A 60,948-nucleotide genomic window follows, 5' to 3' on the forward strand; every position below is an offset into this window, starting at 1 on the left:
CATTCCTTTGATACTTTTACAGGGGCTTTCTAAAGAGCTCCCTGGAGCTGCATCCAGACCAAGCACTGCAAAGAGCAGGTGAGCCATGCTTGGAAGCTGCCTTTACATCTGCAAGAGCTTTATGGTCCTGGAGAGAAAAAGAGAGGAAGAGGGGATGCTTTAATGAGGGTTTTACCAGTGCCCAGCACTGCAGAGAAGTTGTATGATGCTTGCTACACCCCTTCATCCTACAGGAAAGGAAAACCCTTTGTGTGAAGAATTTAAAGGGCTCTGAGACATCGAAGGTACCATCTTTCAACAGATGGCTGGGGCCATGAAGCAATTCCACAAGCAAAGGAAAAATATCCAGTATTTTCAGAAAACAAAAAGCAACAAAACTCCACCCACCAGATGCATTATGCCCTTACAGACTTGATTCATCTAGGAGAAGACAGCTAATTAGGCTTGCTGGATTGCATTTGGTGCACAACTTTTCCTTACCTCAGTTCCTTCTTCGTTGCAAAGGGTTAACTCTCGCTCAAAGACAGGCAGAAATTCCTATTTCCTTTGGACACATCTATTCCAACTGTGAGCAACAGCTGTAATAATGAAGTCCCAGGAGGAAGGAAACCATCAGGCAAAACCTGTCATTCACATCAGTATCACCAGCACGCTCACAGACACAGAGAAAAAAAGCTGCTCTTCTCAACCCTGTTTCTCCTGAACATAACACTGACACAGAGCCCAACACTTGATACAGCAGCGCGTACAGAGCTATCTCTGCTTGCTTACTGGGGAAGTGCCACAGTGGAAGCAGAAAGGTGCAACTTTCTTTTCCTTACAAGCAGTAGAACAAGCAGACACCAGTTAGGAAGCCCTGACAAGTCTCCCTTCTCCTACCTGTCTTAGGAACTTTCTTCAAAGCATTTATGCTTGCTCCACTACAGTTTCATTCCCCACCACACAGAGCTCTCTTGGGTTGGCTTTTGAATCCTTCCACTTGATTCGAAGCAAGTTTCCAAATCATAAAAACTCAAATACCAATAACTCAACCTTTCCTCCTTTTAAGCAACAACTATTGCCTTTCCAACCTTCCTTTAGTAGGTTCAAAGAACAGCTTCCTCCAAGGACCCAATCAGAGGTTCTTATCAATTAGGGCAATTGGCACCCAGCTGAGCCTATCTCCCAGCTGGGACCCATTAACATCCAATTAAGACAATCCCAGGCCCTGCCCTCCTCCCCCTTAGAGTTCTCATCTCTATCAATGCACAGATCTGCACAAACCCCTCTCAAAGCCATGTTGTTGTCAACCCATGGCATGTCTGGAAAGGCAAGGGTAATAATAATGAGTGTAATGCACAGGCTGTGTTCTCAGGGTGTTCTAGCATTCAAACTGTAATCAGCATTGCCCCCATGACACACACAGGACAACACCAGACTCCTGAGGGAAAAGCAGAGGTTTGGAAGGTGTGGGGTGCCCCCAAGCAAAACTAGCTTGCTCTTGGTGGCATCAAGTAGGGGATCGGTCCCTGGTGCCTTCTGCTGTGTTCAAGATCCAATATTTTATTGTTTGTGAGAACAGCACCCGCACTTTTCATGGTCCTGGGTAGATCTAAGTCACCTTTTCAAGGGCTTTTTTTTGCTTTATCTAATCATAAAGTTCAGAAAGCAAATAATAGCAACCCAACACACAGGAAACCAAAGAGCTCGATAATCTTCTTTAACCTTGTGCTTTCTTTAAAGTCTCAATTCACTTTGGTTAGTTGTTTGGAGCTGATGTCCTGGGGCGCTTTAATGCAGCTGGGCAAAGCAGGGAGCTGGCTCAGTTGTCCTCTACGTCCTCTGCTCCACTAGTTTCATAAAAGCCTCCTCCACATGGTCCCCCAAGGCTGCAGCCCCTGTTCATCCACATAGCCCTGGGCAATGGAGAAACCAGTCCTCCTTTCCCCATTCCTTGCCATAAGCCTTCTCCTCAGCGTAGTGCTGAACCCCCACCAGCTTCAACCTAAGGACACTTTACAACCCCTGTCAAACCCACAGGAAAACAGCTCATGGTCCTTTTGCCCATAGGGTTTGATCTCCATCCACCTGCCTGCTTGTTTGTTCAGGAGCTGTGTCCTGCTCAAGCATGCAACCCTGAGCAAACCAAAGCTGCCAGGGAGCAGCACATGTTCCTTCCTTGCTCTCCGCAGTGATTTATTTCTACACCACACATCTCCAAACAGCACACCAACGTTTGGTCTAGTTTTAATATAGACATTAAAATATCCATGCCTGCGATTCCATGTGTATATAAAAGCAGGGGGACAGGGAAAGGGAAACTTGTCAGATGACTTAGCAACTCAAAGCCAGTCAGAAAGTATTTCTCCCATGTTTCTGAAATTAACTGGTACACATTTGACTTCAAGGTAATAAACAGTACAGACATTTTCCAGACATATTTATCTCACTGAAGGAGGACGCAGCAGGAGACTGGGTTAGTGAGCTAGCTTTTGTCTCTGCTGTTCATGTTCTGGATGAAACTGAAGCAGTACTTCCAGAAAAGTCATCCATTTCCAGGCAAAAATCACTTTCTTTTCCCCTTCTCCTGTCTGCTATTCCAGGAGGTTCAGGGAATTCACATCAGAATCAAGCAATAGTCCCATCATCTCACTGATGCGGTTCAGCTCATAGGAGAGGGAAGAATCAGCGTTGCCCTGAGAGATGGGATTTCTGTCCCTGCCTGGTGCATGAACACCATCTGTCTCAAGTGTCTGAAGTAATTTGCTTCCGATTTTTGAGGTGTTTGAACTGATGGTATTAATTTATGTTCAGCACATTAGACTCCTACGGATTCTTGTCGGGACCGACCATCTAATCACTCTCCTATTTAAGCCTGAATGTATTCTGCTTATGTTTTGAGATCAACCATGCTATGCCTGAACCCTGTAATGACTGTTACTACTGCTTTTATGAGTGATCTCCTAATTGCCCATTTGTCCTGCAGTCCCAGATGCCAGACATCCCACCAACATGTGCATCACCTTGCGACTGGTCAGTCACACAAACCCACCGATGGCTGTGATGGCTTGGTGTACCTGGGGATGTTGTGAAGGTGATGTGGGTGTGCTTCGGGTGTCCCAGACCTTCTAAGCAAAACCAACAGTGAATCGAGTTCATTTAGAGGGAACAGACTCTTACCTGTAAGATCTCTCAGGAATTTTGCACCAAATTGAGGAGCAGAGAGTGCTAACTCAGGCAAGGAGAAATACAGCACCTTGCACAACAGAGCTCTGATCAAGACTGGGCTTCATGGACTCCACTTTCTCCCTCCTGTACAAATAATTACAAGAAAAGATGACTAAAGATATAGCCAGACCAGCCTGGAAGTAAGAATCTCCTGAGATCTATAGGCAACCCCAACACTTACTCTTTCAGCAATCTCAGGAAAGTCATTTAACCATCCCATCTCCAGTTTCTCTCTTGTAGCACACCTCATCTGTCACACAACTAGAGCAATTCAGGTGATTATGAGCAATGAACCCCACTTTGCTCTCTCCTAAGGCTGCCTACATCAGTGGCCGAGGGATTAGCACAGGAGCCTGAATCCCCTCATGTGGCCCACCTGAGATTTAACAGCTATTTATGGCAAGTCAGCAGCATCTTCTAAAGGTCATGTCCTAAAAGTGAGCCAAATTGTCATCCAACATGGCCACAAAAAGACACAGGCTCTACATAAGGTTTCTTTCCATATGTGTATGGGCCTGGAAGGAATAAGTCTACCCTTCTTAATGGAAGGTAGGAAACTGTTTATATTCTTCTCATTAAAAGCTGTCTGGTATTTTTTTTCCCCAGAAATGAATAGTTTCACCTATTGCTGAACTGCTGCTATTTCTAGTGAGAACTTGGCCAGAGAGCCAGATGAAAACGCACTGCACAGTTCCTCCCAAGGAAAGAAACAGGTGAAGGAGCCATCCATCACCACATCAAAGCAGAGCTCGCCCCTTTGTAGTGCCCATGAATGAGGCTCGTTTTGTCCTCCTAACAAGTGGGTCCTACGCGGAAGATGCTGCATTGATTCTCCAGCAGCTACTTTTAACGGCTGCAGCAAAACCAATCAACTTGATGTCATCGACGGCTTTTGAGACATTGACTGAGGCTCTCTGGAGGGCGAAGGGGACAATATAACCTGGAAAGCCCTCCTTCCTTTCAGCCTGCCCTGCACTTCCCCTCTCGCCTTGTTCTTCCTCTCCTCTTTATTAAGCTGCTTTTGTGGGGCTTTGACCCATTCTCTCCAATAGTGAAAAGTCGAAGCGAGTGAATCTCCTCCTCCTCTCTTTTTTTTTCCTCTCCTTTTCTATCATCCTTTTTCAAAGTAGTGCTTGCAAGGGATGGCAGGGCTTTCAGCTCCCTGGGGTCCCTGCCATGCCGCTTTGTTGCCTGCCTCAGCATTGTGCTTCCCAAGGCAGTGCAGGTGCAGCAGGGTTTTGTCTGGGTGTTAAACACGGGCTAATTAGTCTGAGGGAGGGGAATGGGGACTGCAGATCATTGTACAGAGTCATTCAGGTTCCACAGGAACTGGGATCTGCCTGTTTAGCGCAATCCTGGCTTCTTTCTGTCCCCGCTACAAGACAGGAGGCAGGATCACACCCCGCGTGGGTTCAGTCGCCTCCTCTCCTCTTTTATTTACCACTATCCATGGAATCATCTCTGACAGGGAGAATGAATTGCCATCAGTGCTCCCACAAGCCGGGAAAGGTGAAATGACACACTGGCTCAGGAAACTGAGGAAAGACACAGAGCCCAATGAAATACAAATAACCTGCACGTAAAGTACTGCAGGCAGCTGGCATTGAGGGCTGTGAGTGAGGGTCTGCCCTGACTTCAGCAGTTTTTCTTTGCAAGCTCTCATGAAAATAATTCCATAATGCACACCATATGCCGTTTATGTGGCATTCAATCTGGATATTTATTTTGAAAGACAAGAGTCTTTGCTCGGTTTCATTTATCACTAAAAAGGAGAAAGAAGAGGCATAAAGGAAGCAAAAATGGAAATCCTTTGACCCAAACCCAGAACTCCAGTGACAGCAATTTCACCAAGTAACAGTTTCATCCCATGTATTAGCGTGTGTTTGCTCTGAGGTGTTTGACACCAGTATCCTCCAGAGCAGCACTTGAACACACACAGCGTAAACCATATCCATGGTCCATGCCCATGAGCCAGGACACAAACCTCCGTAACCTGGTAGAAAGAAAATGAGAAGCTGCTGGGAGTTGAGGACTATATGTCCTCTTGGGTCCTCTGACCTCACATTTCCAGTGTGAGAGTTGCTCCTTATTCACATCTCCCGTTTGTAAGCTCAGCCAGGCCAGAGCAAATTCCGTGTTGATTTAGCAGTGTTTTACATTTACTTTGGACTCGCTTTGTGCTGGTGTGAAAAACTGCGTAAGTATCAGGCAATCAGAGGAGCAAAGATGTGCAACTAAAGCAAAATAAACCTGGCAAAAACCTGTACGGGAACAGTTCCAGAAAGTCAGTCGAGTATTTTTGATGTACAGAAGTTATGCATCTACATTAAGTCTCGGTCTAGGTAAAGGTTGCTGGGTAACTGCTGCAGTTCAGGTCAGAACTAGAATCTCTTCCCTTGTGCTTTCCCCTGTGAAGCAAAGGACAGTTTTGCAAAGCCTGTGTTTGTGGGAGTTTTCCACAAAGGGTTTCAGGCAACATAAAATGTTCCTGGCACCCTTTTCAGCTGTGTGTCCCAGAGACACTTAACTCTGTACTTAATTCAGGTTTAATAGGCTGTGATTATATTAAATAAATACCAGCTGAACTGATTATTTAATACCTAGTTATAGCTGTTTAACAGCCATGCAATTGCCTGTTATATCTCAATAAATGTATGTTTCCCATCGATCCCCCAGTATTTTATTTCACATCCCATCATTTTCCTATATAACTCTTGGACCTTCAAAGCACTGCTGGGGGTTGCCTGCCGCACTGATCCCTGCAGTCACCACAGGAACATGCCAGAGAGCCATTGCTTTTCCAGGGGCTCATCACAGGTTAGGCCACCATGACCGGCTCCCTTCCACCTCCTCCTTGCATCCTCAGGTGATGCAAAATGCTTCTTCTCATCCCTTCCAGCCATCTCCAGCTGCTCCATGCCGGTGAAGCAGCTGCACCTCTCCACCCCAGCACTGGCCTCCTTGCAGGAAGTCAGAGATCATTCTGCTCTCAACAGGCTGTGAAGGGTTTAAAGCTTCAAGAGGCTCTAGAAACGTATAATCCGGATTTTACACTTTAAAATTCATAGATCCTTGCCCACTGATGCTTCCCAACCCATACTTGTGTTTTCCCTTCGTTATCGGTTTGCCTGCAGCTCCTTTGAAGACATTTACTCAGCTAAGAGGCATCTTTATTGTGGCTCTGTCAGGCATTTGATATGATCAGAAGAGATAGAAATAAGAAGTTGTTTCTAAAACCCGCATCTATTTGCAACCCAGCAAACTGAATAACAACCTGTTATTAAAAGCGCATTTGTTGAGGTCTGACAACTGCACGACAGATACGTACCACATATCATTTCTACTGTGGAGCTGTCTACCCTAACTCATCACTCCTCAAAAGACAGTGTCAGAATAAAAATGATACATACCTGTATTTGATTACTTCTGGTGTTATTGGAAACAAAATGGGGTCTTAAAAGATGCATTTTACACAGGCTTTTATCCGAGCATCTGCAGAAACTACCGGCAATGTCATGTCCATATATTGTAACAACTGAACTTCCATATTCTAACAGAAACTGCAGGCAAATAGCAAGTCATCTGATTTGTGTCTGTCAGTGTAAGGTCAGTGAGCCTGAAAATATAGACATTGGTTGAAAAGCGGCAGGGGAAAAAAGAAGAAAAAGTTAAATCCAGGGTGGTTTTCACTGTTTAGTGCTGCCTACCCTTTCAGAACAAGAAAAAGACAAACCCCTCCACATTTCTGGCTGTCATGAGCTGCACTTCCCTATTCAGACCCCAGCCCACTGAAAGCAGTAGTTATAAATGCTCAAGAACTAATAAACACTTCCCAGGGTTTAGCACTGGAGAACCACATGGTAAGGAATAGACAATTCTTTGTCATCACATGTAGCCCCTTCCTTAAAATGCTCCAACTTGATTTCTCAGGCAATAAATCAGCTTTCTTTGGCTGATGTGCTAAAGCCCATTTATGTACCATAAAAGCTTTTTTCCCCTCAATATTCTGTATCCCTGTGACGGCTTTATTCACCAGCAAGCACATGTGCATGTGACAATAAAATGCAGACCTTACACTGCTGAGAAATAATTCTTTTTGCAAGTTAACACTCCTCAAAGCACGTGAAGTCTCGTCCTCACCCAGCCAGCACAACCTTTATTTGCTCTACATTTTCCTGACACAGTCACAGCTCTGCACCGTTCCATCATATGGTAGAGGTATTAATTCACTATTTCCTGCATTATACAATCCCCACTTCCTTTCCAGCTTTCTCACTCTAATGATGCTATAATAAAAAACAGAAGTAATAATGAAATTGGAAAATAGTGTAATTTCTAGCTGGCAAAGAGAGTTGCTGGAATAGAGCAAAGCTTTGGAAGCTGCTTTGCTACTAGCTTATTAGATGAGAGTTTTGAACAGCCTTTGAATGACTATTCAAAACGTGCCAACACAGCATTACAGCATCTCAAGAACTGCAGACCCAAGAGTGAAAGGTTGATGGTCAAAGACCAAAGAATCCACAGCTGGGGGTTATATTTAGTATTGACAGAGAAATTCCCTCAAATGGGACTTTTCTTGAGGTCGAGGTAAAACCACTGTGGGCTCCAAAACAGTATTAAATCAGAGATGTGGGGCTTGACTCTGCTGTCATGCTCCTCCTTCTGCAACCCCTCCAGTTGGTATTGCCAGGCACGGGCTTTGCCTATGGGAAGCTGCTCCTTGTTGCACTGGGATAAACAGGATCTGAATCGGGACATTAAAATGAAGTTTTAATGAGCAATTTGGAGATAACGTTTCCTTTCAGCACACCCAGAGACACACCTTCCCCATACACTCTGCCCCCTCTCCTGATTTTCAGCACCTCATTCATGCACCCATGACAATTCCTTGCACAGATGCCTTTTCCCAAAAGAAGTCCTCATGATAGGGTTAAAGACACTGATCTTCTGGCTGGCTTCATCTTCCAGAACTCCTAGTGCTAGGGGAAATGGCATTTCAAAAGCTGGGAGCTCTTGGGAAATGCAGCAATATCCTTCAAACCTTATTTGTGGCTGAACTTGTCACTGGTGTTTTCCAGCCAACCTGAAATGCAACAGCTTGGTTTGAGCTCTGGACAGAGGGTGCCTCAAAGCTGCATGGACAGTTCCTGCAGTGCTATCCAGATGTCATCGAGAGCAGAGAATCTGGTGATTTAAATAAAAGCACTTCCCACTCACTGCAACCACCAGCACTCTTCAGCCACATGAAGGAGAAAGCAGCTTGGATGCTCTCAACTGAGCAGAAGAAATACCATCCCGCTCCTATTGCACAGCCAGAGGGAGGCAACACCACATCCAGCAGTGGGACATACTGCAAAGCTCCAGCCCCAAGGACACCCGGTTCAAGGCCTCTGTTCCATAGGACCCTCAAGCTGAACCCCTGAGCTCACTCATCTTCCATCACCTAGCCCAGTTGCCTAATATTATGCCTTACCTTCCACCATGAGAGCACATTCAGCTTCAGGACAGGGTGGCCTCAGCCTTCTCCAGAGTTATAGTGAGGTTTTCAGAGGAAAATTTAACTCTTCAGGTCCATGGAGAACAGAACAGAAGCGCAAGTTGGGGATCTCTTACAGACACCAGCTGGAGCATCCTTTGGGCCAGGGTACAGGGCTAACACATCATCTGCAAGGAAAAGGTGGGCAGAGAGAAGGGAGGACATGGGCTCTTACACAAGCTTTGAGGGCTCACATGGAGCAGCCAGACCTGCATCTCATGCTGAGACACAGAATCCTTGTGTGGAAGAAAGTGGGAGAGAATAACCACTGCACTCAGCCACCTCCAATGGAACAGGAGCCTGCAGCCAAGCCCCTCGTTGGTGCTGCCTCACCAGCTCCTGCAACGAGAGTGCTTTAGGGGTAATAAACAGCACCCAGCAGGTTGCAGCACAGCCTCAGGCACTTGGGTTTCAGTGCCTGGAGCTTGTGCCTGGAGTCTTGTCAAGCTTTGCAAGCACGGACTCAACTTGGAGCCATATTTACACAGGGGATGGTGAACAGCAGCTGGGAGGAGGATGAGGAGGTGCCTGGAGCGCAGAGTGTTGGATGGATCCAGAGACACCAAATCAAAAGGTGGTTGGAAATGAGATGCAGCCAACTTGTTCCCAACTGAGCTCCTGGAGAGCAGGAGGGTTACATACCTGGAGTCAATGCAAACAGAAGTGGCATTGTGCTCCCCCTTCCTGCAATAAGGGAGGAATGGATGCAGTTGCTTGATGCAGCACTGTTCAAAATCTGCCCAAATGCATGATGGATACAGTGCCTGAGTGTTTTGACCTTCAAACCTCCCTCTCAGCTCTTCCATTCTCTGTAGTTAGATCCAATGGTGGTTTCATTTAGCTGGGGTATGTGGGCAGAGATAGGTGTCTGTTGACTGATGATATCAGGCTGCATAATTTGCTTTTAATTTATATCTGTCCTCCCAAAGAGTGTCTAGTGGAGGGGAATAAAATAGATGTGAAGATTAAACAGTGGCTTCAGGGCGGGAGGGACCTACAGAACACAAGTCAGCCTCTGCTAAATACCTGAACAGACATTAGCAGTTCCTGTGGGCTTCAAACTGTCATTTGAGCAAGAAAATGATGCATATAGCCTAAGTGCTTACAGCCCAACTAGAACTGGGTTTGGAGCAGATAGCAGGAAACAGAGAAATCTAGGATTATGCTAAACCATTCCTGTGCTAAAGGGATGCTCAGGTATGTCAAGAGGCAAGAAACTAGAGGCAGGGCAGGTGTACCAAAGCAAGAGTGAGGACACAGAAAGGCTCAGTCATACTGGACCATCCTGCAAACCCACTGGCTTTTTGGGGGACACAGACAGGCAGACCCTGAACAGTGAATGATAGCCTGGCATGGCAGGGCAGGCTGGCTGGGAGCAGGGACAAGAACAGCCTCATCAGGAAGCAGAAATTGGCCATTAGGATAAAACAACTGTGAGCAAGACCCAGGATAACAGCCACAGCAAATGGCACATTGCAAAGCCAAGAGCAACTGGTGGGATTGCCCAGCATCTCTGGCAGCAGCAGGGACTGGCTAGTCCCAGGCTTGACAAGGTTAGTCTGAAACTAGCTTGCCAGACAATCTTTTCCGGACTTGGATTAATCAGACAATCTCTTCTTTCCACTTGTCAGCCACAATTTGCTGTGTTTCATTTACAGCTCCTTCTACTCTACAAACACAAGCTGCTCTTGTGTTTGCAGAGACTGGCAGCCCGTGTTAATTAAGCTGGAGATGCTGAGAATTTCACAGCCTTTTCAGTCACACCTGACCCCTGCATCTGCAGAAAGACACCCCCTTTTAATGCACTTATCTCCCTATTTCATTGCAGCCACATCCATCTGTCCTGCTTGCTCAGGCTTGGCTCTCTGGAAGCAGGGACATGCCATTTCCTCTCTCTGAACTTATCCTTTCCACACATCAGGAGCTTATCTTCCTCTGCATGAGGCAAAGGGTACAGGCACTGCCCTGCACCTTCATGTGTGTGAAGACCAGTTTACATGGCTGTATGAGTAATATTAAATCAAATCACAATGTTACATGATCCCTGTGCTGCTTGCCCTTCAGCATCCCTGGCTGCTCACTGCAGCACTAGCTGCAAGCAAGAGAACCGCCTGCACCTTCCCCATCCTGAGCAGGGATGCTCAGCTGTTGACTTTCTCTATAGCTGCTTTTTTAACAGCAGTGACTAACATGTAAAGTTTCTTACCTAGACTGGATTTGTTCTTGTACACAGAACAGAACGAATGCATGTAATCCACCTCGATTCCTCACTTTGCTATTCAAAGATTTCCTGGACTCAAGATTCAGTTTGTGACTGGCAAGTACTCTATACTGCTTTGGACTGCAGCACTGTATCAGATAATCATTCACACACTGGATTAACTGGTCTGAATCCCCATAAAGATGGGAAGCCAGTAAGAAAAAAAAAGCCCCATGTAAACCAAATGTTCATTCAGTTTGAGTTCACTGTAATGCCTCTGCTCACATCAAGACTTAGCTGGGATCAGAACGCTTATTTCCAATGCAATGCTAATTAGGATAAACCTATCTGAAAGAGCCAGGGAGAAATATCCAAACTAATTTTAGCAGGACCACTGGTCACTCCAGCTCCATCCCTCACAATGGAAGGAAGAAAGAGCCCTTTTCCCCCCACTGTTTGCATGCACAGCCTGGTCCTGTGAGCAAAGCAAGTCCAGTAAGGAAAAATATCCACCCCAGCATCTGAACCTCTGTGTGCCTTTGGTAACTAACTTGTCCCACTACTGTATTGCAAAGCACAGCAAGACTACAGGCAGAACTGAAGAGGAGCCTGACACCAGCAGAAAATTTGAGCTCCGGGAAGTAACTACTGCTTAGGAATAAAAATGTTGATAAAACTAAATAAAGAGCACAGGATTGGTGCCTTATAAAGGCTCTGAATCCCCATCCTGCAGGTGAACGTCATCCAAGGGGGATGGCCCTGCAAGAGGATGGGAAGCCCCAAGAGCCCAGGACAACACTCAGACATAGAGAACAAACAGAGCTAGCCAGGAGGTCAGACTAGATCATATAATAAGTCTTTTAGTCTTGAGCTTGGTGCATGTTGGATCCCGACAGTGGATCTCCCAATGTAAAGGGCCCCCAGACTTTCAGGTTTGCTTTGTACACAAGTGAGCCTCAAAAGAGGTGGGATGGGGTTAGCCACGCTCTGCACCAGATAAAGTTGATATCCAGCTCTTCCCTTTGGTTATTCAAATCCAGCAGCTGTGGAAAACCCTTAGAAGCTTCTCTCTGGGGTATCTCTTTTAGTTACCTAGAAACCGAGACTGAGTTTTATGAGCACAAAATATGTTGGGAGGCATGTTTGCCTCATCTGCTTTAAAAAGGAGCTATTTTGCCCTTTTCCCCACCCAGCAATTTCATTAGCTGAGAACTATTTATGGGCTTTAACCACCCCTCTCTTCTTTGCAGCTTGGATTTCCCAGGGATGCAAGAGCATCCCAACCCCTTTCACTTCCAACATTATGGCCTCACCCAGAAGTAATCTGTACAAGCTCCTGTGGTATCTACAGGGCTTTCTGTGAATAAGAAACCTTTTATGAGCCTAATACCTCCGCATGCTGTCCCAAGACCTCAGAGAAACCGACTGGTGAGATGGATTTTGCCCGGGGGGAAGTCCTACCAAACCTACTGGGATTAAATTCCAGACCATAATTGAACCCAGCGAGCTGATTGTCCTCTCCTTTTGTCCAGGATCTTGCTGAGCTTTCTTTGCAGCCTGTTTGCTGAACGTCACAGAGCAAACACCCCTGCAGCCGGCGCATTATCCCTGCGCACAGAGCGGGGGGCTCTCATTCAGTTCAGTATTTATGGGTCGCAGGAGTGATTTCCCCAAGTTAGCACATCGCCTCAACAAAGCAGAAGGGGCTCAGTGGCAGAGAGGGAGGCAGGCATATTAGCCTTTCACCTTTGGAGGCCTCGGCTCAAATCCTGGCTCAGGTTACTGAAGAAAGCGAGTCTGATGGGCTCTAACCCCCATCTGCAGGGTGAAGCTGCCTCCCTAGCAGCCAGGAAAGCAGAGAGGTATTGCACACTACACCCAGCCCATGCTCATGTGTAGGACGCCCATACTGGGGCTCTGCTCCTAGGGGACCTTAGCCAAACTGGTAGTTTCATGGCTACAAATTGCCATGTCTCTTGAGGGCATTGCCAAGGCAGGAAGCATCCAAGGCAGCACAGTGTGATGGTGAAGGCAGGCTGGGTAACATCGTCCCATTTACTTTCTCTCGGTTTTGCTGATCTTTCTTCTCCAGTCTGACTAGACCAGCTTAAAATTTACTGACCCTTTCTCTTTGTCGCTCTGCTTCTCTCTGTGACAGATGATGCAGCTAAAAGTGGAGAAAAAAAATACAGTTTAAGTATAAAATACCTAGGCTCATCACTTTTCCCTGCCTTGGCTCATATCACTGCTGTTTAACAGGAGGTAGAGACCACCAGGGCTGTTGAGCAGATACAATCCACTGGTGCTATTTTCACTTTAGGTATTTCTTTGCACTTCATGAAAGAAAAAAACACAAATACAAGGCCTTTTGCACCTGGTGAGGAGGGGCTGTTTGCTTAGACAGCCAAATGAAGTCATTGCTGAGAAACTATGCCCTCACACCCCTTTTAATATTCCCTTGCCAGAAACCATAATGGAGTGAAATGACCCATCACCATCCACAGCTGCCTGATATAACCAGGAATGTTTCTGCCTCCTCCATCTCTTCTAACCATACAAAAGCCAAACTGTCCTTATCACTGGCATTTAACAACATCATCATCTTCTCCCTAGGATGAAAGGGAGGTGGAAATTACTGCCTAGATAATTTTCCCTGCAATTTGCCCTAGAAACCTTCTAATGAATTCTACAGCACCTGAGCCTGCCCTGCTGTGTGGTCTGGCCAAGAACTACACCAAATCCTAGCCAGAGCAAAGTTGCCTTAGAGCAGCTCCACACTTTAACACCACTCTGACAAATGGAAAACTAAGCATTTTTAATTTGCATTTTAAAACAAAGGCTTCTAATATCCAGACCATTAACTTGGCTACGAGGCTTTCACAGCAAAACTTGTTACCCACGATGTGTTTTGTTGTCATTAAGATATATTAAATACTAGTAATTGTGATGCCTTGCTATTATGCTATTTGGAGACTTGCCACAAGCCCACTTCCACCCAACCTGTATTATGCTGTGAACCTTGGAGGCATTTTAAACATCTCCTGCAAAATTCATGAACGTGAAAAGGAGCCTGTCTCTATTTCCAGCATCTTAAAGGACTGGGGAGCCTTCCTGAAACCCAACTCAGTTCAGGGCTGAACCCTAGCAGCTACCGCATCTCAATCCAACCTGCCGTGCCCCCACTCAAGCCCAGATGGTTACCACGCTCTATATGCACCTTCCTTCTAATGAATATAGGCTTACGGACATCTCATGCATTATTTACCAAGGTGTGCTTATTATGATTGCAATGATTTAAGGCAGTTTGTTAGAGGCACAGCTCTGAGCGATTGCGATCAATAGAAGAAACAAGAACAAGCCAATCTGCATAGAACAACAGTCCTGGTCCTTAGGGGCTGTGCTGCCCTGATTAACCCTTCCCAACCACACACCAAAAGAGGCTGGCATTTGTTTGATACACAGAGCTGGTTACCCTCCCTCTTACCTTCCCACCTCAGTCAAGGGTGAAGAGAGATTCAAAGGGGTTATGTGGCTCCTCCAGCTGTTTTCTGGGGCTGGATCCCACATGCTGGCACAGCATTCCTCATGGTATTCCATGTGTACCTTGGATGCGGCTGACGTTGCTGTAATGTCCCACCTAAATAGTGCGAGGTGGAATCACTAGAAACTTCTCCCATGTACCATAGGGAGCACATAGCCATACCCTTGTGCCAGGGTAGCCCAAGGAGTGTGGGTTTAAGGGCAACCAATAAACACTACTCTAGGTTTATCCCAAACTCCTCACACAAAGTGAGTCTGGAGATGTCCTTTCCCACCAAGTACACAACTGATCTCAGCTTGGCTTTTACACGGGAGCTTTGGATCGGACCTGGCACACAGGAAATATATTCATTACTTCAAAGGGGAAGCAAACAGGATGTCTGGACAAAGCACCAAATAAAAGGCTAATGACACAAATGGATATTTAATACAATGACTTCCTCCGATTATCCTATAAGGAAACACTTCAAATACTGTCCATTTCGGTACATCCTGCAGCACTGTAATATGCTCAAGAGTCCGGGAGGGACTTTTCCACACTGTTCATTGGTGAGGTGGGACTGTGCTGTTACCTGCCTGCTGCAGATGAGGCAGTACAGCACACACAGCCTGCATGAGCTGCTCGGGATGCTCTGCTAAGCTGTGGGATGGCAGCCCTACAGGCAGCACCCTTCTCCCTCCCCATCCCCTGCTCAGCATCCCCAGCACAGAGAGAAGGGTGACAAGATATCGCTGTGGTGGCTGTTCACATTACCTGAAGGGGACCTACAAGGATGCTGGAGAGGGGCTCTTCATCAGGGCCTGTAGCAATAGGACAAGGGGTAATGGGTTCAAACTTAAATAGGGTAAGTTCAGGTTAGGTATAAGGGTTTTTTACAGTGAGGGTGGTGAGGCCCCGGAACAGGTTGCCCAAAGAACTGGTAAATGCTCCACCCCTGGCAGTGTTCAGGGCCAGGTTGGATGGAGTCTTGGGTGACATGGTCTAGTATGAGGCATCCCTGCCTATGGCAGGGGGTTGGAACTGGGTGGTCTTAAGGTCCTTTCCAACCTTAACCGTTCTATGATTCCTGGTGATACAGAAACCAGAGCTACATTTTTCTTCTCCGCTCTATCCTTATCAGGAGATGGGGTTAACACCAGCACTGGGATCTTGGGTTCAGCCCTCAGACTGAGTCTCTCCAGGTCTGTCCCATAGCCTGAGCCATCCTCAGGGCACATCTGTGCTGGGGGGGTGTCAGTGGACAAACAGAGTTTAACCAAAATCACTGCTTAGCTTAAGCCAAGACAGGATTTCATTAGCACAGCACTTGCTCTGCATGCTGCTGCAGACCTCTCTGGAGAAAAGAGAACTGAAACCCTTTGCTTTGTAGCGACTGAGGAGGAGAGACAAGAACAAAATAGGTCAGTTAACAAAACAAGAAAAATTGTTTCCAGAGTCACCGTGACCTGATGGTTGCTTTGGGTTAAACTAAATCCAACCCACCATAATTGGCCCAGAGGCCAAAGACAGTGATATGCAGGAGAATTAACAGAAGATTCTTTTTTGTTACAGAGAGAACCCTGAAAAATGGCTTTGCAGAAATTACTTCTGATTTCTCTTTGATTTTTGATGTGAGAAATTCAAGTGAGGATTGAGCTCTATATGGGTACCAAATAGCAAAATAATGACACCATTAAGAACACAAAGCTGAAAGGTCCTTTCTAGTTTAAACTCATAGGCTTTGTTAGCAGTTATTTCATTCCAGTGCCTAGCCAGCACTTTGTTTAAAGGAGGTCTTTGTTAATATTGTAAGTTAATAAACATTATTAGGCAAACCTGCCTTTACCCAGCCAGGACCTCCTAGGGAAACCAAGACAGAACATTTGACAACCCTAAAAGTTCTGAGATAAGGAAAAAACACAGAAGAGAAAAAGTACCCTCAACCTGAGTAGTCTTCAGCCATTCCAGCAACATCAAATACATAAATAAAGACCAACACCCAATTTCATTACAGGCTGTTTTCAAGTCACTGTTCTTCCAATAAAGGAAATCTATAGTCTGGTGAGGAAAAGCAGTATTTTCTAATGTCATTTGAAGCCTGAATTCCTTCCAGCAATTTACACACTGTTTGCTGGGATGATTCCACCCAGAAAAAAAGAAAACAAAACCAAACCCTCTTCTTCACTTCTTAGCACATCCTTGGGATAAAACTTGCTTTCCTGATGTAATAAAGATAGCTCTGACCAGTTCAGCCACTGTTAGTAATCAGACTGTGGCATCTTTGTACATGGTGTGAATTATAGTTATTTCTGTATCAGTGATGCAATAGCAGTTTTCTACCCATCTTGAGCTGTTCCTAAGCTCAAGGGAAAGGGGTTCATTCAATCCCATCTTTGCTGTACAGCTGCTTTAGGAAAGAAGCCAGTCAGTGTTCCATTCAGAGCCAAGAAAAATAATTTTTATGGATGAGATAAGGCAGAATTTGATCCTATGTTTACAGCTCCCATTGCAACCAGGGCCAAGCTAACAGACCTGTGGGAAAGCCTCCTTGTCTCACAGAGCCCCAAAGGGCTAATGTTCCTCCTTAGTGCCTTTCTTGGAGCAACACAAGCTATGAACTGGTCTCATTATTTGATAGCTCAAAGCTCCCTATTGATTCCCACCTACTGCTAACACTAAGGAATTACAGGTAGTCACAATCAGTTTTCACACCAGGACAAGGCTGCTGGCAGCAACCTTCATCAGGCAGGGGGAAAGCCCACAGCCCCATTACCTGCTCAAGTAGACCAACACCAATGGAGAAACCAAGATGCAAAAGCATTCAGCTTCAAGGCCACCTCCTTATTCTCTCACAAGAGCCCTAAACTCCACCACCTCCTCCAGCCTGGGAAATAACCTCCTTTTCCTTCACAAACGACCCATTTCAACAGGCAGCAGCTGATGCTCAGCCACTGATGAGCATCCACCTCCAGCTGCTGGCTGAGCACACAGCAGAGGAGGTTAAGTGTCACTGGAGCTTAGCAGCAAGATTGGACCTGCCCTTCTCCAGCTGCATCCGTTGTGCTCTTGGGGCTGGGCCAGGCTCAAGACAGAGGATCTGACCGGGTGGAAAAGGAAATTCTGTGCATTCCTCATCCTACATGCCAAGTGAAACGCAGCGATGAGCAGCCAGAGCGGAGCGCTTGTCTGAGGCTTCCTTCTAGCTGCAAAAATGTGTTTAAAGCAGTTTTATTGAGTTGGGTCCAGCAAAACCAGGCTGCTAGGGTGATGAAATCATTCACCCTCCAGTACTGGTGTAACAGGTGAAGCGTTAGGAGTAGCATAAATCCTGGGATATACCCACCAAAGGCTGAATTTTGGCGTAGGAAAAACACCTGCCCTGCAATGTTCTCAGCATGTGATTTTAATTTTCTTTGACCTTTTTGTGTCTCTCCTTAGCCAGGCACAAAAATATCTTCCTCAGAAAAATTTCTGCCTGGAAATGATGGTCCTTTTTCCCCCAAGTCCTTTTAAAGGGAAGAAAATTGCTTGTAGAAATATGCTGCTATGAACAAGCAATGCATGAACCCATTCTGCAAGGGGAATTCTCTCCATGCTCATCCATGCCCATACCAGCTATATCCTAGCAAACACAATTGTAATGAAATCAAAACACAACAGCAGGAAAATCCCATATAAATGCAACGTGACCTTGACAATTAACTGCTGAAAAATCCAGCTTTTGGTTCCCTGCTCCCTTATTAACTTTGTAAATGGAAATCTCCCACGAGCAAAGTCATGGCTGCTAATCACGGCACCCTGACAAATGCTGGTGTGAGTAGTTTCCCTTCATTGCCACATCTGCCTTCAGGGGTTTTGCTGGGAGGGCTACGTTCTACCCCCACAATAACACTAGCTCCTTCATTTCATCCCCCAAAGCCCAGTTTGCTGCCACAAATCAGTGGGGATCCAAGTGCGCAGGAGGTAGTAGGTAGAGATGTAACATGGGACCCTCTGTCCATCAAAGTGCTTAGTTAACAGCTGTATCTGATGCCAGGAGCAACATATTTTATATATTCATGCTGGCTAAATGGCTTTTTAGTGTTTAAACTTACCCACAGCAATGCTTCTTTCAGCTGGATATGATACCATCAACATCCTTCCTAAACCATCCCATAGCTGTCTCCTATGAACTCCAGAAGCAAGTTATTCAAAACAAATTAGACTCTATTCAGTGCTGATTTCTGCTGAAACACTGCTCAAACTCAGGTTCACATTCCTCCAGCCTAAATGGCCAATACAAAACTCTGGGATAAATATCAGCAACATGTTGTTCCTTGGGTAGAGTGAAAACCTCCCCAGGAAGGATAAACACAGAATCATGGGATGGTTTGGGTTGGAAGGGACCTTAAAGCTCAGCCAATTCCAACCATGGGCAGGGATAACTTCTGCTAGACCAGGTTGCTCCAAGCCCTGTCCACTTGAACACTGCCAGGGATGCAGCATTCACACTTCTTTGGGCAGCCTGTTCCAGCACCTCACCACCCTCACAGTAAAGAATTTCTTCCTCATATCCAACCTAATATAAGGTAAATTACAATAATACATATTATTATATAATAATACATAATGCCTGTGGGTGCAGGAGAGAGCTCGTGGTGAGTTGGCACAGGGTTTGGTCTTTTGTTGAAGGACAAGTGACATAAGGCCACAGCTTTTCTTCCATATCTCTTCACAGAAAACAGTTGTGACCCAGGAACACATGTGCTGAGGGTAAACAACTGCACTCCTTTTAAAACACTGCAAACAGGGCTACAATAACATGGACCATACTCCATGTCCTAAAAGGGGTTTCCCACCCCTGTGTCCTATGGTCCTGCTCCTTTGACCTTGCCTTTCTAACATTAACACATACCACACATTTTTCAGACAGCAACCAGCAAAATGAGATATTTCACTGCATTTGATCCTCCCTGGGAGAGATGAAAACAAAAAGTCCTAATGCACGTTAATCCCATCACCAGAACGCTGCTGAAAGATGGTTGATACTTGGGATAGGAGCACTTGCAAGAGATATGAAAGCCTATAGTGTTATTGAGGCTCCTGCATCCCACGCCAGCAGTGGTTGCCTATCAGTGGCTAGAATATAATTTGTCCAGCATAAATAAGTCCATAGCAAGGCTCATTTGTGATGACAGACCACACAGCACCATGGTTTGGACTCCTCCATCTGCCTGTGCAATGTGTCACACGAGGCAGGGACAGGGCCCTGTGCTTTGGGTGATAGGCAGCAAACACATTGCTCTGCACATGTTGGGCCAAATTCCCTCCTCAGCAGGAGCCCTTGTGCCTCCTCAGAAAAAAACCCAGACCAAGACAACTTGCATCCATGGGACCTTCACGAGCCATTCATCTAGGGAAGAAGAAACCCTCTAATACAAAGAAATGCAAATAAAGACAGTGGAGTTGACACCTTCAATGGGAGGAAGGGAGCGTCAAGCAGCAATTTCCATCCTGGGGCTGGGGCTGTGTACAGACTTGTCCTCATTTTTGTCCTTTGACCCTCTCCCCCCAGCACCTGAGCCCTTTTTACTGGTGTTTCAGCAGCCCATCTCCTGTTTCCATTAACCCCCAGAGGAGGTAAGCTGGGCGGATGGTGTTCCACACAGAGGGCAGTGAGCTGCTCGCAGGTAACACCAGACAAGAGGCTGAGCCAATATTTGTGGATGGGGGAAGCATGAAGACAGCAACCTGACATGGGCTTGCTGCTTTGCACAGAACACTGGGAGAGGAACAGCATTATAACGACTCTCAAGTCTCCAGCTTTGCCTCTGATGTCGCACATCTGGGGGGCTGGAGCTGTTCTGAGGATTAGACAGTGTCAAAACCAGCCCCACTCTGCCTTCGGACTGTGTTTGTGCAGCACAGAGATGAGACATTTTCAGAATTCCTCCACTGAGCCTGACCTTGTAAGAGAACAAAATCCAAAGGACCTGTCCCCGCCTCAAATGACACCTTTGAGACTTCAATACCCCTGGACAGCCATGCCCCATGGGTGAGATACAAGAGTTTAAAATAAAACCAAAGGGCAAGTGTTGTCCCGCTGACAGTCAGAATCCCACTGATGTGAGCCACTTCTGGCCAAAGAGGTCAGAGAAGTATGATATCTGCTACAGCCAAGAAGGCACAATGTCCATCGTCCTTGCTCCCTCTGGTAACACTGCAGTTACTACAGCATGGTCGGTACCAGGGCTATAGCTTGGGGTTATTTGTATCCCAGCTATGAGCCAGGCCAGTGCTGCACAGAGAACACCCAAATAAACCCTGCTCCAGGGAGCATACATCTAGTGAGAAATCCATAGTGAGAAATGAGCTCTGCTTACCTGCAAGATCATCAAGTTTTAAATTTGGGATATATATTTATGGAGTTTTACTTTTTTTTTCCCTTTTTCTTTATGGAATCTATTGTTAGCAACAAAAAAGTCATTTCATCTTTGCAACACTGCCAACTGCAAGGCATCAGCACTTGGTTTGGAGAAATCCCATTAACTGTTTTACAAGATAAATGCTGAACTTAGTGACAAGCTGCCATACGGTTGTTCAGGATGGATAGACAGACAGGCTGTACCTCCTTCTACTCCATAAGCGTTTCACTCCAGCCGCAGTTAGCCTGGCTTAGTCATGGGTATATTTGTCATACAGGAACCTGAAGGATAGTGAAGGGCACAGATTTATCATTATTCCTGCAAGTGCAGGTTCAGCCTCCCTACCCTGTGCCTGGGAATTACCAAATGTCACAAAGAACAAATTGAGGATTAAAAGGACCCCTCAGTCCCTGCAATGTCCTGCTTTGCTGCTGGCCCCAGGGACTCAGTGCTCCCCTTCTCTTTGTCTCTGATCCGGACTTGGGCAGGTGGTGAGCCACTCGCCAGACCAGACAGCAGCATTCCCTGCTGCCCTGCAAGCATCAGGGTGCTGATGAATATCCATCTAATTGGAATTAGGGATTCTCCAGACCAGCCCTTCAACCGGAGAAATTAGCTAGTTTATTCCAATAAAGATGCTAATATAAGGGGCTCTGTGAAGGGCAAGAAATTCCCATTGTCATTCAGAAGCAATTTGTAGCGGATTTGAAGCCTTTGAAAAGGTGATGTGCTGGTGGCTGGGTTTGTATAATACCCATCCCCGAAATTCACAGCTGAGCATTCTTCCCCTCCATATGCTTCAGTGATGCCCAATTTGTATTCCCCTGGTGAGGAGGCACTGGAGCGGAGCCACTGGCAGCAGCAAGGGGAGAGTGGCTGGTCCTGGAGAGAGGAGATGGCAGCATATATGAAGGGGCTCATTTGTTCTTTGGAGCTCCAACTTCCATTACTCTTTATTTCTAGATTTAAGTCATCAGCTCCAAAAGTGACTAAGACTGAAGTTAATACCAAAATCCTTTCCAATTGAATTTCATTTTCCCCCAACACTCTCTTCTGAACTGAAGACTACATAGGCTGGTGTCTTGCACAGGGCACCTAAGGGGACTGAACTATCTGGGGAGGCTTAGGTTGTCCAAACTGCTTGGCAGGTGACATTTTGGGGGCCTCCAGGCCAGATTTCCCTCTAATGTACTAGGCTCTGCAGTAAACCTCATCTGTATTTTAGGAACGAAGCACTTTCACAAACTGCAGCCTAAATTCACATAAAAGCCAAATGCCTCCCTAAGCTGCTCTTTGCAGATTGCTGTAGGAGATGTGATGATATAAAAATGATTCTCTAGCAGCTGTCTGGAAATTGAGGTAGAGCTCCATGCCACAGCAAGAGGCTGTTTTTGCTGAGGACGATAGTCTTGCCACTGACCTTATATCTTTTGCTCTTTCCATCTTGCGATGTAGTCAAGGAATGACAGCAGAAGGCACGAGCAGCTGGGGTTGCTCCCCAGAAGCCCAGATGCACTTGACTCCTGTCCATCTCTCTGTCTCTATAGCTTTATCTGTGTGAAGCAGGGCACTGAATTTAATGTTTGCTGTGGATTGCATCGCTCCACTGAGTCAATAGAAGTGACAGGGGGGGTTGCTCTACTATAAATGATGCACTAAGGCTCCCACTTCACCAGGTAGTGCAGCTCATGCCTAAATTTAAACATAGGATGGCCATGCTGAATGCAATGACGACTCCCATGCCTGCTGCAAATCCCTTGAGGTCAGATGGTTTAGAAGCACAGGCAAGGGAGAAGGAATATTTCCATCTGCTCAAGATCCTGCCTTTGCCCATGGGCCATGGCCCCACCTGGGAGAAGACACTGATGACGAGGTCAGAGCCTGTAAATGCTCACTCTTAGCCATGGTGAGGAGGACTCCTTGGCTGCAGCCACTGAAATTTCATCAGAGATATGAAGCTCAATAGTCTTTTCCATGTTGTCTTTGCCAGATCTTCCCATTTTCCACTAGCGCTGTGCCCGCATGCAGCTTTTCAGCAGTGTTGAACTCCTGATGTGGTAGAATCATAACGTCTCTTGAACCAATGCTTAAATACTTTCTACAGCAATACCCAGCCACAGAAAGGACTTCTGGTGTTTCTCAGTACCCACCCTGTGCATTTGCTGCTCAGGCTGCAGTTGAACCAATACCAGCTTTTGATGCTTAAAGCAAGCATCAATTCAAAAGTAACAGATAGAAGAATATTAATAAATGGCTGCATAAGACAAAGGAGGTTGGTCCCCAGCCAGGGCAGCTGATGCATCTGTGAGATTTTGCTTGGCTTGCCATGGGCCTCTCGTGTGACCGGAGCGCAGATGAGGATCATACAGAGTAGGAGAGCAGTCTTGGCTGAGCTCAGCTTTATGCTGCAAGCTAAATTCAGCTCGAAACCCCCCTGAGTAGGGATTACAGAATCTGTTTGCGATCACAAAGCACTACATAATTGTAACTGTACGCTTCTTTTCTTATCGTATTTGCAATGTTGATATGAACTTTAATGAAAATGAGAGGATGAAAAAGGCTCTCATATTTTGGCCAGCTCTGAGGCAATGCTTTGCATTATCTACCCAGAAAAAATAGCTCTGTTAGCACAATAGCACTTTTTTTTTAACCTCTTGAAAAATGGAGTGAAGATAGTGTTTTATTTTTGGTTTCCAGTTGGCTTCATTTTCCACATGGGGCTCAGGACTGGGGAGTTGGGCCTCCCCTCTGCTCCTTGATGGGATGGGGACCTGCTACCTTCCTCCCAAACACAACAGGGAAAAGAGCAGAAAAGAACCAGTTCTACTGAAGCGGCCCAAATAGGTAGGTCAGGCCCAAGCCAAGGAAAAGCGTGAACAGAACAGAGACCAAACAGCACACATTGACAGCACCTCCACCATTCACAGGGGATGGAAACAGGAATGCTACCATGCTCCGGGCAGCAAATGCTTAGCCTTGCACTTCATCCCTCACTGATTCACTGCCAGGCTCCCATCTGGAGACATCCATGTCCTCCCCATAGCAAAGAAACCCCATACAGAGCTTAAACACACCCCACAAAACACAGGCTCTGTCAGCTGCCTGAGGGTCACAGTGGTGGGTGACACAGTGTAAATGTCAGTAGCTTTGTAGCACTGGAAGGATAAACCCACCTCTTTGTTCTCCAGACCTTCCTCTCCTCAATGGTTCTCCATCCTTTAGCTCTGCTGTCTAGGCTCCTGGGGACCCTGTTTTCGTTTAGCCCATGATGCACTGAGTACAGGAAAGGGGATGGAAGGAAGGATGTACCTCCTTAGGCACAGAGTCTTCACAGGGGGTTTCTCAGTGCCACCCTCAGCCCTACCATTGCAGCTGGGTCATCACCTCCTGAATAGTGCCATTGTTACTGCTCCAAAATCAAACAGACACAGGAGGCGTTTCCACCCAAAGAAAACCAGTTCCCACTGGTGACTTCTCCCCCCTTGCTTGAGAATCCTCCTTCCCTCCCTTTCAGGGCCCCTGTAGCTTTCCTTTGTGCCTCTTCTAGGATGAAAAGAGGTAGTCATTGATTGTATTAATAATTCAGAGCCTAATCTCACGGATGGGTGTTCACGGCCTGTGAGGTGGCAATCTTTCATCTCGAGATCAGGATCAGCCAGATCTTTTAGAGGTCAAGGAAGATAGCTGCATCATGAAAAATGGCTTCAAAATAATAGGTTTACGTGACTCTTGTGTATGGATAAAAATGGCAAATGGAAAGCTTGTGCATCTCATACTCTCCATTGCCCCTACATCTCAACTTGGTGATGCCCACAACCCCTTGAAGATGACTTCCATTGGCTACAGTGAGCTTTGGAGCGATCTCTGCCACGTGCCACAACCCATCCATGTTCCCCAGGTCACCTGAACCTTCCTGCTCGGGACAGCCACCTGCCTGCTGAGGATGGATCTTGCATTACCATCCTTCTCCCACAGCCAAGCTCCTCCTCTAACTGCCTACTCGGTCATGTTGTCTTTATCATTTCTGGAAGGACAACGTGTACTGGCACTATTGCTCTGGTTGGTTTGTGGCCAAGGAGGTCCCTGTGCAGGGAGAGGGAAAAATTCATCTTCAGTACAAGTGGGTGAAACCGGTCACAGGCACTAAACTGGGGATTCATAGGACAAGCAAAGAACAGGGAAATCTGAATATTCTGGATTTCATTTTTACCTGGATGTACTTTACACCCCGGAGCAAATTTACACTGCTTCACTTGGAGCCTATCTAAAAGGCCAAAAGTCCACTCTCCATCAAGTCCTCTTCTCCCACAGCCCACAGTTTATCTGCTGCATCTACACCAGTGCCTGTTAGCTGGGTGTTGCTCTCACCCCAGGGGTGAAGCTCAGGCAGGAGGGTGCCCATGGAGGGTGCCGTTACACCTACACGTACGCTCTACACCTTGCCGGGTGTTTATGGAGGAAATGGCAAGGTCAAAACCATGCACCTTGCACCTGGAACTGAAGGTGCCAACTCCTGTTGCGATGCCAAAGATTACCAAAGATTAACAGCGCGCTGATAAGAGCTGTGGGAAGTGGCCAGCGGAGACTTCTGAGTGTTCCCACAAGCACAGCTGTGCTTTGCCGGAGCCTCCCTGCTCCAGGGCTCCCTGTTCCCAACAGGAACCAGGCTAAGCACCAATTTGCTGCTGTCACGGCGATGTTGTGCCACTGTTACCAGGCATTTCCAGCACCCTGTGCATTAGCATTCCTTGTGCTTTGCCTTCTCAGGGAAGCGCTTCCACAGCACAACCACAGCTGGTGTGTTCGTGGTGGTGATGTCCCCCTTGAGCAGCGGTGGCACTGTCCCCAAGTGCTCGGATTAGTAACGCTCCAGTGTATGGTATTTTACAGCCTGGGACTGGAGCCCGACCCACTGTGCACACCTGCAGGAAGAAGGCCTGGGCTTGCCATCACTTCTCCCCCCCCACCACCTCCTTTGTCTGCTGCATTCACTTGGGCTCCTCTGAACAAGCAGTTTACCTTCTCTCAGGCAGGGTTTGTGTCTGGTTTCCTGTCTGTGCTGCATCCCAGGCCTGACAGAAGTGTCTCTGTCTGTGCTATACTGTCCAGACACAGCAGTATCCAGAACTGTGAACTGATTTGCAAATAATTATTACGGAAGGAAGCTGTTCCTTCTATAGCTGATAACTTATCTGGTATACATCAAGCTCTCCCAGCCTTTTCTCTGCTCTTGCTTTAACAATTCAAACCCCAAACACGCTGTTCCTTTGTCAGGACTATACACTTATAGCACCCCCCTTTAAGAAACCTCTTTGATGGCCGGGTTTCTGTAGCAGGGCTGTTTAGATTTGTTGTGATTAAATCACATCCATTTTCTAATTTGTATCTAACACACACTTAAATACCTCCTTAGGCCTGAGCTGTATGGGCACATTTTTTTCTTCGCTGCTGACTTAATCAAGCAGAGGAGAGCTGCTGTGTGCTGGCTGCGATTGTCTCTTGCACTGGGAAAAAAAAAAAGGAGAGAAAGAAACACTTTGCAAAGGGCTGCTATTATCCACGCACTACGGTGACAGCACATTTAGCGTGCTTGAGGCTCTCGGGCTGCAGTAATTAATTGTGTGTCTGACACTCTGGCTGGCACAGCCTTGCACCCAGAGCTTTATCCATCACAGCAGCAGAAAAGCAAGCATCCTGGTACCCATGCATGCCAAAATCGGTCCCCCCAGGCCTCGGTGGGAGACAGGGGCTCACCCCAACGGTGGAGGAGGCTGGAGGGGGAGGCTGCTACACTGCCCAGCTCCAGGCAGTGCTGGGTGTTGGGGTGGGGGGGCTACACCAAGGTGCTGCTAGAGCCTGGGGTCTTATCCCTTCCCCATTGCACGCACACAGCCCTGCAGAGGGTCTTCTTCCTACTCCCGACCCCCATCCTTGCCACAATCCCTGACAACACGAAGATGCTCTCAGCTCCTATACACACCCCATCCACTGGAGAGGAAGTGCCCCCCAAACCCACCTTCCCCTCCATACCCCCTGCTGCAGGTGGAGCATCCCCATCCCTCCGGGTACCCTGCAAACCCCCCTCCACTCCTCCCATCCCTGTGTCCCTGCACAGAGAGAGGGGGTACAGGGGGGGTTCACTGGGGACCCCCACTGCTCCCTCCCTGCCCGGGGCTGTGCCCGCCCTCCCTCCGCGTATGCTAACTACGCTGCTCAGCTTGTGAGGAGGGAGGGAAGGAGGGGGGGGGAAGGAAGGAGGGAGGGAATGAAGGAGGGGACCTCCCTATCTGGCTCTATCTCCTCGGCTCCTCTCACATGCTCCGGGAGGGCGATGCGGCTCCCCGCGTCCCGCTGAGCGAGGCCGCGCTGCACCCCGCCGGGCCGGGGTGGGGGGGTGCTGCCCGCCGGCCGTACCCGGCCACCGCCACGCCAGCCCTCGGGCTCCGCGGTGCTGTCCTGCACTGTTTTATTGGGGCTCATCTGTGGTTGCTTTACCTCTCCCGGAACAGAAACCCAACCAAGCCGCCGCTCCCCGCACCGACCCCCGCGGCGGGCTGGAGAGGCTGATGCGGCCGCCAAGGTAAGGGGGGAAGCCGGGACACCCGCATGTTGCCGTTGCCCCGGCCCCTGCATGGCCCTTCCGCCGTCGGTCCTCTCGCCGGCTGCCTCCTCCTTCTCCTCCCGAGCCGCTTTTATAAGGAAACCTCGATTCTTTCCCATTTTCCCTGCCCAGCGCGCTCCCTCTGTCCGGCTTGATAGTAACCATGCGGTTATTCATTTATCCTCCCTTCTGATGCTTGCCACTGAAAATGCACCCTGCTGGGCTAAGTCAGTCGAGTAATTCCTTGCAGACCACTGGCGAGACCTGAAAATATCTTCCCGGTATTCTGCCCTTCCCGTTAAATAGCTCATCACGGGGCTGATCGCGATTATCGACAGCGGAGCGCTTCGTTAGCAGAGACAACAAAGATTTACCTCCCTTAAGTCCCGTGGTTGCAAAGCGCTGGGCTGTTTGCAAGCACTGAGGTGGGGAGAGCAACTGGACAGATGTGGGACATGGGCAGGGACGGCCACATCTGGAGCAGGTCGGATGAACCGAGTCTGTCAATAGCCCTTAACCCCAGGCAAGGAGGACAGGAGACAGCCCCTGGTCAGGACAACTCAGAGGCACCAAGCAGAGGAACCCCTGTCCAGGCTTACTTCCACTGTCGGGACCTGCACGGTGCCCTTCCTAAATATCACATACGTGTGAGGAAACCGGGCTGTGTTTGCAAGACAGGTGCTTTTTGTTGTGGCGGTGGTTGCAAGGCAGGAGATGAAAGTTTGGTGTTGTTTTGATGTGATTCTTGATTGCTGCCTGTTGGAGTAATTGCACGGCAATTGCTCAGAGGTAGAATCAATTTCCCCAAATTGAGATTTTAATGGGCGCTCGCAGGCTGCTGCTGTGTCATGTGGTTTAAGGCGGCGTTGGGTTGCATTTATGTTATAAACGGGATACTTGTGCAGGCGGCGCAGGGATAACAAACAGCACCACCCAGCGGGGCCGCAGCCCGCCCAGGCCAGCCCAGGCCAGCCCAGACCCAATCCCAGCCCCAGCCCCGGTACCAGCCTCAATTCCAGCGCCAGTCCTAATCCTGGTATCAATTCCACCGCCAGTCCAGCCCCTGTCCCAGTCCTACTCCGAGTGCCAGTGCCAGTCCAGCCCAGTACAACTCAGCCCAGCCCCAGTCCAGTCCAAGTCCAGTTTAGCCCCAGTTCCAGTCCCAATCCCAGCCACAATCTCAACCCAGCCCCAGTGCCAGTCCCAGCCCAGTGCCAGTCCCAATCCCAGTCCTGGACCCATCCCAATCCCAGTCCCAGCCCAGCCCCAGTCTCAGTCCTGAACTGGGCACACCCAGGAGCACTGCTGGTGCTGCTTCTATGCTGCTCCACAAAAGCTCCCAGGTTTGTTTGCCAAAATACCTGTAGAGGTGCTGGATTAAAGTTATTTTGTTGGGATTTTCTGGCATGTGTGTCCCTCCCACCCTTAGGAAGGAATGTCTCTTTCTCAGGTATCAGGGAAGAGTTTTAAACCAGCTGGTGACACTGTCGTTCAGTGTTCCATGACCGAGACATCCCGCACTGGGCTGTATTTCTGGCCACTGCTGTCAGGAACTGACAGAAAGAGAGCTGGCAAAGGTGGTTGGGTTTCACAGAGCTTCTTCCATAGGATCCTTCAAACACCCCTTTCTCAAAGGGCTGAAGACCTGGACTTCCAAACATGCCACGCCATCTTCCATCTTCAAATGAGATCCAGGAGATGTCCTTAGCTGACCTGTCAGTTGGGGGGGGGGGGGGGCAGACAATTAGGGACCTCCACTTTACTAAGATACCAGTGTCTTTAAAAGCAGCAGAGAAAAGCTGTCCCATTACACAGGCAGTTTCTGCCTCTGCTAAGCACCCAGTTCTATGAAACTCTCTGTGCTGTTCGTTTTTTGGCAGTTCAGATATATCCATCTTTTCTGCTGAGCTGACATTTGGCCATTTGAACTTGTTCTTGGGAACCTCCCAAGGTTGTCTTTTAAAGGGGAACCCAGATGTGCAGAAGATACACTAAAACAATACTGCTTGATACTTACCCTAAAGAGGAGACCGGGCCAGGAAGACCAGCTCCCTGCAGAGAGCTAAATATCCAGATGGTGAATTCCAGCCAGCCCTCCAAATAGTGCCGAACAAGGGATGGTTCCATGCTCCCATGTGGAGAAGTCAGGCCTCACCCCACAGGGCTTTGTGAGCAAGGGAAAGGGAGAGACACAAATGAATGCCACCAGTCACAAAGCTGTTGTGATGAACTCCTGGAAACATCCCTGCTTGGTTTGCTTTCTGTTGTGGGTGAGACTGGAAGTCTTCCACCAGCCCATCATCCCTTCCCCTTGTCCAGCTTGGCTGGCTGTGAGCATTTAGAGGTGATTTTTATGGCTGTGAGCTTGGAACTGATATTCAACAAGAGAGCCCACAGCAGGGTTATCCGCAGCAGCTTCAGCTGGGGCTGCAGATGCAAAGATGCAGAGCATTCTCACTGGTTTATTTATTGGTGTTACAAAGCTGTATTTCACTCCACCTTCAACCCAGTGGCCTCTTCACACAGCCAGACTGGCAAGTCTCACATTTAGAGATGTGGGGAGGCGGATTTGCCAAACCAGAACACTCTGCTCTGCGCTTTCTGAGGCAGGAGTAGGTTGGTCCTCAAAGCCCAGCTCCACGTGTCATCTCCACCTGCCCTATTCAGCTCTACGCAGGGCCCTGGTGAGACCTTGGGGTTCACTTTCCCTGTCAGGCATTGTGCTGCAAGGCAACAGGTTAGCCGGGAAGGGGGGGGGGTGGTTTAGATGTTTATTAAGTACCTTGAGGTACCCAGCTCAAGGACAGCATCTGCTTGTGCTGTCAGACAAAAGACCTCAAGGCCAGGTTGGACAGGGTCTTGAGCAACCCGGTCTAGTGGAAGGTGTCCGTGCTCATGGCAGGGGTTTGGAACTGGATATCTTAAGGTCCTTTCCTACCCAAACCATGCTGTGATTCTATGACTGTAAAATGATTTTGGAGATCTTCAAAAGGCACTGCAGTGTTTTCCAGTACTGCAAACATCGGAGGTGTGGCTGTTACTGCAGAAAGACGAATGGGTTCTTTTTGTGCTTCTTCTTGTTCGGAGGTTTTTTCCTTTAGTAAGGGCGCTGTTCAGAGCACAGATGTTTGGTTTTACTTCCACAAACATTTTGGGATCAGTTGTCAAACCTCCCGAGACAACAATTTGGGGTTTTCCGCTCCAAACTTCCTTTCTTTCTCCTTTAGGGAGCAATTTGCTTTTTGGTGCTCACCCCAAACACATCACTGAAGGTTTTGGGATTAGCTTCCTGCACGGGTGATCCAGGCTTATCCAAACCGGGCCACAAGCAGCGTTTGTTGAACACCTTGTCCTGAGGCAGAGAAGGCAAAGGCAGGGCTGAAGCTGTGTGGAGATAGCTGTGTGAAGAGTGGCCACGCAGGAAGTTCATGGGAGAGTCAGGAGCAGACCAGGAGCCCTGACATCCATTCCTCTAACTACCAGTTACCATCCTCAAAAATACCCATGTTTACTATTTTAGCCATATAATTACAGGTAGGGAATAATTCCATTAGGAATGCTGTAAGGGGAGGTATCATCTGTAAACCTTAGGGTTTGGATTAGGCACATTCATTCAGCCCCACTGCAGCCGACAGCCATGCACGGTGTGATGCAGGGCAGAGAGAAATAAAGTACAGATGAGTGATCCTGGCTGAGTTTCCCCTGGGAATTGAGAATCTTCCCACCCATCCTGAAAACACCTTGGAAAATGCTCCCGGCTGCCCCTGGCTGTGATTTGTGCATCACCCCTCCACAACACCACCAAACACGAGCAGCTCAGTGTGTAGATGACCACGGAGGTGCCTTTGCCCACAGAGCTGAGCCACTACACAGTGTAACTGTGCCATGCCTCAGAGGTGTTTGCATTCAGCGGTGGGTGGTTTTCCACATGCTGGTTGCAAAGAGCATCAGGCTGGGCTTCAAGAATGAAAGAAGCTAGGGAAAACACAGGCATTCCACATTTCCAAGCCTAGATATCCCCACTCAGCACGGCAGAGATCCGAATTTCACACAGCCCGTGGTTCAGCAGCAGGTCTTTGATTCAGCTCACCAGAAAGATGAAAGTTATGTGAAAAACATGGAAGGGGGAGCAGGATTTCAGAAACACACCTTATTTGGGGCCTTTTCCTGCTCGGCAGTTATGGTTTGGACACATCTGTTGTTTTCTCCAGCGAAATCCGCTGCTTTGATCAGTGCCAAGAACAGCGATCCCCTTTGCAATGCATGATGCAACTGAGCAAAATCAAGGAGAAATTCTTACAAACTGGAGCCAGGGGCATCAAAGCACGGCTTTATAGAGCACAGTTTTCCCTCCACCAAAGGCAGAAGCTCCAACAAGGGTCTCATAACGCTTCAAACTGGATTCCAGTCTATCACAGCAAAGTGTCAGCTTGCCACAAAGAGGCAATACCAAAGTGGTGCTTCAGGTCAAACAAACCAGCCTCACAGCAGCACGTTAGCAGCTTGGGTTTAGAAGTTCATAATTCAGATGGCGGGTTTTTTGAGTTAAAAATACATAGATCAGGTTATGTGTCATCAGCTGGGATAACAGGAGAAGGGGGTTTTCACACTGAAATAAGAGCAAAAGCTGCATTGCAAGAGAACAGGGTGAAAGCAAGAATAAGGGATTTGGGGTCTGAAATGTCCCCCTCATGCTTGGGCTCCCCCCAGCTCCTGGACCCTCTCCCTCCTTCCTCCAGGCCTCTTCCAGCTCCAGCTGCCTACACATCCCATCGGCAGGCATTTCTTCTTGGGTGGTAGCAGCAGCTGGCAGGGTTTGGACATATTTGCCCCTGTTTGACATCCCCCACAAAGAGGTGCTTCGCGGAGGCGTTCCTCCCACACTGCCTGTGCTACAGGTCTGGATCCGGCCTGCCAGCTTTCATCTCCTGCCCAGCTCAGCCTGCTCTGGCAGCTCTTGTGCACACAGAGCTCCTTCATATTTTAGTGGACATCATCTGAGCGCAGCTGCAGGAGCATCGGGACCAAGACAGATCTCCAGTCAAGCAGGCAAGGCTTCAGGCTTTTTGGATCCCATCTGGGTCCCAGATGGGAAAAGCTCCAGAATTTTAATTCCTGTTGCAGCCTGGATAAAGGCTCAGTAAGGCTCCTCCTTCATTTGGAGGCAAGGGGGCTCAAACACCACAAGGAAAACTAGATAGGTATTAACAGATACCTCTGCTTCTTGGATACTTTCTCCCATATCCTCTTCCTCACCTTACCTTCCATAGGAAATTTGTTGTAGCTGAATCACAGATTCAATCCACGGCAGGGAGATCACAAACTCTTAATGGAGACTTTAAGCTACCATCACTTTAAAAAACATCCTTGTGAGGTGGAAGAGAAGGGAGGTTCCAAGGACAATGAGAAGCAAAGTCAAGGAGCATCCCAGGCCTGTACCAAGCTGCAGGAGAAAAGACCCGCTGTGAAAGAGCATTTGCAGAGCTGGGAGAAGGGTTGTGTGAAACAACCTTTTATTCTTTGTATAAGATGAGAAAGGAGATGAAACGTTAGGATGGAGAGGGGGAACTCCATCACAGGAAGGCCAATGATCTAAACCAGGGGAGTTAAAGCATATTACTCTCGTGGGCATTCGCATTCACAAGTGAAGTTGTCTTAGTTCACTGTGGCTATAACATCCTTCAAGGGAGATATTCAAGAGTTCCAAGTGGGCTGTTAAGAGGGTGCCTCCCTCTGAGCCTGGCCCTTTCCGGGTGGAGCAGACCCCTGGGGTGGTGATCTGAACTGCTCACCTCCTCATGCTGAGGCATCAAGCAGGATTTTGAAGCCCAGCAGTCAAATCCCTGTGTTCTTCAAGCTGCTGTTCCATTCACGTGGTCCATAAGCAGGAAGGGCACTCCCAGTTCTGCCATCTGCCTGAGGGCTGCCCAAAGGGTCTCTGAGGGGATGCTCACAAAGTGAGACCTCCAGGATAACAATCAGTGCAACTGGTGAGACCTTCCTGCAGCAAAAGGTGAACATCCACATCTATCCACAGGCTGGTGGTTCAGAGCAGGCTGCGGTAGATGTCCTAGGAGAGCATAGGTACATGTTGGTCCTTTCCATCAGTCTTCAGTGGGCTGGCGGCTGGGTTCAGGACCCCTAAGAGTTGTCCCCTCTCTGAGGAATGTCATCTAACGATAACGATAAGGAGACTTGCTGTTTCTGAGTCATCCAGGCTTACTTCAGCGTTGGCAGTGCCAGTGAGGGTGAATGACCTGGAAAGGTTGTGAAATGCTCACACCTACCACGCACCCAGGGCTGGGGTGGTGTGGAGGAGCTCCCTGTGCCGGGGGTCAGCGTCCCGCGGGTTGCAGCATCGCTCCTGCAATCCCGCTGCCTGCCGTCTCCCTGCCTCAGTTTCCCCCTCACTCTACGTGGCCCCCTTTGCCCCAGATTTCTCCATTTTGGGGGCATCAAAACGCTTCGGTCAGCCCCAGGGCACAGAGGCGGGGAGGGCGCGCTGGGCGCTGACACCGTGGTGCGGTGGATGAAGCCCCTCTCTCAAATTCCCCTCGAGCTGCGGCACACGGGACGCGGAGCAGCACCAAAAGCCCTCCCCGCGCGGGGCCAACCGCACTCGAACCCTCCCTACACGGGGCACGGGGCGTTTGGGCCCGGCCCGCAGCACAGGCTCCCCTCCCGTGTGTCCCCGTCCCGTCCCGCCCCGCTCCCGCCCAGAGCACCGCGTTCCTCCGCCCCTTCCCGGGAGGCTCCGGCGGGAGGAGGAGGCACAGCGAGAGGATGCGGACATTGGAAGGCAGCGGGATGATGGATGGTGTGGGCTGGTTTGCGATGGGAGGGGAAAGAGAGGAGGAGGCGAAGGAGAAAACGTCTGTGTAATCCTTCAGTGAGGAGGCCACCGGAGCTGGGGCCGCCCGTCCCTGCATCGCTCCGCGGAGCCATGTGGGGCTTTTGATTTGATTTTTTTTTCCCCCAGTTCTTTCTTTCGATTGATTTCTTTCCTTTTTTTTTTTCTCCTTTTTTTTTTTTTCCTTCCTCTCTTCTTTTTTCTTTTTTTGTTTTCCAACTCTTCTTCCAGGGAGAGGATAGTGGTTAAAGCTCGAGCTGGATGGATGGGTATGGGGAGAGGGGCAGGATCCACAGCCCTGGGACTTTTCCAAATCCTCCTTGTCTTTCTCTGCATCTTCCCTTCAGGTAAGCAACAGCCTCTTTATTTCGCAGCGTTTCCCCCGTGTTTCTCCAGCCCTTGGACAGCCGCCTCCGGCCCCTGTCTCGGGGCCTCTTTCTCTTCCCTCTCTGCAGCGCTTTGCCACATGTTTCAAACGAGCGAGCGGGGCTCAGGTTCGGTGTGTGCCTCCCCCCTCGCCAATCCCCGTTTTTCCCAAGCAGTCGCGGTGCGGGTTCTTCCTTGACCTCATCTTCTTTGTCTCATCGCGCAAGGAAGGAGATGGTGGGAATGAAAGCAGCCCCCGGCGGAGGGTTGTTGTGACAGCGGCGGGCAGGTTCCCTTGTGCTCCCCTTCCCGGGTGTGCCTGCCGCTTTGCAAAGGGGGGGGACCCCCAAGTGAGTCCCCCAGATGCCTCATTTCTGCCGTTGAGTGCAGTGGGGGGTCCCCGCTCCGATCCCCCCCTGGAAAGGGCAGAGCTGGAGGTTGCGGAAGGGATAAAGGGGGTTCTTTGGGATGCTTGGGGGGGGGGGGGGGGGGGGGGCACGAATGGGGGGTTCGGCCCCAGGGCTTACCTGGGCCGGCAGCGCGGCTGCGAACGGGGGGAACTTGTATCGGGCTCCCCGTTCTGGGCGCTCCCAGCCGCGGGATGGAAGTGTTCAGTGGCTCAGCACCATTATGCCACTGGAGAGCTGTTATGCTGGCCGAAGGCGGGATGGCAACCGAATGGTCCCGCACATCGGCCCCCCCCAGCCCGCGCAGTCCCTGCCGCACCTAGTGCGGGTGCCCGCTCCCTCCGCCCGGTGTGTTTGTGTGGTGTCAGAAAAGGAGAGAATGTCAGAATTACAGCTGAAAACGCCATCTGTTTCCAATGAATCCCCCACAGTTTTTCACAATGTTTTTGGCAGATCTCTGCCTGCAAATTCCTTCAAGCCCCGAGTGCTTGTTTTTGTTGGGGGAGGGGAAGCCAAGTCCACAGAGGCGGATTTGTTCCTTCCAAAACTCTCCAGTTTCTTTACCTCTTTTTTTTTTTTTTCCCCTTCATTTGCAAGGAGGGGGGTAAAAAAGGAGAGAAAAGCAGGAGGGGAAAAGAGAAGCCCCAAAGCTGAAATCGCCGTGTTTCTCTTTTTGCATTAGTAAATCTTCCCCTTTTTAAGTGTATTAATCCCGAAGTCGCCCCTGCCTTTCTTTTGCATAACCGTAGGTGCAGCGTCTTGCACACACATGTAGGAAATAAATAAAGAACTGCTCTGTGCCCTTCCTCCCTCCTTCGCCCTGGCGCAGGGAAGCGGAACCTTTCTAGCGTTGCACTTAGCAGTGGGGTGTCCCTCCGCACCCCGCTTCTCCCAGGGGACTTCCCAGCAGCTGGAAGATGAACCCCGTGTGTGTGTGTTTTCTAGAAGCTCTGGAGCTGCTCCCCTCTGTGTTGCTTAACGCCCTTTTCGGAACGGTTGAGTTGCAAAGCGTTAGGGCTGTGAGATTTACGGTGCAAGAAAGAACTTGATAGGAGATGTGGCTGCTGCTTTGTTTGATTCTCCCGTCAGCAGTCAAATAAGGTGCAAAGAACTGGCAGAACGAGGTGATCCAGAGCCCGCGGGAGCGGGGCGCAGGCGGAGACGGTGCTCCCCATGCGCAGGGCTGGGAGCGTGTTGGGGGCTGCTGTTGAAGGCGTTTTGGGGTGGGGAGATAGGAAAAAGGGGGATTTTTTCCCCCTGGCAAATCCTTTGTCCTTTTTCCCCTGTGCTTTTGGGGAAATTGGGGGTTCCCAACCCGGAGGAAGCTTTGCCCTCCTCCTGAGGGTCCCGTGTGAACGGGGTAGCTGGAGGCTCCAGTTGGGCACTCAGTGTCACATCCGTGCCTCACCGAGCACTGCCCATTTATTTATTTGCTTAAGCCCCCCTGCACTCTCCCCTCGGGCTGGTTTCCCGCTCATGTTGCTCTCACACTCATGGCTTCACCTTGCTGCCTCTGGGTGGCCCCTGCTATCGAGCTCCCTTGGGCTGGGGTCGCTGCTGTGGGTCCCCCCATATGGGTCCTTCCCATGTGAGCACTGAGCATGGGGCTGCTGGGGAAGGAGGCTTGGGCAGAGCAGGCCACTGCTGACAGTTCCTGCTTGTTCCTTGTGCCAGGTCCCATTGTGGGATGCTCATGGGCACTCTGCCCTCCCATCTGGGACCCTGATATCCCAGGGTGCTTGGATGACCCCCACCTCTGTGTCACAGTACAGGCTGGGATGAGTTTTCTTGCAAGTCCTTTTGTACTTTCAAAATCTGGCCTAGTTTTGCCCCAGATGTCAGGCTTTGCTCTGCCAGCTCCAGTTTGCTTTGGCTTTCCCCGTTTGTCTTCAACTTTCAGCTGCAATACACTCCTTCCCCTCCCCAATGGGGATTTTGTGCCCTAGGTCCATCCAGGTTGATTCTAGAGAGGGATCCATCCCTACTGAAGGTGCATGGGATCAGTTGATAAGTGGCTTTTCTTGGCGACGGGGAGGGATGTGATGGCAGCCTTAAGCCAAAACTGAGCAGGGGGCTGAGGGGCTGTTCAAACACCTCCCCACCGCTGTGAACGGGAAGGTGGCGGCAGGGGAGGAACACGCCTGTGCGGGATGTTGTCAGGGCAGAGGAGAAGGAGAAGGGAGGGATTCAAACGTAAACCTGGAAATATTTTGGCTTCCCTGTTTTGTTGCTCGCTCGGAGCCGGTCTCGTACTTGGAACAGGGAGTTCTCTGCGATTGCCAGCCAGACTCGTTGTGGGGCTGGAAGGAGGCGCCTTGTTTTTAATGCAGATGGGGTGGATATGTTGCTTTTCTTTAAACAGAAAATCCTGAAATTCCCAGCTCTTGGTTATTGGGAATGGGGGGATATGATGAGGGCTTTAAGTTTATCATAGCAGTAGTTGAGGTTTCCTTCTTTGTGGCCCAGCCAGCTGTACTGAGTCGGATGTGCACATGAAAGTGCTCACAGGGCTGGGCAGCCATAAAAACTTCCTAACCTGGGGCTCTACTCGGCCTCTGCACCAACCTGCTGTCCCCAGAGAGCCCGGATCCAGCGCATCCAGCCAGGGCATGATCCAGCTGGGATGTGCCACTGGATCAGGCACCAGTAACAAGGAGTTTTCCAGTCTTTCTTCCAGCTCCCTGATGGGCACATCCCATAAGGCTCTGGCAGGGCAATGCATGACCCAGGTGAGGCCCTCCTCAGCCCATCAGTCCTTCAGGGAACCCCACAGCTGATACTTATTGCTCCCAAAGGATGAGCATTAGTGGGACAGCAAAGAAGGTCAAAGATGAGGGCGGTTGGTCCATCTGGATTGGTTTGATTTGGTTTGATTTGCTTTTCCCATTGGAGCAGACACCAGCTTGGAATAGCAAATGTGGGAACCCAGAACTGAAAGAGAATCAGCATCCTGGGTGGTTTGAAGTGGGCCAGGATGAACTCGGGGCTGCTGCGAGACAGTGTGCCGGGGTGACAGGGAAGGGTTTTGGGGAGGATGAGGGATGCTCAGAGATGCAGCTGTAGTGGGGCAGATGAGGGGTGTCCTGGCCTTTTCTCGCTGTCCTGGTAAATCCTGTCTTGATGCTGCAGATCAGAAGCGAGCTGTACAGGCAGGGCCCTGCCTGGCTGTACATGGCACGAGGAGCATGCTTGTAAGAGGAGAGCCCCTAAATGCCTTTAAAAAGCTTTGTACGTTGCACTTGGCAACCACTGGGATGAAAAGAAGAGGATATTTATTCCCTTGCCTGCAAGCTCTCAAAATAACAGGGTGTCCGATTGTAGCCTCAAGATTGCTTTGCACTCAAGTGCAGCCTGGCTGAGTAAATCACTGCTTCACCAGCTGAAATTCCTGCAGCAAGGGGGAGAATTGAATTATGGCCAACTGCAAAACCAGATGCCATCCCCTTGATGAAGTCATTGGGCTCTTACTGCGGAGAACAAGCTGGCTCCTACACACACGCAGCCCTCGTAGGCACAGACTGAGCTGCTCTGTCTAACAGCCCGATCATGGTGTGTGGGGCAGCCGGAGGCTGGTGTTCTTGCAGATGGGAGAGCAGCAGGTCTTCGGTGGGGAGCACCAGGAGATTTCTGTTGCATGAGCTATCCAGGAGAATCTGGCCATTTAATTCCCAGCAAGCAGAGCTATCCCTGCATATACAGGGTTTTTATGGGCCAGGCAGAGAGCAAGCTTAGCTTCAGCTCAAAGTGTTCTCTCCTCCCTCGGTTTCCTCTCCTTCCTGTACAGCTGTAGACTTTGGTCCCCAAAGCCCTAGTAACGCTCTGTGGCATTCAGGTTTTTGGATAAGCTACTTCTTCTCTTGCTGTGTGACACACTCCAGCCATCCTTTTCTGAGATGACAAGGACATGTGGCAGGACGTCTTAGGGATGGTTCCTGGCTTCGGGTTTTGCCAGCTGACAGCGATGTGGAGAGCATCAGTAATGTGAGATCATGACTGTGCTGGGGATGGGAAGGTGGGGAGCAGCAGGACTAGGCAGTGGGTTCCAGTAAGAAAGTTACTTTTTCTCTTAAAACCTGAGTCCATGGTGGAGGCAATAATCGGATACATTTTAAATATTGTGGCTTCCTGGAAAGCTGCCCGATGGAAGGATGGCTGCTGAATATAAGCCAGCTTGTGCCCAGGCAGCCAAGAAGGCCAATGGCATCTTGGTCTGTATCAGACATAGTGTGGCTAGTAGGGCCAGGTCAGTGATCGTCCCCCTGTACTCGGCACTAGTGAGGCTGCATCTTGAATCCGGTGTTCAGTTCTGGGTCCCTCACTACAAGGGAGAGATTGTATTGCTGGAGTGGGTCCAGAGAAACTGGTGAAGGGTCTGTAGCACAAGTGTGATGAGAAGCAGCTGAGGGACCTGGGAGTGTTCAGTGTAGAGAAGAGAAGGCTTAGGGGGACCTTATCACTCTCTGCCACTACTTGAAAGGAGGATGGAGCCAGGAGGTGGCTGGTCTCTTCTCTCAGGTAGCAAGTGATAGGTCAAGAAAGGGTGGTCAGGCATTGGAACAGGCTGGCCAGGGCAGTAGTGGAGTCATCATCCCTGGAAGTGTTCACAAACCGTGTAGACAAGACCCTCAGTGACATGGTTTAGTGGTGGCCTTGGCAGCCCTGGGGTAACGGTTGGACTTGGCGATATTAAAGGTCTCTTCTAACCTACTTGATTCCATGGGGCACGAGTGATGGGGGAGCAAGCCTGGTGCCAGCTGGGGGCCCAGCGTGAAGGAGAGGATCCACCAGATCCCCTGCACCCCTGAGTGTGGCTCCAGCTGCGGTCGAGTGCCTGTGTGGGTTTTTGGTGGGCTGGTGGAGCTCTGCCTGCCGGCCGGGCAGCTGCCACCCCACACCCTGCGCCCAAGCCAACGCCTCTGATGGAGATGCCGCAATTTTTTGGCAGGCATTTTAATTGTATAAATTTGCCTCATCCAGATTTATGTGCTCCGGGCTTTTCTCCATCTCCTCGTTCCGTGTCTCATTTACCTCTGTGTTTGAAGGGTTGGAATTTCACAAGAGCACGGCGGGGATGATTATTCCTAGAGGGAATCCACACCTGTGAGCAGAAAGAGTTTCCCTGCCAGCCGGGCGAGGGGGGAGGAGGGTGAGGGACCCGCTGCTGCGCCTGGGGGGCCCCAGGCACTGGTGGGTGGCAGCGGAGCCTTCAAAGGCACCCTGGGAAAAACAGCTCCAGCGTGGGGAGGGTGATGAGTGCTGGAAACCAGGAACACTTGGCCATGGCAGTGGCTGGTTGAGGCAGCCTTGTCCAGGTACTGCTGCTTCAGAGGGATGGGGACACGGGTGGTGTTGGCTGAGAGAGGAAGCTGAGGGTGATGCTTTGTGGAGGGGGTGGGAGAGTGAATCCACCTCTCTTCCCACTGGGCTTATCTTGGGTGAAACCCTTCCCATTCTCCTATGTGATACGGAACACTCTCCTCAAGATCTACAAGCTCTTGAGAACTGTTGGCGAAAGCTCCCTGATTGGGGTAGTCGGATGTGCAGCTCTGGCACTGCTTCCCTCCACAATGGGGAACCAGCTTTGTTAGTGCCCTTCTGCAGATAGAGAATAGAGGAGATCGCTTTCCACCTTATCCTCCATTCAACACTTTGGGCTGGAGCAAAACCTGCATCCTCTGAACCATCCACCAGCACTGCTTCCTCTGAGCAAATGAAAGCTCAACGGTTGTAGCAAAGGCAGTGTTGAAGCCTGAATCCCAGGATGAAGTTTTAGAGCAGTCATCAACTTCGCTGCATATTTGGCTGTCAGCACTGGTTCCTCCTTTCAGCCCATCCTGGACTTGGTAATTCTTAGAGCAGCTTCGCCTGCCACTCATTGTGCCAGCTACAAGCTCCATGATTGATGCCCTCTCCAGTAGTGTCTGTTCACTCTTCTCCCTGTATGTGGACATTGAGGTGAGCCTGGAGGAGCCGGGGACACTGGGGGAAGATGCATTTGCCCCTGTTAAGCATGCCGGGGCAGCAGTAAGCTGACGCTGAGCTGAAAGAGCTGACTAAGTGACAGGAATGATCAAGGGCTCCTTCGGCAGCATCCAACTGTTCCTGCCGTAGCCGATGAAGACACTGACTCCACTGTTTTCTTGTCTGTGCTTGCCCCGTGTCTCCACGATGCCTGGAGAGGAGAGATGGGGGGCCATGAACTCTGCGCTAAGGACAAAAAGGAGTTGGTTGTGGCAGGTTCTCCATATGCTTTAGTGATTGACATAGGTTGAAATAAGAAATCTCCTTCTGTGTCCTTCTTCTGACTTAAAGGAACTGGAGAAAGCATATTCTTGAGCAAGACAGGGACTGGGTTAAAAGAAGCTGCATGGATTGAGATCCATCAGATCCATCCAGAGTGACTCTATCAGTGCATCCTTTGCCTGGATTTAATGCATCTGCTGCTTTTGCTAGTGGAAGAGAGCACAAACCCCAGACCCCAGCGTGGAAGGTGGCCCCTCCAGCCAACCTCCCTGTGCACGCCCTTGCAAAATATGAGCTCCAGCTCTTTAAGAGAGGCAGGTTTATTTTTCTCTTTCAGTTCCCTCCTCCTGGTCCTCCCCCCACTTCAGTGCAACTGAAATCTGATCTAATCCCTTTGCACATGGGTAATTTATTGGTCTGTTGGGCTTTTCTTGATGGCAAATTGCGTTGTCTTTCTTCCTGGGTTGAGGCTTTGGAGCAGTTTGCTGCATTCCTGCAGCTCTTTTCTCAGGGCTGATCTTTCACACCCCCTCTGAGCACAGTCAAATCAGTTTTATTGGACCTCTTTGTTATGCAAACAAGGCAATAATAACCAGGCTATTATTCTGCAAGATTGTGCTTGATTAACAGTTCAAAGGAGGTCGCTGCCATCAAGCACAAACTCTTTCACCAGGCTTGGGTCAGGTGGCCCTTGGGACTTCCTCACCCCACGGTGTGCAGTGGGGCTGCAGGAGAGGTGCCCCTGCCCATGATACCCCATCCATCAGTGCTGTGGATGGCACCAAGGGACTCATTTCTCTCCCTGATGTGATGAGGCACCGGTTGATGCATGTCATAAAATAGAATCACAGAATAGTTGCAGTTGGGAGGGACATTTAAAGGTCATCTGTCCAACCCCCCCTGCAGGGATGTCTTCAAATAGACCAGGCTGCTCAAAGCCCCATCCAGCCTGAGCTTGAATATTTCCAGGGATGTGGCATCTTCCACCTCTCTGAGCAACCTCTGCCAGTGTCTCACCACCCTGCTTCTTCTCTATATCTGGTCTCAAAGCCCATGCAGGCATCAAAATACGGGTCCAGCATGGCCACACGTGGGGTGGCTTTTGTGGACTTCCCTGCTGGGTCAGGGACAGCGTGAGGGGCTGGACTGCAAAGGCCTGATGTCCTTCATCTGCTCTGGTTTTGCTTTAGGCTGGAGAGACCTTGCTGGAAGGGATCCTGTTAGCCAGGTTTTTGAGGAGCAGTGCAATTCTTTTAACTTCAGGATCATTTTGGTGCTGTCTGCCTGGGGGCTGAGCAGCCTGCATCTCCTTGAAGCTGGTAGATATGGCAGGTATTTAGGACATCTGAGAATTGTGCCTTTCCTATGGAGGTGTCAGCATAAATAGGTTTATTTAGATTACTTAAATAAATATGTGTTTAGGAGCCTGAGTCTAGGTGCTCAGATCCGAGGCCAAAGGTAATTACATTTAACTGCATTCTTCGAAAAAGCCTTTTACTGCATGTGTGAGGCTTGCACATCCACACTTCAGTCCATACATTTGGAAAGAGGCAAGATGATGTATTTGCATCATATGTGAGTGATGAAATTACTTTCCACCCGTTAGTAACCAAAAGGATATTAAACAACATCTCTTAGCAGTGCACACTTGCATATTAACAGGTCTGGGTAACACGTGCCCAAGAGTCTCAGAACAATTGGCTTTGCTTATGAAATGAATTCCCAGTAATGCTGGAGAATTTGCAGGAGAATGGAGGAATTGCCAATTTTGTGCTGGTTTTCTGAAAGAGCTTGATTTGGGTAAATGAGATCCAGGTAAACTGACACGTGCTGAAGGGAAATAGCAGCACTCGTCACTAAAAAGCTGATCAAGTCAGATGCTTGCATATGGCTGAACACTTACTTACAGAGCAGAGGGACGTGGGTTGTGCGATCCTCCAGGCCCCTGGTGTGTGTTTGGTGACCACGGAATGCTCGCTGGATGCAGGATCAGTGCTTTGCAAACCAGGAGCTCTGGAGAAGGTCCCAGGCCAACAGCACATCCCAGTGCCCGCTGCAGTGCAATGCCCCAGTGACAGGGGTGACCTCAGGAGAGCGGGAGTCCTGCACTGGCATTGCCTGTTCCATTGGGTGGTGGGTTCTGCAGGATGCCAGCCTGCTGGAGGGAGGCCTGATGTGGGGCTGGGCAAACACCTCCCAGTGGGAACTTAAAAGTGCAAACCATTTAGCTTATCTAGAGGATTGACAAGTGACTTGATTGCAGCGTGTAAATATCTTTGTGGGAAACATGCTGGTTACTAACGGACCTTTTACTGCTTAGGAGAAAATCACTGCTTCTTTTTATGTCCTTACAATGAAGTCAGATAAAATCCACTTAGAACCAAGTTCTTGTTTTGTAAAGGTGATAAACTTCTGAAACAACCGACCAAGGAAAGGGGTGGCTTTTCAAACCGCAGGAGCCCTCATGGGAAGTATACGTGAACAAACACAGGGCACCGGGCCTCGAACAGTGGGGGCTGTCTTAGTCCAGGTGATTCAGCAATTTCTTTTGGCTTTAAACTGTCTGAAACTGTTGGTTTCAAGATAGCAAAGGAAATTTTGTCCTTGGTTTGAGTGGTGACAGGTCCTCAAGGAGAAGATGATGTAGAGTTCGGGAGGTGACTGGGATGGTTGAAATCACCCATCCCCAGGATGAAGGCCCCATTAGGATGAGCAACAGTGAACATCACATGGACCCAGGGGTGTCTCACACATCCCAGGCGAGTCTTGCTGGGTTCCTGCTTGAGAGGGATTTGTTTCCGTGCTAAGTCATCTGTGGCTGAAAAACAGATCCATTGTGAGTCGATGGAAAATAGATTATGTGGAATTGAATAAACATCGTTTCTTGGCGTGGGTACAGATGAGACTGCACCACTCTGCCAGCGCTGCTGCCAGAGGGGACAAGACAAGGCATGCTTGGTGGCAGGGGGAGAGGGTCGTGTTTGCTGTCCTCTGTAGTCTGTGCAGGCAGTGGTCCCTCCCCAGCAGTGCCACGGGTTTGCCAAGGGTGACCACCGGTGTGGTTGGAAAGATGTCCATGGGGGAGGCCAGGCGCTGCCCCTCTCGCACATGCCTCTGTGCTGCGGCACCTGGCTATGGAGATCTAGCCTTATATGGGGCCCTGAGTGAAACAGCGAGAAGGGGACGGGTGCCAAAACTGGAGCGATAACATCTGAGAGAAGAACGCTCCCCCTTCAGGCCCAGGGAGGAAGGAGATGGGCTTCCTTGCCCTTGCTTTTGTTGGGGTGTTTTTAACTCCAAAGTCACTGTCACCATGGAGCAGCACAGCAGCAAGGGATGCTCAGCACGGGGATGTGACTAACAGCCTGGGGGGCTGATTTGCAGCATCCTGTTGTGTCCATAGGCTGCTGCAGCTCATGGTCCTGATCCAAGCGAATGGAGCATGTCTTTAAAGAGTAATTTGGCTTAATTCCTACTGAAACAAATCCCCTCTGCAGCAGCTGATGGGCTGTAGCAGCCGGAGGGAGCTGCAGCCCGAGCTCTGCTTGCTGGAGGTGATGCTTTGCACAGCACATCCCGGTGCCTGATTGAACTATCAGGTGAATGGGGCAAGTGGGTCCTGCATGTCCAGGGATGTGTCCTCCAGCTCCTCCCCAGGCTGTGCTGGCAAGTCTATCTGCAGTGACAGAGCGTTGTTCGGCCACATGCAACCTCAAGGCATCCTCAAGCTGCACATTAGCATAACTACTAGGAGAGCAGTGATTTTAATTGCCTGATGCCACAACTGTTTGGGATAACCGACAGTGGTGTCGCTGGTCACACTCCTGCATGCTTTTTTAATGCCCGCCTTCCACCGGGAGGGTCCTGGGTCATGTAGAACACCAAGCAATACACTCCATTGCAAGCTGGCTGGCTACGATGGTAAGCCAAATGATTTTGATTGAAAAACACACTCTTGGAGTGGAAAAGAAAGGAATATGAAATACTTGTTATTTTTACATTGGAGCCATACATGCAGAAGGCTTAGCAGAAAGGCAAGCCCATGTTCCAGGTCAAAAGCTTGTTACCAAGTTATCTCCGGTCAATGAGGAGTTAAAAGCTTTCTGCAGTGCTTCTTGCAGGTTTAAATGGGATGCTGCCAAGACAAAACAGCTCCTGGGTTCTCAGTGCTGTTGCTAGCATCTGAGTTTATTAAACATGAGTTTTAAAACTGAGGAACCTGTCACCATTTCCTATTTGCACTTCACTCTTCTTGGAAAGAGAGAGGAGACAGGCTTGTTTCTTACAGCCTGACTGCTTAGTGTTTTATAGCGTTGGTCTCCCTTTTTGATTTTCCAGCACCGACTATGTTTAGGTTTCCAGCACTGTGATGTTTAAAACTAAACCACACTGTTTTCCCTGAAACAATACTGGGTTTTGTAACTTTCTTTTTAAACAAATCTGAAATGGATTTGGCACAGATGCCTTGCCAGCCTCCTTCTAAACTAACCCCGAGACGGGAGCATAAGGGTACGCCTGTGAGAGGCAACACGAAAGCATCTGGAAATGGTGGGGCTTTTCTTCTGCTCCTGCCGCCTTTTGTGCCTGAGCCCATCCCATCTCCAAGCCCTCCAAGGGAGTGGAAGAGGAAGGAATACACTGTGGATTTTAAATGGTGTGAGCCTGGCTTCACCCAGCAAGACTACGAATTGGCACTATGCGGCCTTCAGCGATGACCATGTGCTTTGCGCACAGCTGCTTTCCAGTCTGCTCCAGGGAAGCCACACTGCCCCAGGGAGCAGACATGGAGGGGGAAAAAACAGGATCTGAATCTCCTTTCCCTCCGTGTGGGCAACACAAGGCTGGGGCTCGGCTGGCAGCCCCGCACCCTGCCGTGCCGGTTTTTCTCCTCCACCTCTTGTTCTCTCTCAGCGGGCCGTGGTGGGGAACAGGCTTCCAGGGCTGGGCAGAGCCACACAGCAATCATGAAAGAGGTTGTTTTGGCTCCTGCTTCTTTCCAGGGGCAGAGGGACTCTTGCAAGCGCTGCTCCCAGCACTGCTGCAGCCATGAGGAGTGGCTGCTGGCTCTGCTGCAGGGCTGGTCACAGCATAAATCCTGCTCTGACCTCTCCATGTTGACATGTGGCTGGGGCAAAGCGGTCATGCTGGGGCTGCCTTTCATCGTGCCCATGAATCATAGGATCCCAGGTTAGAAGGGAGCTCAAGGATCATCTGGTCCTACCTTTCAAAGAGGAAAAGGAAGGCAGCCAGATTTTTGTATTGGTATTGTTCAGTCCAGACACAGCTCACAGTGATTCATGCAGCACAGAGCTTTGAATGTCAAACCCTAAAAAGGCATTGAAACCCCACTGCATCTCTCCCCACATTAACGATCATCCTTATCACTGCTGATGAATATGTTCCATTCTTCCACACTCTGGTTTTCCCTCAGGAGCGTTAATCCAATGGCTGGATGCTCTTTCCCTTCTTGGCTTAAACTGGGGCAGATCCTGTTGGTTTCTTTGGTTTTGATGCATGAGACTTGGGTCATGTGAGAGGGTCACATCTGGTGAGTGAGGCCCCATCACGCGGTAGAGCCGATGTCATGAGTTTGGGCTGTGGGAGGGGGACACCCGTGTGTTGCCGGGGGTAGAGCGGGATGTCCCACATGAGGCGTGCAAAGCATTGACCTCCTTGTGTTGTCCTTCCAGTGACATCCCCATGCAAGATCCTCAAGTGCAACTCTGAGTTCTGGGCAGCCACGTCAGGCTCCCACCACGTGGGCACGGAGGAGGCACCGGAGTTCTGCACGGCGCTGCGAGCCTACGCGCACTGCACCCGCCGCACCGCCCGCACCTGCAGGGGGGACCTGGCCTACCACTCTGCCGTGCATGGCATAGAGGATCTCATGGTGCAGCACAACTGCTCCAAGGATGGACCCACCTCACAGCCCCGGCTCCGAACATTGCCCCCCGGGGATAGCCAGGAGCGCTCCGACAGCCCTGAGATCTGCCACTATGAGAAGAGCTTTCACAGACACTCAGCTGCCCCCAACTATACCCACTGTGGGCTCTTTGGGGACCCCCACCTTAGGACTTTCACAGACACTTTCCAAACCTGCAAGGTGCAAGGGGCTTGGCCGCTCATAGACAATAACTACCTGAATGTCCAGGTCACCAACACGCCGGTGCTGCCTGGCTCTGCGGCCACCGCTACCAGCAAGGTGAGCCTCGGGCATGTCCCCATGAGCAGAGATGGGCATGGGCTGTGCTTCTCAACAGCTTTTCTTGCCACCATCTCTTTTCTCCACCATTTGCACTTCTTCTTGGGAAGGGTGAGACCGGGTGGGATTTCCTCTGAATTTGAGCATTTGGCCCTAAATATCAGGTGCCCATCCTGCTTTTAATGGCCTCTGGTTTCTTCTGAGCACATCCAACCCCATCATGGTTAGCAGGCTGAGATACTGCAGCTCGAAGGGCTGTCCTGGCCACCTAATGTCCAAGCAAACCTATGACTATCCTCCATGGAGATGTCAGCTTGCAGGGAGAAGCCTGGAGGGAGCCAAGTTCCTCACACAGCCTTCCCTCTGCCCAGGCTCGTTAATTGTCTCTGTGGTGTGCAGCCAAGTCCAGGTATTTTGTGGGGCACAGTCTGTTCTGGAGGTGCTTTGACAGCCTAAATAAACATCCTGAAGTTACAAGGCAAACAGTGAGAAAGCACAGGTGAAAACGTGCTGCTGTGATACAGCAGAAGGTGTGTGGCACAGCCTCAGCTTCAGGAGAGGCCTGGAGCTGATGAACTGTCACATTGCTCCATGGTGCACAAGCTCTAAAGCTAAAAGACCACTTTTTGTGCCAAAAAATGAGTCTCAGCAGGAGGCATCCTCTTGCTTTTGGAAGATGTCCTGTCCCACCATGTCTGGGAGTTCTGTTTCTCCCTGCATGTACAAAGAGTACATGAAGGACAGGGGCTGCTTCTCAGCTTTGGATGTTACCTTTTTAGCCTAAGCTGGTTTTGAGTTGTCCCTTACAAACCTCCTTAAAGATACTTAATGATGCTCTCAAAACTCCTTACCTACCAAAAGACATCAAAACCTATTGAAGCTTGCAAGGAAGTTTGGCTTGAGGAAAATGGCCCTTCAGCCGAGGAATGTGCAATTCCTAGGCTGGATCCCAGGATCACCATCTTAATTGAGCCTTTTCACCCGTTATCTGCCTCACGGGCTTGTGGTGAGGAGGGATTAGTCATGAGATCTGCAGCATGAGCTGTGAAAGCGTTGCTGGGTCACTGCTAGAGGAACATGTGTTGTTGGAAAGGATGGAAGCTTCTCGGTCCATAGGACTTTCTATGTTGTTACATGATGTTCTCTGGTCTACCTTTCTTCCTGCTGCCAGAGGCAGGGCTGAAACCTGAGGAGGTTACTGCGGGAGCTGTCTCTCCTCCAGCCCTGACCTGCTCTGCACAGGCCTCAGTCTGCCCCTTCATGGGGCACATGAAAGGAGAGCCCCCTATTGCTTCCCTCATGGAGAGAGGTGAAAGAGGAAGAGAAAGTCTGCAAGAGGTAAAAGAGGAAGCATGGTTTGCCTGGGAAGAAGAGTGAGTTGCTTTTCCTCCCAAGCAAGCTCTACTCTTCTTTCTCCTCATCAAGCCTTCCCCCCAAAGCAGGGTCAGCAAAGGAGGAACAAGAGCTGGGTAGTCCTTCCTCCAGCAAGGGACCTGGTTTTGAGCCCAGCCAGGGTGGGGAGGCCCATTGGGCTCAGTCTGTGTCCATATCACCCCCAGAAGGATCTGCCCATTCCAACACACTGAACACGTGTGTGTTTGCGTGGCTGAGGTGTATCACAGTGTGTTCTGGGGCCCAGAGGACAACACCATTGTTTTGCAGGTGGCCAGGGAAAGGAAGGGGTCCAGCCCTTGGGATGTAAATGCCATGGTAGTCAGAGGAGAAGCTCCACCACCTACCTCTAAAAGAGTCAGGGCTCATCCCCTCTACCATCTGTGAGGCCTAGAGGCAAGGCAGCACTGCATGCAGGGGCATGTCGCCACAGGCTGTGAGTAGTGATACTGCACATGAGAGCTCCTGGGTTGGGGCTGGAGATAACAGCGCAGATCCAGGTGGTACATTCAGTCCAGCCTCTGGCTCCTGATTCCATACATGGTGACCTCATGCCTGTGCTGAAGCAGGATGACCACGTCTGGGTACCTGAAAGTTGGGACAACTTAGGATGAAGTACCTACCCATGAGCTGAAGGCCATGCTCCTGGCTGGGCTGAGCAGACAGCTTCTCCACCTCCCATGCTGCTGCTGCTTCTGGTGGTGGCTGTATGCTCTCAGGAGGTCATCGCTGGTTGTAACCCTGTTCCTTTCTTTCCCCCCCTCACAGCTCACCATCATCTTCAAGAGCTTCCAGGAGTGTGTGGACCAGAAAGTGTACCAGGCAGAGATGGACGAGCTGCCCGCTGCCTTTGCCGATGGCTCCAAGAACGGTGGAGATAAGCACGGAGCCAACAGCCTGAAGATCACCGAGAAGGTGTCAGGCCAACACATAGAGATCCAGGCAAAGTACATTGGCACCACCATTGTGGTGAGGCAGGTGGGCCGGTACCTCACCTTCGCTGTGCGCATGCCAGAGGAGGTGGTCAATGCTGTGGAGGACCGGGACAGTCAGGGCCTCTACCTGTGCCTCCGCGGGTGTCCGCTCAACCAACAGATTGACTTCCAGACCATCCGCTCAGCTCAGGCCACAGAGGGCCGTGCTCGCAGGAAGGGGCCCAGCCTGCAGGCCCCCCCTGAGGCCTTCACATATGAAACAGCCACAGCCAAGTGCAGGGAAAAGCTGCCCGTGGAGGACCTCTACTTCCAGTCTTGCGTCTTTGACCTCCTCACCACAGGGGACGTCAACTTCATGCTGGCTGCTTACTATGCCTTTGAGGATGTGAAGATGCTTCACTCCAACAAAGACAAGCTGCACCTCTACGAAAGGACACGGGACTTGGCCCCCGGCAACATGGCTCCCTCGGGGATGTCCTCTGCCCTCTGGGTAGCACTGCTGTGTTTGTGTCAGTGCTGGTTGTGCTTGTTATAGAGGTTTGCTCCTTCTCACCATGGAGAGTGGGGAAGGGGTAGCAGGAGGGAAGCTGGGATGAGATGGCAGTGCTGGACAATAGGAGGTTGGATGTCAGACCTGAGTGGGTTGCTCTCAAACCTCTCTCTGGTACCAGGTCTTCCACCTTCCCAGCTCTTGCCTGGGAGGAATGTGCTGCCAGTGGGAACAGTCAGGAGCTTTTGCTGGACTCTGCCATGTCTGGATGTTCCTCATGTGCACCTCCTCTTGTCTTCCTCCCAGTAGTGTGGGTTCCAAGGAGCCCCCACCTCCTTGTAGCACTTCCCCAGGTCCCAAAAATGCACATGGTGACTCTGACATTGGTGTGCATGAGCATGGCTTTCTCTTCAAAGAGCAGAGCCTGCAAGGAGGGTGCAGAGGAGCCAGATGGGGCCAAGCCTGGCTGTCACAACAGGGCTGGTGTTTCTGTTTGTTGGGGCCATGCTCTCCTTTTCGGGCATGTCAATCTCTGCCTGTAGCCCCGTTGCTGCAGACAGTGGTGCATGGGGCTGAAATAGTGGTGAATGGTGGTCCCACACTTGCCTGGCCACCAGTGCCAGGCATCTTCTGGGTGGAAGAAGGACATGTTCCTCAAGCCTTGGCTTGCGTTTGCTGTGGTTAAAAGGGCATCTCCCATTTTAGCCAGTTCACTTGGCTGATTCACTCAGTAGTTTTACTCCTGGCTCCCTTGTCTCTGCCCGGATCCACCGAGGACTCTTGATGGCAATGGGAGAAACCTGGCCAGTATTCAAGTGGTTTCTGCAACTTCTGCCCAGCATTGGATAAGTTCCTCGCACCGTTTGCTCCCCTAAAGCTTGGCTGCTCAGTGGGGGACCCATTCTCCTGCCTGTAGCTTGGCCAGGCCCTGGGATGGAGCAGGAGCATCACGCTCTGTTTGTTTGCTGCTAGGTCTCTGCTCCGCTTCTCATCCTGGGGCCATGACTTGCAACCCCATTGCAGACCAGTTGCACCTTAAGCCCTTCAGGGCTTGAATTGGAAATGGGGCAATCTTAGAAATCCAGCCAGCAGATGGGATGCAGCAGAGGACCCCCACCCCCCCCCCCCCCAAACTGCCTCCAAATGTCTGTTCCCTGCCTTGAAACCATTGATAATCCCCTTCTCTTACCACATAGTGCTGCCCATTTCCTCTTCATGTTCCTCTGTGGTTCACCTGTCGCTCACTGAACAAACAGCGAGACCACCTTTGGTCTGTGCCTTGGAGACCTCCTGATGGGTTTCCCTTCCTTTCCTCAGGGGGGAAGCTCACAGAAACAAGCCCCAGAACACTCTTGGGGGCACCTCCTGCTCTCAAGGGAGGTCTCTAGGCATGATGAGACAAGCTAGCACCAAAAGAGGTGGGAACAGGCTATGTTTGGCAGTCTGAACTCCTGCCAAGAGGCAGCCTGGTGTAAATACTCAACGTGACTATTCATTGTGTCCTAACAGCTCTAGAGCTCCATTTGTAAAGCAGCAGAGAAATGCAAAATTGTGTCAATGGATGTAATTTATATTGTCTCTTTAATATATAGAGCCCTGGCATTGATCTCGTGTGACTGTACAGATGAAGAGATGTAATTGGTTTTTAAGTGTTTAAGGAAAGAAACAAAAAAGATGTGTTTACTACTTTGCTCCTTGCTTTGTTTGCTGGTGCCCCAGGTGTTCTGTTTAGGGAGACTTTGAAATAAGGATATCACAGTTTGGAGGCGCTGAGAGCAGCAACCACTGGACCGTGGCACAGGACAGTTTAGTTTCCCAATGCACTAACTGCTCAACCAGGCTCATTTGGACTTTTTGTTTCTTTTGTTCAAGAAAGAACCAAGTTTTTGCCTTCCCTAGAGATTTAAAATGCAAGATTTGTCATTGGGTAAGAGGAAACATTGGTTTCTTGCTGTGTTACCCCATAGATAACAGCAGATGTACAAATGCCTCCTGAAAGCAGTCTTAGCTGCCCAAGCCACAGCATGCCAACAAGTCAGTACTTCCCTGCAAACCTCCCTTTCCTATAATGCAATCACCCTTCGCTGCAATTATGATGCACTGTGGCTCTGGGCTAATTTCCAGCCAATTCCAGTCTATTTGATGATGGGATGGCTCAGTCCCACTGTCCAGGTGAGCGCTCCAGTGGTGGCCAGCTGTCATACAGTGCATGGGGTATCCCTATTTTAGAAGCAAACAGTGAAGCACTTTATTTTGGTTGTGTTTGACCCAATTCTGATTAAAGGTGAAGTGTGGCCAAGAAAGACCCAATACTTGGAAACAAAACAGATATAGGAAAAGGGGGGGGAGGGGGAGGGGGTGTGTGTGTTAGGAGAAGCCCCCTCACCTCCTCCCTGAGCTGAGACCCACGGGAGTGTCACCGCGTGTATATACTGTAAATTATTTATTGAGAGAAACACAAGTAAAGTTTGAGGTTTTTTGACAATAAACGAGTGGGTCTTGGTTTGTTACCTTTTGCTTTTGTTTGGTGCGTTGGATGGTGCTGTTCACCACGCAGGATGCAGCTGCTGGCCCGTTCCTGCATTCACTCTAAAGCAGCTTGCTTCCATCTGCAACCCAGGAGAGGGCTCATTTCTGTCCTGAATTCTCGGAGAGTTGCACTTTATTTACCTGCAGCCAAACGAGAAAAATTAAAAGGGCTTGGGGGAAGAAAATGCAGGTGTTAAACTATTGGAGCGTCGCTGGGGAGGACGATGTGCAGCGACGGTACCAGGTGGGCTCTGTCACCCTTCCGTCCGCTGCACACCCCAGCAGCAGCGATGTGCACTACTGTGATTTCCCTTTGCTGGGATCTCTGCCTTTCCTCGGGCCCGGCTTTAGCCCCAGCTGGGTCTGTTACTGCCCTCTAATGAGCGAGAACCAAAACTGCACTTCTTTTTAGTTACTGTTCCTCGTTTGCAAAGCTGAAGGCCTCCTTGCCCCGGAGCTGGCGCCAGAGAGATGCTGAGGCCATGGGGGAGACCGCCACCAAAACACACATTATTTGGGTAAATGCATGAAAGGACACCCAGCACCAGGAATTTAAGACCCGAGCATCCCCGTCCTTCAGAGCCCTGAAGAACTGGGAGGTTCTAGAGCCAAACCCACTCCCTCTGCCAACACTTGCACCAGCTCACAAGAGCTTTAACAGACCCTAAGAAGTCAGCCATATAAAAAGTCATATAAAAGCTGCCCGGAGTACAGGGACCGAGGGGTTTCCCCTGCTTGCTGGTGACAGGAGGTCACCAATGGACCCTGCTCATCCACCTCCGCAAGAACACGTATCTCCTGTGCACACAAAGTGCTGAGGAAAGGGTATAGTGAGGCCTGGGTGAGCAAGCCCATGGGGGGCCCGAGGTCTCAGCACCCTGCTCCTCTGTGTGAGGCTCAGTGTGTTGTGGGGGACGTCTGGGAACAGCCGCAGCTGCTGAGCCGCGGGCACACAAAATGGCGCCCAGCCCGGCACCAGCGCCCCCTGGCACGCCCCAAAGCGCGGGTCAGGGCTCCTCAGCCGCCCCGTCCCCTCACGGTGGGTATGTGACAGGGCTGGGTCCTGCGCCCTGCAAACAATGGAGCCCCTCACGGGAGGTGCCCACGGCGGGAACCACGGCTCCAACCTGCGCAACAGGGACAGAGCCCGGCCCTACCCAGCACCAGGGATGGCCGCAGCGCTGCTGCACCACGTGCCTGTGAAGGAGACGCTGCTGTGGCACCGACCAGACCTGCCTGGCCCAGAGAAGGGGAAGTTGCACCGTGCCAAGGGCTCATTTCCTCACCGGCCGTGGCCAGGCCTCGGGTTCAGCTGTTTGCAGCGTGGTGCTGGGCTAAGCTCTGTGGGACACAGCCCATACCCTCACCTGCCCCTGCTCCTCGGCTCCTGCTCCTCCAGCTTTCCTGAGGGTACCGTGGGGATGAAAGGAGCCAGCTCTGAATGAAACACAGCACCTGCCTCCTCAGGTATTCACCTGCAGTGCTGTGGGCAGGGACACCCGGACCAGCTCCTGTCGTCCCTGTGCCTCCATCCAGCCGAGCCCCTCTCCCTGCTGCAGCCCCACAGCAGGAACCAGGTACTCTTTCCATTAGGAAATCCCCAGCTTTAGCCACCCAGACATGGCCATTCTGCATCAGCACTGGGATAAGGACACTGTGTATGGAGTGTCAAGAGCCAGAAGCTGGACTGAACTTACCTGTGCTGTTACCTCCAGCCCCATTGCAGGAGCACTGCTCTAGCTGGCGCTGGGTGCGGTATCACTACTCACAGCCTGTGGTGACATGCCTACACATGCAGCACTGTCTTGCCTCCAGGGCCTGGCAGATGGCAGAGGGGATGAGCCCTGACTCTCTTAGAGGTGATGGAGCTTCTCCTCTGGCTCCCAGTCATGGTGGGACAGGACATCTGCCAAAAGCAAGAGGATGTACTCTGGGGCTACCGGAGGCTCCTGTATGGCCCCCAGGTGTGCTGCAACTCAAAAGGAGTCATTTAGAACAACCTTCCTCACCTTCAGACCAACCACCAAGTTCGTGATACCCTTGGACTGAATTAGGGTGAACACCAACCTCCCAGGTGTAGGTTGGTGTTCACAAGGCATGTCAGACATGGTAGGCTCAACAGTGATTATTTAACCAGATTAGGAAGTCCTTTGCCACATGTTTTTACTTAGATCTGATCAATATTCAATAAAAAGAGAGGAGAAGAGAGACAGAGAAAGGGAAGTTAAGAGATAACACCACTCATGGATGTAGCAACATCTTGCTGGTCCTCTTCACCCAGGGTATTGCCGGTGGTGGGAGCTCACCCTCTGACCTGGCTCCCCTGTCTTTTAGCATTCACATTCTTTGGGGCATTATTGATAACTCGCATTTGAAACCTGCTTTACTCTGATAATGATGCATGTATTTTGGTGAACACATGCCCAGTTCCACAGTTGGGTTCTGCAAGCGTCCTCTGGGTGGTTGTTGTCCTCATACCATGGTGTCTGCTATCTGACCCCATCTTTCATGCATACTCAGTCAGCTTGAGTTACCCAGTGAAAATCCATTACATATCCTTCACAGTCCTGTGGAAGCTTATGAGCCTTGAACAAGGGGGCCATAGTGAACTTGTCTACACAATATCTAAAGTGAACAGACTTTCTTTGCTTTGTTTGTGGCTATTCTTACACCGTTTTCCATCACAGAATGCAAGTAGTGTCTGAGATAAGCTCAGTTTCCTGTTCTGACTTTCACACTGCTTTCTACGGACTGTAAGTGGTGTTCCAGACACACTCAGTTTCCTGGCTCTCACATTATGGAATATAAGCACTGACTGAGACAAGCTCAACTTCCGGACACTCAGAGGGGTTCCTGACACTCAGAGGGGGGGCTGTGAGGTGGGTCCATCCTTGGAGCAGTTGTGCTGCACCATGAGATCCTCTATGCCATGCACGGCAGAGTGGTAGGCCAGGTCCCCCCTGCAGGTGCGGGCGGTGCGGCGGGTGCAGTGCGCGTAGGCTCGCAGCGCCGTGCAGAACTCCGGTGCCTCCTCCGTGCCCACGTGGTGGGAGCCTGACGTGGCCGCCCAGAACTCAGAGTTGCACTTGAGGATCTTGCATGGGGATGTCACTGGAAGGACAACACAAGGAGGTCAACGCTTTGCACGCCTCATGTGGGACATCCCGCTCTACCCCCCGGCAACACACGGGTGTCCCCCTCCCACAGCCCAAACTCATGACATCGGCTCTACCGCGTGATGGGGCCTCGCTCACCAGATGTGACCCTCTCACATGACCCAAGTCTCATGCATCAAAACCAAAGAAACCAACAGGATCTGCCCCAGTTTAAGCCAAGAAGGGAAAGAGCATCCAGCCATTGGATTAACGCTCCTGGGGGAAAACCAGAGTGTGGAAGAAAGAAACCAACAGGATCTGCCCCAGTTTAAGCCAAGAAGGGAAAGAGCATCCAGCCATTGGATTAACGCTCCCGGGGGAAAACCAGAGTGTGGAAGAATGGAACATATTCATCAGCAGTGATAAGGATGATCGTTAATGTGGGGAGAGATGCAGTGGGGTTTTAATGCCTTTTTAGGGTTTGACATTCAAAGCTCTGTGCTGCATGAATCACTGTGAGCTGCGAGTAGACAGAGCTCTACTAAAACAAAAATCTAGATAAGCTAAACAGGTTGCACTTTCAAGCTCCCACTGGAAGGTATTTGCCCAGCCCTGTACCAGGCCTCCTTCCAGGAAGCTGGTATCCTACAGAACCCACCACCCAATGGAACAGGCAATGCCAATGCAGGACACATGCTCCCGCTCTCCCGAGGTCACCCCTGTCACTGAGGCACTGCACCGGAGTGGGTACCAGGATGTGCTGTTGGCCTGGGACATTTCCTAGTGAGCATCCTGTGGCCACCAAACGCACACCAGGGGCCTTGCAGATCACACAACCTGCATCCCAGTGCTCAGCCTTCGTTGGGACATTATATTACACATTGTTGAAGTAAGTGTTCAACCATATGCACAGATCTGACATGCTCAGCCTTTTGGGTGCCCGTTATTTCCCTTCTCGATGTGTCACTTGGATTTCATTTACCCAAATCATGCTCTTTCAAAAAACAGCACAAAATCAACAATTCCTCTGATCTCCTGCAAATTCTCCAGCAAAGATAATTACTGGGAATTCATTTCATAAGCAAAAGCCAATTGTCCTGAGACTCTTGGGCGCATGTCACCCAGACCTGTTAACTTGAAAGCATTCACTGCTAAGAGATGTTGTTTAATATCCTCTTGGTTACTAACAGGTGGAAAGTATTTCATCACTCATATGGACAATGCTGCTTGGGCAGCCTCCAGCGACCCCGTTCACGTGGGGTTCTCAGGAGGGGTTGAAGCTTCCTCGGGATTGGGAACCCCCAATTTCCCCAAAAGCACAGGGGAAAAAGGACAAAGGATTTGCCAGGGGAAAAAAAATCCCCCTTTTTCCTATCTCCCCACCCCAAAACGCCCTCAACAGCAGCCCCCAACACGCTCCCAGCCCTGCGCATGGGGAGCACCGTCTCCGCCTGCGCCCCGCTCCCGCGGGCTCTGGATCACCTCGTTCTGCCAGTTCTTTGCACCTTATTTGACTGCTGACGGGAGAATCAAACAAAGCAGCAGCCACATCTCCTATCAAGTTCTTTCTTGCACCGTAAATCTCACAGCCCTAACGCTTTGCAACTCAACCGTTCCGAAAAGGGCGTTTAAGCAACACAGAAGGGAGCAGCTCCAGAGCTTCTAGAAAACACACACACACACACAGGGAGTTCATCTTCCAGCTGCTGGGAAGTCCCCTGGGAGAAGCGGGGTGCGGAGGGACACCCCACTGCTAAGGGCAGAGCTGGAAAGGTTCTGCTTAAGATGCTGCACCTATGGTTATGCAAAAGAAAGGCAGGAGTGACTTGAGAATACATTACATTTTAAAAGGGAAAGTTTTACAGGGGGGGGGGGGGTCGGGGGGGTCCCTCCCGTTTTCCAAAGCAGCAGGCACACCCGGGAAGGGGAGCACAAGGGAACCTGCCCGCCGCTGTCACAACAACCCTCCGCCGGGGGCTGCTTTCATTCCCACCATCTCCTTCCTTGCGCGATGAGACAAAGAAGATGAGGTCAAGGAAGAACCCGCACCGCGACTGCTTGGGAAAAACGGGGATTGGCGAGGGGGGAGGCACACACCGAACCTGAGCCCCGCTCGCTCGTTTGAAACATGTGGCAAAGCGCTGCAGAGAGGGAAGAGAAAGAGGCCCCGAGACAGGGGCCGGAGGCGGCTGTCCAAGGGCTGGAGAAACACGGGGGAAACGCTGCGAAATAAAGAGGCTGTTGCTTACCTGAAGGGAAGATGCAGAGAAAGACAAGGAGGATTTGGAAAAGTCCCAGGGCTGTGGATCCTGCCCCTCTCCCCATACCCATCCATCCAGCTCGAGCTTTAACCACTATCCTCTCCCTGGAAGAAGAGTTGGAAAACAAACAAAAAGAAGAGAAATGAGAAAAATAAAATAAATAAATAAATAAATAAAATAAATCAATTTTAAAAAATGGGTAAAATAATCAAAGACTCACAGGGCATCGGGGGGAGATGCAGGAACCGGCGGCCCCAGCAGACTTTTACTCCTCCTCCTCTCTTTCCCCTCCCATCGCAAACCAGCCCACACCATCCATCCTCCCGCTGTGTGTCCTCCTCCCGCCGGAGCCTCCCGGGAAGGGGCGGAGGAACGCGGTGCTCTGGGCGGGAGCGAGGAGGGTTGATCCCGGCCGTGCCGTGCCCCGTCGTGTGCGGGTGTCACCGTTCACGGAGGATGCGGGAAGGGCTCTGTTGGTGCTGCCGCTTGTACCGCAGCTCGGGGGGGGCTTCATCCACCCAACGGGGTTCTCATCGCCTCTGTGCCCTCGGGCTGACCGGAGCGCTTTGGGTGCCCCCTGAATGAAGGAACTTGGGGCAAAAAGTCACTCTTAGAGTGAGGGGGAAACTGAGGCATGGAGACGGCAGGCAGCGGGGTTGCCGGAGCGATGCCGCAGCCCGTGGGACACTGACCCCCGGCACAAGGAGCTTTGCTGCTGCTCTGGGCTCCCCATGCGAGCGCTCGGGCTGAGCAGGGACACGGCGGCCACCGGCTGCTCCTCACGGGGGGTGCCTGGGAACAGCCCCAGCTGCCGAGCCGCGGGCACACAAAATGGCGCTCGGCCCAGGACCGGCGCCCTCTGGCGCGGCCTAAAGCGAGGGTCGGGGCTCCTCGACAGCCCCGTCCCATCACAGGAGTGTGCAGCAGGGCTGGGTCCTACTCCCTGCGCCCTAGAACTGGTGGGCAGTGGTTTCAACCTGCGCAACAGGGACAGAGCCCGGCCCTACCCAGCACCAGGGATGGCCGCAGCGCTGCTGCACCACGTGCCTGTGAAGGAGACGCTGCTGTGGCACCGACCGGACCTGCCTGGCCCAGAGAAGGGGAAGTTGCACCGTGCCAAGGGCTCATTTCCTCACCGGCCGTGGCCAGGCCTCGGGTTCAGCTGTTTGCAGCGTGGTGCTGGGCTAAGCTCTGTGGGACACAGCCCATACCCTCACCTGCCCCTGCTCCTCGGCTCCTGCTCCTCCAGCTTTCCTGAGGGTACCGTGGGGATGAAAGGAGCCAGCTCTGAATGAAACACAGCACCTGCCTCCTCAGGTATTCACCTGCAGTGCTGTGGGCAGGGACACCCGGACCAGCTCCTGTCGTCCCTGTGCCTCCATCCAGCCGAGCCCCTCTCCCTGCTGCAGCCCCACAGCAACAGCCAGGACCTCTTTCCATTAGGAAACCAGTTTTTCAGGGCCATAGAACTCAGTGACATTTCACTGTTGGCTGCAGCTCGGCTCAGCTGCAGAGGCTGGGAAGGGCTGGACGCAGTGGCTACAGGTGTGAAAAGTGCTTTTTAGAATGAGCTCTTGTAACAGGGGGGAAATGGCTTCAAGCTTTGCACCGTGTCTTGCCATGGGGGCATCACCAGGGATGGGTGGAAAGACTGAACCAAAGCAGCGCACAGGATGCCAGTGCATCCCGCCTGGAGAGAGGCACATCCTCCCGGGGCTGGGGACAGAGCAGAGAGCTCCATGGCTGCAGCAGGAGCAGCACTTCTTCTGGAGGATGGGGAATTCTCCCTGGACAGGGTCAAAAAGATCTTTACGTACCTGCAGAGATCCAGAAAAGACAGACGTTGGTTAAATACATAAACATTGGTGCCATCCCAGCGAAATGCTTGTGGAAATGGGCGAGGAAACGCATGGCTTCTCCTGATCATGTGGAAATTCCCATCCAAAGGGGTTTCCAAATCTCTGTCACCGCAGACTGGGAAGCTATTTAGAACAGCCAAGAACAACATGCTTATTCCTGCACTGTGAAAGCACCCATCACAGCATGCCCGGGGCTGTAGGGAAGGGTCCTGGGATCCCAAAACAGTCCTAAATACACTATGGACACCCCCCAGACTCACCAGGGACACATGATGAACACCACAGACCCCCTCAGACTCACCAGGGACACACCAGGAACACCACAGACCCCCTCAGACTCACCAGGGACACACCAGGAACACCACAGACCCCCTCAGACTCACCAGGGACACACCACACCAGACCCCCTCAGACTCACCAGGGACACACCAGGAACACCACAGACCCCCTCAGACTCACCAGGGACACACCAGGAACACCACAGACCCCCTCAGACTCACCAGGGACACACCAGGAACACCACAGACCCCCTCAGACTCACCAGGGACACACCAGGAACACCACGGACCCCCCCAGACTCACCAGGAACACCACAGACCCCCCCCCCCAGACTCACCAGGGACACACAAAGAACACCACGGACCCCCCAGACTCACCAGGGATGCACCAGGAACACCACAGACCCCCCCAGACTCACCAGGGATGCACCAGGAACACCACGGACCCCCCCAGACTCACCAGGGATGCACCAGGAACACCACACCAGGGATGCACCAGGAACACCATGGACCCCCCCAGACTCACCACACTGGCACTGTTCTGAAAATCTCCGTAACACTTTTTAATATACA

The 60,948-nt window shown here is 50.6% G+C and overlaps 2 protein-coding genes and 1 long non-coding RNA gene across 6 annotated transcripts; 1 reads left to right on the top strand and 2 right to left on the bottom strand.

The window, feature by feature from the left end:
• Window positions 1-13,170: 13,170 nt before the first annotated feature.
• On the bottom strand, window positions 13,171-17,382 carry LOC130600342 (uncharacterized). The gene is made up of 3 exons (XR_008972441.1): window positions 17,237-17,382; window positions 14,428-14,580; window positions 13,171-13,552 (listed from the first exon to the last, which is right to left on the bottom strand). It is a non-coding gene; the product is annotated as an uncharacterized LOC130600342 (long non-coding RNA).
• Window positions 17,383-27,238: 9,856 nt separating this feature from the next.
• Window positions 27,239-50,874, top strand: RGMA (repulsive guidance molecule BMP co-receptor a). Of its 2 annotated transcripts, none has more exons than XM_057418349.1 (4): window positions 27,239-27,447; window positions 34,550-34,665; window positions 47,025-47,536; window positions 49,697-50,874. In XM_057418349.1, the coding sequence occupies exons 1-4, from the start codon at window positions 27,434-27,436 to the stop codon at window positions 50,396-50,398; spliced, it is 1,344 nt and encodes a 447-aa protein (XP_057274332.1). In that variant the 5' UTR covers window positions 27,239-27,433; the 3' UTR covers window positions 50,399-50,874. The 2 variants fall into 2 exon arrangements, with proteins under 2 accessions (XP_057274332.1, XP_057274422.1); XM_057418439.1 differs by lacking the exon at window positions 27,239-27,447 and adding an exon at window positions 34,197-34,285.
• A 4,864-nt stretch (window positions 50,875-55,738) lies between these two features.
• Window positions 55,739-60,261, bottom strand: LOC130600386 (repulsive guidance molecule A-like). 3 transcript variants are annotated; one of them, XM_057411691.1, is made up of 3 exons: window positions 60,056-60,261; window positions 58,227-58,342; window positions 55,739-55,993 (listed from the first exon to the last, which is right to left on the bottom strand). In XM_057411691.1, exons 1-3 carry the CDS (start codon window positions 60,244-60,246, stop codon window positions 55,743-55,745), a joined length of 558 nt encoding a protein of 185 aa, XP_057267674.1. In that variant the 5' UTR covers window positions 60,247-60,261; the 3' UTR covers window positions 55,739-55,742. The 3 variants fall into 3 exon arrangements, with proteins under 3 accessions (XP_057267674.1, XP_057267764.1, XP_057267840.1); XM_057411781.1 differs by lacking the exon at window positions 60,056-60,261 and adding an exon at window positions 58,459-58,557; XM_057411857.1 differs by lacking the exon at window positions 60,056-60,261 and adding an exon at window positions 58,455-58,480.
• Between the last annotated feature and the right edge of the window lie 687 nt (window positions 60,262-60,948).

The sequence above is a fragment of the Pezoporus wallicus genome, unplaced genomic scaffold (genome assembly GCF_028554395.1).
Source record: "Pezoporus wallicus isolate ANWC-B61680 ecotype Strahan unplaced genomic scaffold, APGP_CSIRO_Pwel_v1 contig_3952, whole genome shotgun sequence".
Taxonomy (NCBI): Eukaryota; Metazoa; Chordata; class Aves; order Psittaciformes; family Psittacidae; genus Pezoporus; species Pezoporus wallicus.

What these genes read in the sequence shown, in the direction of transcription:
- RGMA (XM_057418349.1), top strand. An exon ending in TCTCTGCATCTTCCCTTCAG is followed by an intron (nt 34,666 to 47,024) that starts GTAAGCAACAGC and finishes TTGTCCTTCCAG; the next exon opens with TGACATCCCCATGCAAGATC. An exon ending in CGGCCACCGCTACCAGCAAG is followed by an intron (nt 47,537 to 49,696) that starts GTGAGCCTCGGG and finishes CCCCCCTCACAG; the next exon opens with CTCACCATCATCTTCAAGAG.
- LOC130600386 (XM_057411691.1), bottom strand. Translation starts at nt 60,246, where the DNA reads ATGTTGTTCTTGGCTGTTCTAAATAGCTTCCCAGTCTGCGGTGACAGA. An exon ending in TCTTTTCTGGATCTCTGCAG is followed by an intron (nt 58,343 to 60,055) that starts GTACGTAAAGAT and finishes CTCTTCTTCCAG; the next exon opens with GGAGAGGATAGTGGTTAAAG. An exon ending in TCTCTGCATCTTCCCTTCAG is followed by an intron (nt 55,994 to 58,226) that starts GTAAGCAACAGC and finishes TTGTCCTTCCAG; the next exon opens with TGACATCCCCATGCAAGATC.